Genomic DNA, 69,965 nt, shown 5'->3' on the forward strand with positions numbered 1-69,965 from the left:
ATGTTCTTGGAAACTCTCAACTTTTAGCCAAATGAAACTAGTCAACCAGCCTGTCTCTGTTCCCCTGTCAACAAATGACATTCACATCTAGTCACAGGCCTTTCAAACCAGTCTCAAAAGGTCAGATGAACCTTTTGAGTGGTTTGAAAGTGATAGCAACTATTAGGTAGGAGGCTGTGTGTTGCTCAATAACAATAAAGGTTTTCTGGGACTCAGAAAGTCTCTCTAGATGCCAAATGAATCCTCATGGGGAAAAATAAGAGAAGAGCCCAGGGATGGATGCAGGATCATGTCTCTATGCGGCATTGGCAGGACCCGTGTACATGGAGGCAGAGCATTACATTAATAAAGCCATCATGTAGGGGCCCAACCTACTCCCAAAGAATAACAGCTCACCTACTTCCTGCCTCAGCACCCAACAACTACCAGGATTGTGCTAAGTGAGCCTATGCCTTCCCAGGTCAATCTCACTTTCTCTTCTTAGGACCACATGGGTATAAAGGCTGATTCTCAGAGTTGACAGAAGATGGCCCTCCCAGGACAGACAGAACAACTGACTAATTGGGCAATGATGTAAATCAAAACCACCACAATGAAACACCACTTCATATCCATTAGGGTAGCTAAAAATCAAACAAATAGATAAAACAAAAAATAACAATAGTAAGGATGTAAAAAAACTGGAACCATCCTGCACCACTAGTAAGAATATAAACTGCTACAGCTGCTGTGAAAAACAGGATGGTAGTTCCTTAAAAAGTTAACTATAGGGGTTGGGGTCGTGGCTCAGTGGTAGAGTGCTTGCCTAGCACATGCGAGGCACTGAGTTTGATCCTCAGCACCACATAAAAAAACAACCACATAAAATAAAGTTTGAAAAAAAGGTTAAGTACAGAATTACCACAAAATACAGTGAGTCCACTCATGGTATATACCTGAAAAAAAAAACATGGATCAAGCAGATATTTGTATATTCATGTTCATTGCAGCATTTTTAACAATTGCCAAAAGGTAGAAACAATCAAATATCCAACAACAGACGAATGCCCAAACAGAATGTGGTGTACATATACAAGGAAATATTAATTCATTAAAAAATGAAATTCTGACATATGCTGCAATATGTATTAACTCTTAAAACATTTTGCTAAGGAAAATAAGCTGGATACAAAAGGAGAAATGTATGAGTCCCCTTATACAACATACTTAGAATAAGTAAATTTGTACAGGCTAAAAATAAAATAGAGGTTATCAGTGGCTATGTAGAGGTAGAAATCAGGAGCTACTGCCTAATGGGTTCTATTTGGAGTGATGAAATTTTTCTGGAAACAGTGGTGGTGGGTACACAACATCATATCTACACTTAATGTTACTAAACTGTTTAAAAATGATTAAAATGAGACTAGGAATGAAACCAACATATGACCCAGCTATATCACTCCTCAGTATTTATCCAGAGAATTAAAGTCAGCATACTATAGCAATAAATACATACTCATATTTATAGCAATGTAATTCACATTAGCCAAATCATGGAACCAGCCTAGGTATCCACTGACAGATGAATTAAGAAAATACGGCATATAGAGATGGACATCATTGTCCTCAGTACATGTATGCAGACACAAATGGTGTGAATCTACATTGTGTACAACCAGAGATATGAAAATTGTGCTCTATATATGTAATATGAATTGAAATGCATTCTGCATATGACAAATTAGAATAAATTTTAAAAACAAAGAAAATGGGGCTTTCCCCTGGATCTGCTATTAAAAAAAATATGGCATATGTATACACAATGGAGTTTTATTCAGACATGAAGAGTGAAATTATGTCATTTGCAGGAAAATGAATGAAACTTGGAGCATTGTGTTAAGCAAAATAAGACAGACTTAGAAAGTCAAGCATTGTATGTTTTCTCTCACATGTGGGAGCTAGAGGGAAAAATAAAAGTCAGGAAGGATCTTGTGAAAATAGAAGGGAGACTAGTAGAGAAGTGGAAAGGAACCAGGGGAAGGGAAGAGGAGAAATCTGCAACCTGGGCTAGGGATATAGGTGAGTTGGTAGAGTATTTGCCTCGTGTGCACAAGGCCCTGGGTTCAATCCCCAGAAAGAAAGAAAAAAAGAAAAGAAATTAATGAATAAATAAATCTGCAACCTATGTAAGGAAAATTTTTAAACACTACTGAAGAATGCTTAGAGTGAGCTTGAACAAATGGAATTACTCCTTGTGCTTGGGTAGGACTCAACAATATAAAGATGTCAGCTCTTCCCAAGTTAATGTATAAACTCAATATAACCCCCCCAAAAATACCAGTAAGATAACAGGCAAGTTGATAATGAAATTCATAGGGAAAAAAACAAAAATTTGAGACTACCTAGGAAAACAGTGGAAAGTAAAAAATTCTAAGAGGGGATTAAACTTCCCAGATATTAAAATATATTATATAAAACCTTAATAATTTGACCCATCGTACTGCTGCATGCATAGACAGAGACTAGGTTAAGAATTAAAACTCAAGCACTCATTTGTTATGACTTGGATTTGGTTCAAGTGTGTCTCCCAAAGGTTCATGTGCTGAAGAATTGGTTCTCAGTACAGCAACACTGAGAGACGGTAGAACCTTGTGGTAGGTATATCCTCAGAAGAGGTTAATGTAATTCTTGTAAGACACTGGTTAGTTTCTGAGAAAGCAGGTTATTAAAAAAAAAAAAAAAAAAGGGCAAGACCCATCCGTGAGTCTCTACTGTACGTAAGAATAAGTTACAAATGAATTAGGGATCTAATGGTGTGTGTGTGTGTGGGGGGGGGGGGGGAGGATTGAAACCTTACTAATACCAAAGGAAACATGGGCAAACTTCTTTTTAATATTAGTATAAGAAAAGCCTTTCTCAGTATGATTTGAAATTCAAATATACTAAAATATTAATAAATTAGATTGTATAAACCAGGTGCTGTGGCACACACCTATAATCCCAGTGACTCTAGAAGAGGAAATAGGAGGATGGCAAGTTTGAGGCCAGCCTCAGCTACTCAGTGAGGCCCTAAGCAACTTAGTGAGACCCTGTCTCAAAATAAAAAGGGCAGGGGATGTAGCTCAGTGTGAAAGTGTCACTGGGTTCAATCCCCAGCACCAAAAAGAAAGTTTAGCTACATAAACAATTTTTAAATTTGTATGTAACAAAAATCAGGAAAAAGACAATTGACAAACTGGCAGAAAATACTCACTACATGTACTGTAGACAAGGGACTAATATCCATAACATTATAAATGGTTCTTAAAAATTGAGGGACATAAGCTGGGGTTGTGACTCAGAGGCAGACACTTGCCTAGCATGCATGACGCACTGGGTTCGATCCTCAGCACCACATTAAAAACAATAATAATAAAATAAAGATTGTATCCACCTATAAATAAAAAAATAAATATTAAAAAAAATTGAGGGACATAGTATTATTTACAATAGCCAAAAGAAGCAATCCAGTGTCTATCAGCAGACTAACAGCTAAAAGAAATGTGGTATATACACAAAATGAAATATTATTCATCCCAAAAAATGGAAGTAATTCTGACATATGTTATAACATGGGGGAACTCTGGAGACATTACATAAAGTGAAACAAGTCAATTCCAGAAAGACAAAAACTATATAATTCCACCTGTATGAAGTAGCCAGAGTACAGTCAAAATCATAGAAACAAAGTAGAATGGTGGTTGACAGCAAATGGGGGCAATAGAGCTGTTTTTAAAAATTACTAAGGAAGAGCTGGAGTTCAGTCATACAGCACATACCTAGCATTCATGAGGCTCCAAGATCAATCCTCAGCACTGCCAAAAAGAAAAAGAAAAAATAGCACTGAGGAAGGCTTCCATGAATAAATATAGGATGATTTTCAAAACACACTGTTAAGTGGGAAAAAAACAAAACTGTATAGCATGCTGCCCTTCATAGAAGAAAGAAGATATAAGAAAATACACAACTATGTGTGCAAATTGAAACTCAGAATAATTTATATACTAAAGTGTGCTATACAGGTAGGTAGAAAAGAGGTTGAAAAAAAAGAAGAAGAAAAAGAGGACAGTGAGCACAGTGTGATAAGATGAGGAGAAAGACACTTTTGTGCATAGCTCAAACTTTCAGAACCATTCGTGGTTCAGACCCCAAAAATAAGTAATTAAAATCAACTATGATGTAGGGGAAACCTAATAAGGAATATAAACATTAACAATGAACCCAACTGTACTCTAATTAACTTAACAAAACAGAAGAGAGTAAGAAAGAAAATAACTAATCTAAGTAACTGGAAAACAGTATCTTGACTGGATACTGTTAGACTAAAGACAAAAAGATTTCATGGTTATGGCTGAGGAAAAAAACAAAACAAAATGAGGCTAGAACACCTTTTGGTGACTTTATAAAATGAGAGCTCAAAAAAACAACAACAAACTAGGAGTGGTGGCGCATACCTGTAATCCCAGTGGCTTGGGAGGCCGAGGCAGGAGGATCAAGAGTCCCAAGCCCGGGACTGGGTCTGTGGCTCAGCAGTAGAGCATTCTCCTAGCATGTGCGAGGCCCTGGGTTTGATCCTCAGGACCACATAAAAATAAATAAAATAAAGATATTGTGTCCAACTACAATTAAAAAATAAATATTAAAAAAATAGAGTTCAAAGATACTCAGTAAGATTCTGACTCTTAATAAAATACAAAATAGGGCCCAGGATGTGGCTCAGTGGTTGAGTGCCCCTGTGTTCAATACCCAGTACCCCCCCCCCAAAAAAAAAACAATAATGAAGGCCCATTGATAGGAGACAGAAGTTTTAAGATCTACTTCAGATCTTAAATAGCCAAGGCAGAAGCAGTAAGCAATAAAATAATAATAATGGATCATAACTCAGAGAATAAAATTAATATCTATGGTACATTATGATAAAAGTAAATAATCAAATAAATTTTTAAAAGAGAATAGACAGCTCTTCCATTATAGATTTTCAATTCATAAATGTAGCAGGAAAAAAAGAATGGCTAATTAATCACATTTAGACAAACACCAAAAGATTCACAAATGAATGCTAAAGTCAGTGGGCACGAATTTGAGGAAAATCAAAATTTGTATCTTCTCAAATTATCTTCCTCAAGATAATTATTAATTAGAAAAGGAATAACTTTAGCATAGAAACATGGCAGACACCAACTAAACCAAGTGATCAAGGTAAATATCACATATAATAAGATATATCAATATCTTGGACTCCTTTATTGAGATTCACATAAGACACAAAAACAATGTTTCTGATATTTTAGCCAAAAATGCATATCCTGACTCCAATTCTGAAAAACACAGAACAAACCTAAATTGAGCGACATTAGACAAAATAACTGAATCAGTTCAATCCCCAGCACTCCTCAAAGTAAATATCTGATCAGTATTCTTTAAAAATATCAAGGCCAAGGGACCAAGGATGTGGCTCAGTGGTAGAGTGCTTGCCTAGCATGGCATGAGGTCCTGGGTTCAGTCCCAGCAAAAAACAAACAAATGTATCAAGGCCAAGAAAGGACAGAGGAAATGTTATGGACTATAGGATACTTAGGAGAAATAACTAAATGCAACACAGGATCTTGGTCAGAATCTCGAATGAAAACAAAGCCTGGCAGAAAAACCGGTGAAACTTGAATCATATCTGTAGTCTAGTTAACATTATATCAAAGTTGGTTTCTTGTTCTTGATAATTGCACTATAAACATAAACATCAGGAACTGAGGTTGTGGTTCAGTGGTAGAGGGCTTTATATGAGGCACTGGTTCAATTCTCAGCACCACATATAAATAAATGAATAAAATAAAAGTTCATTAACAACCGAAAAAAATTTTTTTAAAAAACATAAGCATCAGGGGAAATCGGGATGAGAGACATAAGGGTGTTCTGATTATTGCTCTAAATTTAAAATTCATTTAAAATACAAAAACTTAAAAGAAATAACCATTTGAGATTACACATTTATCATCCTGAGGATGATGATGTATTTATTATTCACCATGAACCCCCAGAGGAGCTTTAAAAAAAAAAAATCCAGTTGCAGTAGTGCATACCTGTAATCCCAGTACTCAGGAGACCAAGAGGATTGCAAGTTTGCAAGTTTGAGGCCAGCCTCGAACACTTAGTGAGACCTTCTCAGAATAAAAAATAAAAAGGGCTGAGGGTGTAGCTCAGTGGTAAAGCACCCCTGACTCAATACCTAGTACCAAAACCAAATAAACAAAACCCAGCTATAATAGAAGATGAGGAAGAAAATTCAAGTTACCAGAACTGTTTTGGATTTCAGATTTCCTTTGATTTTGGAATATTTGCATATACATGAGATATCTTGGGCATGAGATGTAAGTCTAAACACAAAATTCATTTTTTTCATATACATCTCATACACATAGCCTAAAGATCATTTTATACAATATGTTTAATAATTAGATACATGAAACAAAGTTCTATGGTGTGGAATTTTCCACTTGTGGAGTCACGACTGCACTCGGTTTCAGATTTTAGAGTATTTCAGATTTTTAAGATTAGTGGTGTTCAACCTGTAGTAATTTCTCAGATTCTCAGCCCAGCAGTTGCATTTTTCCCAGATCAGCATTTTAAGCTCACAAGTATTCAAACTCTTTATAGTTTCCATGAGTATAGTTTAGGGAATAGATTCCATGGCCTAATAACACATAATAACAAACAACACTTTGAGCAACTCAGCATCCTGATCCAGAGCCATAAGCAGTAACATTTCCTGGTCTGTTCTGGCCCAGATGTCTGGAAGCTTAAGTCTTAAGCTCAGTTGTGGCAAGACCTACCTGTGTGACTGGCTTGGCATAGATGCCCCTAAGTCTCCTCTACTGTTTCCTCTACTTTGTCTCCTCTACTGTGGACTAGATAAGGATTCTGCAAGCTATTCAGTCCGCTGCTTTCTTTGCACATGAAAATTACATAAAAAGTCTACAAAATTCAAATCCAGTATTCATAAATAAAATTTCTGTAAAAACACAGCCACTCTTATGTATTGTCTTTGACTGTATTCAAACTACAACAGAGTTGGAGTATGGCCCCCAAAGCCTAAAATACTATTAAAAGTAGAGTTATGATATTTACAACATATAATAACACAATCTTATTTATAAAACGTTTGCTAACCTCTGGATAAGACAGTTCTAAGGCCATTCATTCACAGTAATGAATCACACAGAAGGAATCTTAGCCGCACGCAATCCGAATATCCCACTTATGAACCGTAATAACCCAGGAACTTAAGAATGATGGTGGCCCCAGAAGTCAACTGTGCTGACATCTGGGACTGTTGGGTGAGGTCTGTCTAATCCGGATCTGACTCCTCCGAGGGGCAGTGCAGCGGGATGGTCAAAATTCTCAGTTGGAGACATGCTGACCAATTAGGTGACTTTAAGCACATCATTTCACCTTCCCTCGGCCTCAATGTCCACCCTTGTAAATAGCACTAACAAGAGCACTCACCTCGCAGAGCTATTGTGAAGGTGAGTGAAAGGACGAGAGGAAAGGGTTAGCTCCCGGCTTTGCACCCAGCAGACGCAGAATCAATGGTGGCTCCTACTGTTGTCACTGTGACTCCCGAGGCCAGAAGCCATCACCTCAGAGAACTGGCGAGGGCTGTGAGGAGGCCCGCGGGGCAGACAGTGAACCCTGTCTCTTTCTTTCAGCTTCCCGGCCTCGGTTTCCCCAACTGTGGCTCGGGGAATGCCAGAGAAGACCCCAGAGTCTTCAAGTGACTCCACCTCGCGCCAGCAGCCTCTGTGGCCAGGCCTCTGGCTCACGAGAGCGGCACCCCTACACCGGGACCGCCCCCCCAACCTGCTGCCCAGAAACTCACCAGATGTCTCCAGGCAACAGCTCCTCCGCCGACCCCCGTGCCGGCCGGCAGCGCGCCTGACAACAAGACGAACTCCCATTGGCTCGGTTGCCGGCCCTGCCAACCAATCAACGTTGGCGCACGCGCCGCTCGCCCTCCCGGCTCACTGAGGCCCAGTAGAAGGCGCCCCTCCAATCCGCGGGTTCAGCGTCTAGGACCGGGGGAGAGGAGCTGGTTGGTTTTGGAGCGTATCTCTTAGTCCTTGAACTTCAGGAGGTCAGAGCTCCAGCTCGCGGTCGGACTCCTTCACTTGTAGTAATTGTAGTACTTGTAGCACTTGTAAGATTGTGTGATTATGTGTTGTAAATATTATAACTCTACTTTTAATAGTATTTTAGTATTCACTTGTAGTACTTGCCCTGAGCAGTGGCTAAATAAGGGACTGCGTATTCTTGTTTTGAGCCGGGATAGGCGCTCTTAAGGCAGTGGAAACTTAGGGAACACTTAGACCGAAATAAGGGTGGCAAAGCATTCCCATTTTTTCCGAAAATTAAAAAAAAAAAAAAAAAAAAAAAAAGACGCCCCAAAGGCACAAATTATTGAAACATGGGGCGGAGTTGGGGAGGGAATAACAAGACCCGTGAAATGAACGGGGTTGGGGGTGAGAGCGAACAGGAAAGGACACTGTCCGAATTGGAGCTGATAAAACGGTCCAGAGTTGAAGAGTTTCTAACGGGGGCCTCAGATTAGGAGACGTTACACTCTTGGATATAAATAATAAAGCGTTTTAGGGAAGTGCTTCACACTGTGGTCAAATTCATAGGGTCTGGCAAGGATGATTTAAATAAGAATGAATGTTATGGGTTTCTTTTTGACCTTATTTAAAGACAAAAAAATAATATATAACTTTTAAAACCAAGGACAATAAAACCGTGCTGAATAACTCAGAGTCAGTTCAATATACAAAAGCTCGACTGATATTCTAGGAGGATCGAAAATTATTGAGTCATCAATCTTTGACTTTAAGAAAAGTGTAGCCTGCCACACAGCAGGTGGAGGTGTGAGGGGAGTGGGCAGAGCTGAAACGGGTGGTTTCAAAGTTGTATGGGTAATATGCATCTTTGATCCACCTCTCAACCGAAAGTTGTATTTTGAAAGATGCGTTCCCACCCTTAGATAAAGGGTGGGAAGGGCAGTTACAGCAGCAGGGAGCTGCATGACCAGGGTCCAAAGATAAAAAAAAAAAAAAAGGCACTACAGGGCAGCACAGTATTACTAGGAGGCAAAGGTCAGGGCCAATGTGGGGCAGGACCAGTCCATAAAAGCCAGCAGATGATATCACTCTTACACAGTGGTGTTAATGTTTAATATTGGAGACTGATATGGCCATGTTATGATCCTGCTGAGAGTTAGACCCCAATTCCATCTTCAGGCACTGCAACTATTCATTCACATTCAGCCCACAAAAAAATCCTTGAGCCACTCTGGGAAAAGGTACACCCATGAAACACCTTGGCAGAAGAAAGGTATGCAGAAACAACTGGGACAAGCCAGGGGAAGGAACTGCAAGATGTAGTTTTAAATGAGAGGCCTCAGCAGTGTTTAGGTACAAATACAGCAAGGGCAGTCATATTCCGTTGGAAACTCACCTTATTAACATGTAGACTGCATAGAATGAGTTTCAATTTGATATTTCACAAAAGGATCACCAAACATTTAACTGTGCAGGGAAATAGCATCCACCAGTGCATAGAACATCTGGAAAGCTACTTAGATGGAGGCTTCCTTTGGGTTTCTATACTTGCTTGTACACACTCTGAAATGCAAAGGGCATAATATGGTATGTTGATGGGGGAAAGGGACATTCATTCAGTTTCCAGTGGCAGATATTGAATTTCCAGTTGGCATGTTGGGACATGATTCACAAAGTGCATACCTTCAGCGAATTCTTAGCAAGACCCTAACAGAGAGTGTCACCTTTTTAGAATAACTAGAGAAGCTTTCGGAAGTCTAGCCAGCCCTGTCCCCCAACTGAACAGGGTTTTTGTGGACAGGGAACAGCCCAGGCTACCCCAAACAGAGAACAAGAGCCTCAGGATATCAGCAGAGTATACTGGAAGTTTCAGGACAGATTAGCTGCATCCATGTCTCCACTTATTTGCACATGGGTATAGAGAAGAGAACCTGGAGGCTGAGCCACCCACCCAAAGAATTCAGCACTGTAAATATATTAAACAGCAGCCCTGAAGACGGAAACATCCTACCTCCATGTTCCCTGGTACCCCTCCTTATAAAACAAATCACCTGCCTAGGGAAGCCAAGGGTTGCCAGGGAGGGAAGTAGGGAGGTAAAGAACTCATGTTTGAATGATCTCTTCATTTATTTGACATGACATGGAGAAGAGAAGGATTGTGAGGTCAGCAGTGATTTTGTATGAAGGGTTTCCGAAGCTGGTATCCACTAGGCCTTGACTGCCAGGATGATTCCATGGAAGGGACAGCAAGCTTGCAGGTGCTCTAGATCCTTAGTACCAATCATAAAAATGTCACAACTGTCCCATCCTTGCCAATTTGCCAGGGCTCCAAGGGGTAAAAGCGGATAATTATCCTTTGGGAAACAGAGGAAAGGATGTCAGCTTCTTGGCAAAAAAAAAAAAAATCACTTTGCAAGACACCTACCAGGCGCTCCTTCGTCAGCCCATGAAGTATTTACCAGCCTGCTCATCCAAGTTAATGATCTTCTCCTGGTCCCAAACAGGATAATGGGACTATCAAGTACAAGATGATGGCTGCACATCAGCATTGCCCACCCAAGACAGACACAATACCATGGCCTCAGTGGGTATGCTATGTGCTCATTTGAGTCTGCCAGTTTGTGGGCTCAGAGGGACAGTCTTCCCTCCTAAATGCAGGCTGCATGGGGTATGCTCAAGGCATCAGGCACTTCTCTTTTCTCAAAGTCTGACTCAGGGTCAGGCACAGGGTGACCATAAAGTCCGTGGAATAACTGAATGTGCCCTTTTCACAGAGATGACAGGAAATTCTTGGTGAAGAGCACCAGGGATGGAGACAGGTTGGCAGGGGATGGGTGGTTGGCAGCAGGTGACAGCCTCAGTTTCCCCATCTGCCAAGTCAGCAAAATTCAGTCATCTGTCTCATGGGATGGCAGGTCGTCACCAGGGGGTCAGGGCTTGTACAGATCAAATGGGATCATGTGTGTTGAGTTCCTGGCACACTGTAGGCATCTAATTTATTGTTAGAGTTATTCTGTCTCCCCAGTCTGAGAATCTGAACACCCACCAGGAGCAGCTGTTCCTCACCAGCCTCCCTAAGTCAACAAGGGCTTCATTTTGGAAGGTCCTTTCAAGTTTCTCATGCCCTTAGTTCCTCACAGACATAGACTTGGCTTGGGAATATTTTTCACTCAGCAGGAAATCTTAACCTTATCACAGTGTTCCAGGTTTGGGTGGTAGGGCCTTCTTGTGGGGAAGAGAGGTCATTTAACCTTCCCCTTTCTGCTCACAGAAGAGGAAGCTGGAAAGTGGAGATGGTTCATTTCCAGTTTTGTCTTAGATTCCCCCACCTTTGAGGGACCCAAAACTGGGTGTCTAGACATCTAGATCAGTGCTCTTTTCACTACTCTATCACACCTCCCCCAATTTCACTTGGGACCTGGTGGGGCTGATGTTTCATAGTCTGAGGACATACCCAGATTTTCTTCTGATCAGCCTAGAAAAGATTTTTTTTTCTAAGAGAATTAGACTCCCTGACTTCTTCAAAGTAATAATGTCCTCCTACTTTGCCTGGTGCCAAGGCAGGTGCAGGGTATAGGCCATCTCAATGACTCTTGCAATGCCTCCTGGGGAGTGGTTAAAAGAGAGACTTCCAAGTGGACAGATGGAAACACTGTTCTAGCATCCATGCCTTCTGAGGTCTCACAGTGTGAAAATAAAGCACAATGAAAACAACAACAAGAGAGCTTTCCAAAATGGGTTCAGTAGTTCATTAAAGGAAGCAGGACTTGTGTACTTTTGAAATCATTATCAAAAATTGGAAGTTAGGTTGCCTCCACCCTTTGATTGTGGATATCTGAAATGATCTGAACTCTGAACCACAGGAAAATTCCATTATGTCCAGAGATTTAAAATGCATATTAAGAGATTATTGGGGGGCTGGGGTTGTGGCTCAGCAAGGCCCTGGGTTCGATCCTCAGCACCACATAAAAATAAATAAATAAAGGTATTGTGTTCCACTACAACTGAAAAATAAATTTTAAAAAAGAGATTATTGGATTAATTTTATGAAATTTTTTTTTTACTAAATATGCATTTTCTTTCTTTATCTTCTAACTGCTCAGACATGCCTGTTCTTTCTCAAAGAAGATTCCTACCAAGGAATTTTTACTGCTCTGTAAATATGGAACATAGCTTGCCCATATAAAATTCAACTTTCCCTCCCTGCCTCAGAAAACTGGTTCAAAGCTGTCTCCCCAGCTGCAATTCTTAGGATTACAAATAATGTTTTTTTTACAATTTCTGAGTTTGATTGGTCAACAGCAAGAACCACTGCATACCCAAAACTAATCCCATTTTACCATCACGGTTAACACAGACCCATCAACAGGAAGGAGGGGTGAAGAGGCTCAGGACTCCTGGGCAAGGCAAGGAATGTAATTTCCCCCCTCTTTATGTAGGGCCCCTATCACTGCCTCAGGTTGGAAGCAGTTCTAAATGGGTTCTTTCATTACCACAACGCACCTGTCCTGGCCTAGGGCCAGCTCCTTGGTAAGGAACTCGAAGAAACTGGCGCTGTGGCCGCGGTTCTCCTCTGCAGTGCCCACCACGCCAATGGAGGAGACAATCAGCTGGGCACAGGGCTCTGTAGATCCACACAGCGCCATGGTAAGACCGGCCCGCACCGTCACATTCACACGCTACAGGGGACACGGAAGTTTCACCTGAATCTGAGGCAACTGGACTAGAGCTGGGGACCTGGGCTTTCGAAAGCCGAGATGCGGAGAGTGTATGGGGTCAGTTACTCTAGGCAAGGGCCTGGATTCGCGTCGGGGTAAGGAACGAAGGAGAAAAGCGACTATGAGAAGCGGGACCCGCGGGTTCATGGGCATAGAAGGTCAGAGTTGGCGGGCAATGAAGGGTCCCTGAGGAGAAGAGTCCTAATCACTGTGAGGAGGCGAAGAGTGGACAGACCCTGACCCCTAGTCTGCCAACCTTCCCTCGAACCTGCTCCAACCCTCGCTCACGTTCTCAGGTTTGCCCAGAATGGTGGCAGCGGTCGCGCAGAGCCGCTTCTCCAGCCCCGCCGGCACGCGATTGAACGGCAAGTTGGTGTCCAGCTCAATCGTGGGCATGTTCCTCAGGAGAAGGAGATCAAGAGGCGGAAAGATGCGCTGAGTGGAGTTCGAACTTCTCCAGGGTAAGTAAAACAGAGAGCAGGGACGAGGCGTCACAGCAACTAGGCTCATCGTTGGCTGGCCAGAGATTCATCGGTCCCGGATTGGCTGCCCATTCTACTTAAATTCCGGTCTCAGCCGACACCTACAGGTGCGCAGATTGATTCCTGTAAGTCAGGTAGCCAGCACGCTGCAAAAACTCCAGCTACGTCAAGGACCCGCCCACCTGCTGCAACAGGCTGATGGTGGTTTTCTCTTTCCTGGGACTTTACAGTTCAGGTGCATGGGACCAGGGTTCCTAACCCTGTACTTAGAGAGGGGTCTCAAAACACACACACACACACACACACACACAGGGCGGGGTTATGGCTCAGCGGTAGAGCGCTCCCCTAGCACATGCGAGGCCCTGGATTCCATCCCCAGCACCACATAAAAATAAATAGATATTGTGTTCAACTACAACTAAAAAACTAACACACACACACACACACACACACACACACACACCCCTACCTGTAGAGATCTATCACAAGTTTGACCATAATCTCCAGTGTCAGGGAGGTTTGACATTTTTTAAAAACGAGTTATTACCATTTCAAAGTCACATATCTTCACATTCAGTATGGAAATCTGAGACAAGGTGACACAAGCAGGTGCGATGGGGCTGGGAAAGAAACTAGGTTATACCATCCCTGCCTGGTCCCCACAGACATCTGCCTTTCATAGACTCTTACTCCTAATGCTGAGCCACTTTCCACTAGGGGGTAGCAAAGGATAGATATTATAACTCAAATCAGTGGGTTGATTCAAAATGATTATCAGTGTTGGAAAGTAATTTTAATAGGAAATTTCAAATATAATTAAAATTATGTGGGTATATAGTTGCAATTTCAATTATGCATATAAATTACTATATAAGTGTGCATAATAAAGTATTCTCCATGGAAAGTCCGGGGATGGGGTGGGGCTCTGTCTTGACCTTTTCTGTCCCTTCAACAGTTTATTTATTAGACACCACATTATCAGAGGGTCTGGGACATAAGACAGTTAGGTCTGTGAGAGTCCGGAGGAAATGGCAAGAACAGGTGACAAATCTTGGATCCAGAGTTGAAAACAGAGAAGACAATGGTTAGGATTAGGAATAGGCAAGAGAAAGCAAGTCTGCTTAGCAGTACCTTCAGGGCCATGAACAGGACTTCCAAAACTAGGGACTTCCCTCCCTGCAAGGAAGTTCATGAAACAGCCTTGCAACCTACCTATGGAAAACAGATAATGACTCCTCAGAAAGCCAGAGACCTAAGAGATCAAGGCCATCCCTGATCAGACATCTCTATGCAGGGTCAACCAATACTTGTGGCATGTGCTCAGCCCAGGGGGCAAGGAGCTTGCTCCCTGCCAGGACTGAAGGAGGGAAACATTGAGCTGAAGACCTCAGAGAGTTAGCTGTCCTTGCCTGGGGATGGGGAGGTAAGGGATGTCTCTCTGGAGAAGCAACATGGTGCCAAATGCCAAAAGAACAGGATGATATCTGACAGAGAAGGTGGGGAGGAAACAGCATGAGACAGGCCAGCAGGAGAGGGGTCTGAAATTAATACAGTTATGAGGCAGGGAGGCTTGTAGGAATAGGGGAAGATTTTCAGTGCTAAGTGCAATGACTTGTATTTTAGGGGCAGTGAGGAAATCTACTTAATGTCAAATGGTCCTCCAGAAAGGTGGTATCCTATCTGCAACAGGGTATGAGCATGCTTGTGTCATGTTCCCTCATACACACAGGGCCCACAATGTGCCATGAACTAAGGAAATGCTAAAAATATGGATTTCAAAAATATATGCACATGGTAAAAATGGTATGTGCATCTTGGACTCATGGGTACTTACTTGCTGGTGACTGTTTGCATCTATTTATGGCCAATTTCCTCTTCAAGCAAACCCTTACTGTATTCCTTGGCCTGTTTCTCCAATTTTTTGTTGTCCCTTTTTAAATTTTAATGCATGTATTTTCTTTTTTATTATTTTTTTAGTTATACATGATAGAATTAATTTTGACATAATTATAAAAACATGGAATATATTTTGTTCTAATTCAGTCAGTCCCCAGTACCTTTCCTTTCCCTTCCCTCCTCTACCCCTACTCCCTTTCCCTCATTGATTTTTCTATTATTTACCCATAATAATTTTTTTTAAATTAATTTCTTGTGGATGTACACGATGGTGAGAGTCACTGTGGTATATTCATATATGTACATAGGAAAGTTATGTCAGATGCATTCTACTGTCTTTCATTTACACATTCCCCTCCATTCTATTCACTCCTCTTGTCTACTCCACTGAACTTCTATTCTCCACCCGCCCCCAACTTATTGTGGGTTAGCTTCCACATATCAGAGAAAATGTTTGACTTTTGGTTTGGAGGGGATTGGTCTATTTCACTTAGCATGATAGTCTCCTGGTCCACCCATTTACCACCAAATGTCATAAAGTTATTCTTTTTTTTTAATATTTATTTTTCAGTTTTCGGCGGACACAACATCTTTGTATGTGGTGCTGAGAATTGAACCCTGGCCGCACGCATACCAGGCGAGCACGCTACCGCTTGAGCCACATCCCCAGCCCCATAAAGTTATTCTTTATGGTCAAATAATATCTAATTGTGTATATATACCACATTTTCTTTATCCGTTCATCTGTTGAAAGTCACCAAGGTTGGCTCCATAGCTTAGCTCTTGTGAATTGTGCTGCTGTAAACATTAATATGTTTGTGTCCCTGCAGCATGCTGATTTAAAATCATTTGGATATATACTGAGAAATGGGATAACTGGGTGAAATGGTGGTTCCACTCTGAGATTTTTGAGGCATCTCTAGCCTCCAAGTCTCCATACTGCTTTCCAGAGTGGCTGCACCAATTTTCAGTCCCATCAACAATGGACGACTGTGCCCTTTTCCTCACATCCTCACCAATATTTATTGTTATTATATTCTTGATAATTGCTATTCTAACTAGAGTTAGATGAAATATCATTGTAGTTTTAATTTGCATTTATCTAGTTGCTAGAGATATTGAACATTTTTTCATATACTTGTTGAACTTTCATAGTTCTTCTTTTGAAAAAGTGTCTGTTTAGTTCCTTTGCCCATTTATTGATTGTTCGTTTTTTGTTTGGTTTGGTTTGGTGTTAAGTTTTTTGAGTTTTTTGTATATCCTGGATATTAACGCTCTATCTGAGGAGCAGGTGGCAAAGATTTTCTCCCATTCTGTAGGCTCTCTCTTCATGCTCTTTAAAGGGCTCAAAAAATAACATTAAAGATCTTCCCTATGTGTGCTTGCCATGACCTTTGCACCCCTTGATGGAATATCTAAAGAAGACTATCTTCTGGATGGGTTTGGTTTACCTGGAAAATTCAGCATCAGCACACATATGTAATGCTTTAATGTTACACTCTTGTTTCCTTTGCTGTGAAGAAGCTTTTTAGTTTGAATTTATTAATTCTTCATTTTACTTCTTGTGCTTTAAAAGTCTTGTTAAGGAAGTCAGGTCCTAAGCTGACATGGTGAATATTTGGGCCTACTCTTTCTTCAATTAGGCACAGGGTCTCTGTTCTAGTGCCTAAGTCTTTGATACACTTTGAGTTGTTTTTTATACAGGGTGAGAGATAGAGGTTTAATTTCATTTTGCTATGGATTTCCAGTTTTCCCAGCACCATTTGTTGAGCAGGCTATCGTTTCTCCAATGTGTGTTTTTGGCACTTTTTGTCTAATATAACTGTTTTTATGTGGGTTTGTCTCTGTGTCTTCTATTCTGTACCATTGGTCTTCATGTCTATTTTGATGCCAAAACCATGCCATTTTTGTTACTATGGCCTGTAGCACAGTTTAAGATCTGGTATTGTGATGGCTCCTGTTCACTCTTCTTGCTAAGGATTGCTTTGGCTATTCTGAGCCCCTTATTTTTCCAAATTTCATATTTTTTGTGATGAGTTTCTAAGAGCATGTTAAAGATTACTTATTTCTAACATAACTTTAACAACATTAGTAGTAGTGTTTTCCATTTAACCTTTTTTTCTTACATACAATTTCATTGACTATAAAGTCTATCAGAATTTTATTTGTTCTTAAATTGTGCCTAGGCTTAGAAAGTCCTTCCATACCCTAAAAATCTAACAAACATTAATCGAATGTCTCCTCATGTCCTCCTAGTTTGATTCTTTTTATTTAGTATTTCCCCATTGGGGAATTATGTGTGTAGCTTGTATTTTTTTTTTTTTCCTAGCCTCAAAAGGCAATATTTCCAGGCAGCATGTGAAAGGGAATAGGACTAACTATTGGTAGCTCAGGAATTAAGGCACATTGCAGGAATCTCTACTTGATTTGCTCTGTGCCTTGGTTTCCCCTCTGGGCCACAAGTTGGGTTAGATTTGGCAGTCTTTGGCATTCCCGAATATGGTGTTTTTAAGGTCTCATATCTGAATGGAAGTTTTGTTTTATTTTAAATTTTTTATACTGGAGATTGAACCAAATCTCCAGTCCTTTTTATTTCTTATTTTGAGACAGGGTCTCACTAAGTTGCTTAGAGCCTCACTAAGTTGCTGAGGCTGGCCCTGAACATGCAATCCTCCTGCCTGCCTCCTGAGTCACTGGGATTACAGGTGTATACCACCACACCCAGTCTTGAATGGAAGTTTTTGAATAGAAAGCACTATCACTTAAACATCTTGTGAGGTGTCCTCATCCCTCATGACTCACCTGCCACATGGCTTGGCCTTAGTGAGTGGCTCAGCTTAGCCACCAAGCTCACTGGGTTCTTCCCAGGGAAACAGCCCTTCCTCTCGGGATTTGTGGGAGAAGTGGTCACTTGTAGATGTCTGATGCAGTTGTGCTGCTTCACACTTAGCATTCTACTTCCTTCTGAGGCCTGGGTTGGTAGGAAAGGGGCCTGCAAGCAAGGTGGGTCCTAAACCTTGTGCAAGTTCCTCCCTTCTGCCTGCTTCACTTTCCTCATAAGCACAATTGAGGATGGTATAGGAGATGCCATAACTTAAATAGCCTCTCCCAACTCTGACATCTTTGCCTCTTCAGTCAATTTTCCACCCTGGGGCTGGCACAGGTACTTGGGACACATAAGCCATGATTCAAACTGTCAAGAGCAACAAAGATGGATGATTATCCTCACAAGGTTTGGCTGCAGGCCAGGGTTCCATTATCTCATGGCCAATGTGAAGTTCCATCCTTCAAGGCTTCATCTGGGCAAAGGAATCAGTGTAGTGCTAGCCAGCAGGAGAGACCAGTAAGGTGGTGGGGAGGAGAACTCTGAGCCTTTTAAGTTCTCTGTCCCCATCCCTAAATTCAAGTACCACCTTTCTGGGGTGGGGGGAAGGATCAGGGAAGAGGAGGGTACTGTGCTGGTGCCTGGATCGTAGACACTGACCCCATCTGCCTTGTGCCTATTCCCTTGAGCCTGGGCCAAGCAGAATTTCAACTTGGACCTGGGGAGAGGTGATTCCCTGGAGTTTTAATCTACCTATCATCTAAGTCAGCTCCATCCAGTCTTCTGGATGGCACTCTAGTTTTCTCCCTGAGCTCTACTCTTGCTGTTCTGATTTATCTTTGCAGCCCACATTGAGAATCAGATCTTTTTGATAAGGCTGAGGGAATCATCTGCAACTCAGAGCTCCAACATGTGAAACTACTGGGCAGAAGGAAGGTGTACAAAAATAATTGATACAAGCCAAGCAAAGGAACTCCAAGGTCTAGCTTTTTTAATATATTTTTTAAAGTTGTCAATGGACCTTTTTTTTTTTTAATTTATTGATATGTGATACTAGAATTGAACCCAGGGCCTCACACATGCTAGGCAAGTGCTCTACCACTGAGCCACAACCCCAGCCCGCAAGGTCTAGCTTTTAGTGAGAAGCCTCAGAAGTGGTCAAGTACAAACATAGCAGGAAGAGGCATATGCATTAGAAACTAATTTTATTAACTATGTAGACTGCACAGAAAATGAATTTTTTTGAGAGAGAGAGAAAGAGAGAGAATATTTCAATATTTATTTTTCAGTTTTCAGCGGACACATCTTTGTTTGTATGTGGTGCTGAGGATCGAACACCTGGGCCGCACGCATGCCAGGCGAGCGCGCTACAGCTTGAGCCACATCCCCAGCCCCAGAAAATGAAAATCTGAATTTGTTATTTCATTGATGCACTAAAAATAAATCATCGCACCTCCAACTGTGCTAATTAGTATCTAAGGGTCATGAACTGTAAACTCTGCATGGAACACTGGAAAGCTAGAGATGGAGACTTCCTTTGTACTCCTCTCACTCAACCTATATACACTTTGAAACATAAAGTCATGATCTGGTATTTAGATGGGGAGCAGGGATGACATTCATCCAGTTTATACTTGCAGACACAGCATTTATACAGCTGGCATGCTGGTGGACGTTGTATGTCCCATGTTTGGCATAGGTTATATGAAGTGAACTGCTCCAGAGAATTCTCAGCAAGAATCAAGGTGCAGATTGAGGTCCAAAAAAGTTCCCTGAAATGAAGCTAACCCTATTCTTTTGGTTAGCACAGCAAACTAAAGACAAGTAAGGGTCCAGGTCAACCCAGACTGAGGTCATGATTCTCAGGATATCAGCAGAGTACAGAAAGTTCCAGGCCAGAACAGCTTCCCCCATGTTCCCACCCTTTGCACATGGGTGTAGAGAGCAGAACCTCCAGGCTGGGTGACCCACCCACATATTTTAGCACTGTAAATATATCAAACAGCAGCCCTGAAGATAGGAAACATCCCACATCCATGTTTCCTAGGGTCCCCTCTTTATAAACCTACACTCTGTCCATAATGGACCAGGATGCTGGGGAGTGGAGTAGGGAAGTAAAGAACTCATGTTTGAATGCTGAAGAGCTCCTTGTTTATTTGGCAAGAGGATATGGGAGAAAAAAACTATGAGGTCATAGACAAATCTGCACAAGGGTTCCCAAAGGTGACATCCACTAGGCCTTGACTCTGCCAAGAGTATACTCCGGAAGGGGCAGCCAACTCACAGATGCCCTGGATCCTTTGTGCCAATCATAAAAATGTCATGACGGTCCCTTTCTTTCCAATCTGCCAGGGTTCCAAGGGGCAAAAGCGGATAATTATCCTTTGGGAAACAGAGAAAGGATGTCAGCTCCTTCAAAAAAATTCACTTTGCAAGACACCTACCAGGTGCTCCCTCATCAGCCCATGAATTATTTACCAGCCTGCTCATCCAAGTTAATGATCTTCTCCTGGTCCCAAACAGGATAATGGGACTATCAAGTACAAGATGATGGCTGCACATCAGCATGGCCCACCCAAGAGAGACACAAACCATGGCCTCAGTGGGTATGCTATGTGCTCATTTGAGTCTACCAGTTTGTGGGCTCAGAGGGACAGTCTTCCCTCCTAGATGCAGGCTGCATGGGGTATGCTCAAGGCATCAGGCACTTCTCTTTTCTCAAAGTCTGACTCAGGGTCAGGCACAGGGTGACCATAAAGTCTGTAGAATAACTGAATGTGCCCTTTTCACAGAGATAACAGAAAATTCTTGGTGAAGAGCACCAGGGATGGAGACAGGTTGGCAGGGGATGGGTGGTTGGCAGCAGGTGACAGCCTCAGTTTCCCCATCTGCCAAGTCAGCAAAATTCAGTCATCTGTCTCATGGGATGGCAGGTCTTCACTAAGGGGTCAGGGCTTGAACAGACCAAATGGGATCATGTGTGCTGAGTTCCTGGCACACTGTAGGCATTAATGCATAATTTATTGTTAGAGTTATTCTCTCTCCCCAGTCTAAGAATCTGAACACCCACTAGGAGAAACTGTTCCTCACCAGCCTCCCTGAGTCAACAAGGGCTTCATTTGGAAGGTCCTTTTAAGTTTCTCATGCCCTTAGTTCCTCACAGACATAGGCTTGGCTCTGGAATATTTTTCACTCAGCAGGAAATCTTAACCTTAACACAGTGTTCCAGGTTTGGGGGAAGAGAGGTCGTTTAACCTTCCTCTCTCTGCTCACAGAAGAGGAGGCTAGAAAGTAGAGATGGTTCATTTCTAGTTTTCTCTTGGGTCCCCCACCTGTGAGGGACCCAGAATTGGGCCTAGACATCTAGGCCAAAGTTCTTTCCCTCAATCTCAGGATCCTGAAACAAGATCACTATTTCTGGTTGCACATCACCCCACCAAAGGGATCCTCACTACTGCTACGCACCGGTCCTGGTCCAAGGCCAGCTCCTTAGTGAGGAACTCAAAGAATTGGGCGCTGTGGCCACGGTTATCCTCTGCAGTCCCCACGACGCCAATAGAGGAGACCACCAGCTGGACACAGGGCTCTGTGGTTCCGCCCAGTGCCATGGTCAGACCCGGTCGCACAGTAACGCTCACACGCTGCGAGGGATACAAAAGTTTCACCTGAGTGTAGGGCCGGTGGGGCTGGCGTTAGGCATGGGACCGCGCGAGAGCCAGGACGCAAAGGGTCTGAGGGGTCAAGACACCGGGATGGGCCCTCGAAGGTCAGGCAGGGAACATGCGACAAGGGCAGACCGGGGAAAGAGGGCTGCGGGTTCGTCAGGGGCACGAAAGGTCAAAGGTTGGCCGGCCTATGAAAGTCCCAGGGGAGAAGACTGGTGTATGGGGGGGAGGTCCCTGTGGAGAGGCAGAAGATGGACTGGGCCCGACCCCTAGCTCCCAAGCTCCTAGGGAAACCCGACCCTTGCTCACGTCTTCGGGTTTGCCCAGGATAGCGGCGGTGGCCGCGCAGAGCCTTTTCTCCAGCCCAGCAGGCACGCGGTTGGCAGGCAAGTTGGTGTCCAGCTCAATGAACGGCATATCGGTGGACAGCGAGAGGGACTACAGCGAAGAACGCAGAGTCCAGCTCCGGTTTCCAGTAGCTGAATACGGAGAGGGGGCGGAGCGCCGCAGTAACCAAGCTCCTCATTGGCTGGGCAGAGCCAGTGCTCTCCGATTGGCTTCCAGAGTTCCACCCCATCCCTTCAGTCACATTAGCTGGGCACCAAATTTCCTAATTTACCTCCCAGTAAATTAGGTGTAATCCCACCTTGAACTGGAGGCTGGCCACTCTCGGCCTGCCCACTCCTGGGGGGCGGGGCGCGGCGGCCTGTCGTGATTTTCTCTTTCCTGACTTTGAGTTGTTGCGCTAAACTATTCCTAATCCATGCTTATGATGATACTGCTGGTTATCAGTGACAAGTTCTGCTTCCTCACAGTAGCATATAGAGCAGGGTTTATTTTAAGAAGGGGTAACATAGACTTTTTCAGGGAGGGAAAAGTGGGGCCATAGCTGGTATCCTAATAGGTGAGGTGTTCTGCCCTTTTTATGTCTTAGGCTTCCTCTGTTCTCCTGCCCTCTTCCCCTTCTCCTTCCTGCGTGGGTGACTAGGCCCGGGAATGCTGGTGGGAGGGCCAAAAAGTGGGAAACAGTTGGGCTGAAGGGAGAAGGGCAGGATGAAGCAGCCAAGGACACATTAATTAATAACCTGTGGCTCCCTATAGGGAGGGGCAATTCCTGGGACAGGTTACACTGGCAACAGGCTGGAGGCAGGGGCAAGTTCTTGATAAGGGCAGAGGGAGAGCTCTGAAGGAATTAACATTCAGTCCTTCAGGGGACTGTGAGTCCAACTTCCCGGACTCACTCAAAATTGGCCTCCTTGATCTGACGTGACTTGATTTACCTATCTATGCTGACTGCATGTCTAATTCTGGCTTCACTAATGTGCAGGTCTGAATACTCCCAATACAAACAGGTCTGTAGGGGCCTTTATAGGTTCACTCGACCCTAATAACCATTGCCACACACAGGTTTAACTTTTGTTTTTATTTTTAAACGATTTGCCACCATTTCATAGTCAAAGAATTCACCTTCAATATGGGAATTTGCCCTTCTCTCAGTTTGGTATCCCGGTAACTGAAAGGAAAGTGAGCAAGCAAGAGGCAGGAGATCGAGAAATGAAGGACAGAGACGAGGTAGATATCCACACAAAAGTTTATTTGTCAAGGCTGACAAATAAAGGCCATCCCTCTATAGAGTGGAGAGAGGCACCTGAGATAGTTGGGTGTTCAGCTTTTGTGGGGTAGGGGTTTGGATTGTAGTTATGGCCCTAAGGGATAGATTCAGGTGCCTGCATCAGAGCTAGGTGGGTGGGGAATAGCATGGCTTAGGTCAATGGCACCAAGAGCAGTTCCAGAGTCAAGGGATGGTGTCCTTCTGGGATTGGCTTAGAGTTATGGTATAACGTGGTAGGTCAATAATGGGGGTAGGGGGAGTTCGGGTAAGAGGAAATACAGGAAAGCGAAACTTATTAGATGGTGGTTAATATTTAAGATGGCTGCTCAGATGTTAAATCAAGACCCTGTAGTGGCAAGTGCAGGTGCATTTGAGACTGTGAAAGACCCTTGGGCAAGGGCATCTCCTCCTTTGTTGCCTCTTGTGCGAGTGGTGGCAAAAGTTGTTTAAAACAAGACAATCTGTTCAATCACACATAAGAAATTCTAAGAGTGCATATCAAAGTGGTCTTCGTAGGAAGACATGTGGGCTAAGAGATTGTCATTACCCTGCTAATTCTGTTAGCAGTTTATTTATACAATGACTCAGCTATCAGAGGGTCTGTGTTATAAGAACAAGCAGGCTGTGATGCAGACTTAAACCATGGTAAGTTTGGGAGCTAGAGTTGGGCATAGAGAAGATAGTGGTTGGGATCAGGAATAGGTATGGGGGAACAAGGCTATTGGGGCCAGAAACAGGGCTTTCCTAACGAGGGACTGCCCTCTCTGCAAAGAGGTTCATGAAACAGCCTTGTACCCTGCCTGTCTCCTACAGAGGGAGAGAGACTTAGTAGACCAAGGCCATTCCAGATCAGACTTCTGCACAGGGTCACCCGACATCTATGACATGTGCTAAGCCCAGGGGCCATGGCGCTTGCTCTCTGCCAGGACTGAAGGAGGGAAACATTGGAGCTGAGGATCCCATAAAGTCAGCTGTTCTTCCCTGGGGATGGAGAGGTGAGGGATGTCTCCCTGGAGAAGCAACATGGTGCCAAATGCCAAAGAACAGGAGTAGTATCTGGCAGAGAAGGTGAGGAGGGAACAGCATGAGCCAAAGATAGGAGGCCAAGGTAGGACTAGGACAGGGGTCTGAAATGAATGCAGTTAGGAGGCAGGGAGGCTTATAGGGGTAGGAGAGCAAGATCTTTAATGCAACGTGCAATGACTTATACTTTAACTTCAAGGAAGTGGGGTTACATGGAAAGTTTCCAAAGAAGAGGGATAAGGCCATTTATGTGTTTACTAAAGCTCTCTCCAAAGGTCAGGTAGAAGCCTAATAAAAGTGGCATGGAGACACAAAAGGAATACAAACCTGATACTTGGACAGAACTGTGAACAGACTGTGTGGACATGTCCTGCTTACAGCAAAGGAAACAAGCAGCTTCATCTCTTTATTCTGACAACCCAGCATTTCCCTTGGTAATTTTACTGGCCAGGGCCACTCACTCACTGCAACAAACCCTGCAATGACTGCCTCAGTTTCTCCTTCAAGGCGGGGTCTGCTGGAGGAATGTCCTTGGCCTTCAGGATAACTGCATGGGCTTCCTGGAAGAGGTCCTCTCCTACTGCAGACTCCACACGCTGGCGCCATGCAGCCAACTTGGGTCGGCATTCAAAGACTTGGCAGCCAGCACTGACAGGCTATGGGGAGGAGAAAGTGGGTAGGGGGCTGTGTATAACCAAGCACAAGGCAGCATGACTGCTTTAGGGCTCTCAGATTGAATTTTCCCTCCTTCACTGTGTGTGAGAAATTGGGGGTCCCCCTCCCAGGGCACACTGGGAAGTCCCCCAACATCCCTGCAGTGAGGGCTTATGAAGATTCATTTTACAAATGAGGAGATTGATGCTTAGAGGGTGAAGTGATTCCTCCAGGGTAGGAAATATAAGTGGAGACATTAGCTCCCCACAGGAATTCTCACTATTCACCCTACCCCATGGAACTCACATGCATCAGCTCTGTGATGGCCACCAAGTCAGCCACAGAGATATGGGACCCAGTAAGGAAGGCCTGGTTTCGCAGGAACTTGTCCTCAAGCAGCTGCAGGCATCTATCCAGCTCAGCCAAAGTGGCTGCCAGTGTCTCAGGAGGCACTGGCTGGCCCAGGAACATAGGGAACAACATCTGGGTGGGCCCGCAGGCAGAGAGAAGGTCAGGCTTCACTTAATGCCCATCCTTTTTCCTGCCCTTATCCCATTCAATACCAGTCCCACAGTTTATTTTTTTTCCTCCCCAAGATGTTCCTCCATAAAGCTTTACATGGCTCCTCAACACAGAGCCCTCCCCAGTGCAACAGTCATCTGACCAAATCCCCCCCACCTCTAACTCCAGAATTCTCAAGTAATACGTATGAACACCCTGGGACGTAGTTAGTCCATGTTCATCAACACTGTGACTGGCAGTCTCTGGTATTCCAAAATTTGGTGTTCTAAGGTCTTGTATGTGAATGAAAGTTTTTATTTATTTTCACATTTTTATTGATGCATTATAAATATACATAATTGTGGAATTCATTGCTACATGTTCATTCATACACAAGATATAATAATTTGTCCGATATCTTTCCCCATTATTTCCCCTTTCCCCCCTCTTCTTGCTCCCTGATCCTTTTCGTTTACTCTGCTGATCTCTCTTCAATTGTGAGTGGAGATTCTAAATAGCACCATCACCTAAACATTCTGAGAGGTGTCCTTGTCTCCCATGACTCACCTTCTGCCACATGGCCCTGGTGCAGCAACTCCGCAGGGTGGTGTGTTGCCAGGACAGGTACTCATCCACCCGGGCTCTGGCCTGCAGGTCTTGGGGGTACCAGTGATCGGGGGCCTTGTACTTGCGACTCAGATACAAGAGGATGGCCACACTATGGGAATATGGCAGGGGTAGAGGACATGCCTTGGTCACTCTTCAGCCATTTGGTGGGGCATTTTCACTATCCACATTATGCAGAGCAGGAACGAGAGGCTTAGAGAGGTCAAGTGACTGCCCAGGGTCACACAGCTCTACACTGGGCCATCTCATCATCTGAACAAAGGATGCCAAATGAGAAATAAAATGCCATGGATTTCGGAAGGAGCCAGGGACTCAGAGAAGACTTCCAGGAGGAAAGGGTACCCAGTGAGTCTTGAGGGATTAGAGCAACTTGAATACTATTCCCCACCATATCCAAAGGATGGACAGAGCCACCAAGGGTACCGCCCCTCCCGATTCTCCTGAGACTGGGAGAATTCTCCTAAGTGACATGAGGACATTACTTGCCACCCGGTCTCACCCTTTCCCTACCTGCTCAAAGTTTTTAGCCCCTTCATCCAGGAAACTCTTCCTCACCTCCTCTCATCGGTTTCCCTACTGGGTCTGGTGTGTGCAACCTGACCCCCAGAGCTCATTGTGCCTCCCTGGGTGTTGGACTGTGCCTGAGCCCCAGGCTCTGCAGCCAAGTGGCTGTGAGCATGAATCTGGCTTCAACAAGAAGATACTCTGTGACCTTGGTAAAGGATACCACCACCATTCAGTCACCAACCCTTTGGGCTGACCTTGGCTTCCCATCTTTCCCACTCATGTCCAGCCTTTCTAGAGATCATGCAGTTATTTGACTCTGAAGAGAACTTAGAGTCAATCATTCCCCATGGTGTACCACCACCATGTTGACCTGGGGCCTAGCACCTTATTCCTGTATTTCCTTGGTAGACTTCTCACCCCAGGCAGGGAGATCATTTCACATATAAGAGGAAACATAGCTCTCCTCTGTAGGGAGTGGTGATGTGAATTAAGATGTCAGATTACCTCATGGTTGTGGTGCATTTGCACTGGGATTCCCCTGTACAGGGTTAACATTCCTCTGTGCAAAAGTACAGAGTTACCACCTGTAAGCCCAGTGGCTCAGGAGGCTTAGGCAGGAGGAAGCAAGTTCAAATCTAGCCTCAGCAAAAGCGAGATACTAAGCAACTCAGTGAGACCTTGTCTCTAAATAAAATATGAAATAGGGCTGGGGATGTGGCTCAGTGGTCAAATGCCCCTGAGTTCAATCCCCAGTACCGAAAAAAAAAAAGTGAAGCCAGCTCTAGGTCACTGTTCTCAGTCAGAGTTCAGAGTTCAGTTTTCCACCTGATCCCGCTTTTCTGTCTAAATGTTGTGTGTTTTTCTTAATCTCTCAACCAAAGTCCCTCACCAGTTTCTAAATTAACAGAGCAGGTCGTGGCACACCCCTGCTCAAACCCTCCAATGGTCCCATTCACCTACGGGAAAAGCCCAGGTTTTCCCTCCCCTGCCCTCCCCTTTCCTGCTCTGCCCTTCTCAACACAGCCATATCGAATCCCTGCTGTTTAGCCTGCACCCCAAGCAAGGTCCCACCTAATGACTTTCTCCCTTGCTCTTCCCTCCAACCAGAACACTCTCTATATATACCTTGCATCTGAGGCAACAAGTTCCTGCTCAAATGCCACCCCCTCAGCAGTTCTTCCCTTAACCACCCACTCAAAACTGCACCTTCACCTATTTCCTCCACAGAACCCCCACTTGTTTATGTCATGATTGTCAGTTTCCTCTAGAATGTGAGCACCACAGGGCTTAGACATGTCCTCTGTACAAGGCCAGGGCCTGGATGGTGCCTGATGCTGATGGATGCTTGGTAAATAGCCACTGAGCTCATTGGGTGTTTCCTTAATCTCCCAGGGAAACATCACTCACCCTGAGGATATATGGAAGCAGTGATTGCTTTGAGATACCCAGTGCTGCCACTGTTCCACATTTAGCATTCTCCTTCTTTCTGAGGCATGGATTAGCAGGGAAGAGGCCTGAAAGCAGTCTTGACCTACAATCTTGTGGAAATCCCTGCCCTCTCCCATCTGTTTTCTTATCTGTATCATACAGGGGCAAACAGGTGTTCCATAAGTTCAACAGCCCCTCCTAGCCCTGGACACCTCTGTCTGCTTCTGCCCACACTATACCCTGCAGCTCCACGGGAATTTGGGACACACAAGCTGTGGTCCCAGCCATTAACAGTGAACATAGACAGGCTTGGCTGAGTGGCCCCACAGGCTTGGTCACAGGCCAGGGATCCATTACCTTTCAGCTAATGTGAAGTCCCCGTCCTTTAGGGCTGGCACCTTCCTCAGGGGGTTCACCTGACCAAAGGAATCAGTGTAGTGCTGACCTGCAGGAGAGACCAGTGAGGTAAATGTGGATAACTCCAAGTCTTCTGAAGTCTCTGGCTGCCCCCACCTCTAAATTCAGGTACCAGCTTTTGGGAGCATAGAGGAAGAGGTGAACACTGTGCTTGTCTCTGGATCATAAATCACTCCACCCTCCCTGTGCCCACACAAATGGAGCCTGGGCCAAGCAGAATTTCAACTTGGGCCCCAGGAGAGGGTGATATTCTAGAAGCATAATCCACCTGACACCTCAGCCAGCTCCATCCATGTCAGGCACTCTAGTCCCCTCTCTGAGCTCTACTTTTTCCCTTCTGATTTCTCTTCCTACCCTGGGGAAAAGGTGGGGGATCAAGCCCTTCAAACCAGGCTGGGTGACCTGTTCACAATCCCAGAGCTTCAGCCACTCTCATTCCCATCTGTCCATCCAGGAACACGGACCCCATTCAGCCACTTAGCCTTTAACAGCTCAGCACTTCTTTCTTTCCCGTGCCAAACCCTCAAAACTCCCTTCTCAAGATGGGTTCCCAAGCTGGGGTTGTAGCTCAGTGGTAGAATGCTTGCCTCATATGTATGCCTGGGTTCGATCCTCAGAACCATATAAAAATATATAAGCTAAATAAAGGTATTGTGTCCATCTACAATAAAAAATATTTTAAAAAATGGGCTTCCAAGTCTGAATCACTTCCACAGACCCTATATCCAAGCCCAGGCTAATGCTGGAGGGTACATTAAGTGCCCAGTTAGTATGTATGGAGTCAGGGGGCCTCCACCAAGCCAGCCTTCAGCTGATCATAGACTTACCTATGGGCGTCTTTTTCCTTACACTGAATGGACACATTTCCCTGCCCACTCTACCTCCAGAAACTACCTGTACCCACACTATGTCCCATAGCAGTTGGCTCACGCTGGGCCAATGGGAGGGCTCAGCTGAGCAGGGGCCTTCACCTGGGCTGGTTACCTCTTGCCTCCTTTACTAGATTCTGCTGCAGCTGTTTTCCCCGGTCAGTCAGACCAGCAACACTGCTTCTAAGGTAAGAGTGCTGGCCTTCCCTACTGTCCTGCCACAGGCCTCAGAGCCCTGCCAGTGGGTGGAAACCACCAGGGACAGGAGCAAGTCATTAGCAAGGGGAAAAAAAAAAAAAAAGCCGAAGAATGGCAAGGAAGACATGAAAGTAGAAGAGAACTATATGGGGTAGATAGGAGCAAAGAGAAGACCTCCAAGTGGGGGCCATCTCCTGCCGGAGGATGCAGAAACGTAACAGATGGGGACAACTTCATCTTGGAAACGAAGAGGTATTTCGATCTTTTTCTCCAATCCTAGAGGTGAGGACAGTCTGGCTCTTTCTCCACTTGCCTCTTCTATTCAAGGACTGCCTTCTCCCTTTTATTCTATGTTTTGAAGAATGTCTTGTATTCACTAGGCAAAGATTAGGGTTCTTAAAAATACACAATTGACAACTGATGCAAAGGCTTCCACACTGGAGAGGCTGGGCTTCCCTCTAGTTTGTACACCTGACCACGAAGCGACGCCTACAGGGAGAGGACCGCCTGCACACCCAGCCCATACTCCCCAGCCTGCCTACCCAGCCCACCTTTGAGCAGTTCCACGGTGCGCAGCTGGAAGGGGATGCCGTTCTTCTTGGCGAAGATGTAGACAGCGCGGCAGGGCTGGGACATCAGGTCCAGATAGAGTTCCAGGCCCATGGCGAGGTCGGCAGTGGGTCGGCTGGGGAAGTGGCGTGCAGATATACGGGTCTGGCGAGGAGGCCAAGGACAGGAGCCGTAACCGGAACTTTGGGCAGGAATGGCTGAACACCTACTCCACAGAGCTCAACCAACTGGGAACCTGGCCCGATCACGCCCTCCCCGCTCATTGGAGGGCTCAAGAAACTTAGGGCCAATCAGTGGCGTCCCCACTGTCTTGCCCCTCCACCCCCGCTCAGAGAATCTGGGCTGAAAGATTTCTTCCCAGTTGGAGAGGGCTCAGACAGGCGGGTCTAGGTACTGACCATCTCGGGTCTCGCTGCCAGGTCAGACACCATCCCTGGACTCAAAATCCATCTTTGTCAGATGGAGCAGAGAGAGAGAGGTGATCATAGACTTACCTTGGACACTTCCAACATAGACCCTCAGTGAATTTAGGATGGAAAGATTGTGCTGTCTGCTGTCAGCCCAAGCCTCCTCCCTCCACCCTCCGGAAGAGGAGTGGCTTGGGGTCCAAAAAGAGAAAGAACGGATGTGCAGCAGCGCTCCCGCCTGTGCCTGGGCCTAGCTCTCAGGATGGAGACTGGGGAGAATGGGGGGGGGGGGCTCCAANAAGGCCTATGATTATGGCACTACCATTTCCCTTGGGAGCCTTCCAAGATGTGAAGACCCCGATCCCAAATCCAAGATTAGGAGAATGTCTCTTGGCAAGAGGATAAGTTATTGGGAAGCTTAAGAAGATCTTTGTCTTCCTGGTTCCAAATAGTCCCCATTTAAGAAACATTTATTTCTCCCTTATCTCAATCCCCCCATCAGGGACCAGGAAAGTCTTCTTAAGATATTAGTGCTGCAGCCCTCTCCAAACTGAAAGGAGCCAGTTCTCCACTCTTCTCTGCATCTCACTGCTTGCCAATTCTTCACAAATCACCTTTGGCCCTAATTATTGCAACATCCAATCTCCCTGCTTCCTCCTTGGCTGTCCTCCAATCCAAATCCCACTGGCAACCAGAATATTATTCTAAAATGCAATGTGAGACTTTTGTTCCTGTTTACAGTTTGTAGCTAAGTGCCTAAGCATTGCATTTAAGCCCCTGAAAGCCTGTACTCATGAATTTTCTCCTCCTGACCAATTCCTCAGGACAGATGCAGGACTGGTGATTAACAATACTACATGCCAAAGGGCCATGTCCTGGGAGACTGGCCAGTCCAACTGATGGATCAGTAAACATGCCTGTAAATAACACATGAGATGCCTACAGACCCCTATGCTGTATGACAAATCATTCTCCAGGAACTAGAAGGCTACAGGGCATTTGTGACTTCATTCTTAGCAACCATCAGGAGGAAGCCAACCCTCACTGGGAAAGGGGGTTGTCTTTCAGATAGAGACCAAGACCAGGATCAAGGACAGAGGAAGGGAATAAATTATACAGAGCTAGAAACAAAATAAGTCTGAACCTAGGTTTATTCTCTAAACTTAAAAAATAAAATGCAGTGATTAAAGGTCTGGGTTTGTGTCCTTATCATGACTGTGATGGAGCCTTGGCAGTGGGATCAGGGCAAGTAACTCTTGCTCTCTGGGCTTGCTTTCCACAGCACACTGGAAATGAAGGTGCTTTGTGAACATGTTCACAGTGCAGGGCGGTGGGGGGGGGGGGCTCCAAGCTCACTGGATCATGGCTAGCACTCCAGGCATCAGCTTCTGCTTTATGGTGGGGTCTGCAGGGGGAGTGTTCTTGACCTTCAGGATGACCTCATGAGCTTCCTGGAAGAGGTCCTTCCCCACTGCAGCCTCTATTCGCTGGCGCCATGCAGCCAGCTTGGGTCGGCTTTGGAAGACCTGGCAGCCAGCACCCACGGGCTGTAGGAAGAAGACAATAGAGTGAGGTAAAGCTGAGGACCTACCTCATTGTCTGGTCTGTGGACCCCAGTACTCCAGCAGGGATTTCCATGCACAAGCATAATTTCGCAGCCAGGTGTGGACAGCATAAATAGGACTTCAGCACCTCCATCTAGTGGGCCCACACTACCCATGGCACTCACATGCATGAGTTCAGTGATGGCTACCAGATCAGCCAGGGAGATGTGGGGTCCGACAATAAAGTCCTTGTTCTGGAGGAATTTGTCCTCGAGCAACTGCAGGGTCACATCCAATTCAGCCATTGTGTCTTCCAGTGTCTTGGGAGATACTTGCTCGCCCAGGAAATTAGGGAGCATCACCTGGTGAGGGGGCAGGCAAAGTGGGGGGTTAGAGAACAGCCTAGCCATGGTTGTAGGAATACAAGACCCCCAACTTTGGAGTTGTTTTTTGGTTCTATGCATCTTTTTTCCATGACCTAGCTAGGCCTGCAAGGAAATTTCCAAGGGATTTCTTTTCCCAGGTATATTCTTGCTTCCCTGATCTCTGACTGGCTGAGCCCTTGGGATATCAGACAAAATTACTCAAACCTCTTTGAGAACCACTCAAATGGGGACCTGAACAATGGTTTTAATACTTTGTGGGGAGGGAACTAGCCTAAGATGTACAATCATGCATCGATTAATGGTGGGGATATGGTTTGAGAAATGCGTCATTAGGAGATTTCATCATTGTATAAACATCACAGAGTGTACTTAAACCTGATTGGCATAGGTCAGTCACTCAAAATGGCCTGTTGAAGAAATCAAGAGACATGGTAAACAAGAAATGGATGAGCTACTGCTGGTATAACACAATGAACTATTTTACAGTCATTTTTTTTGTATAAGTAGAAGGAATATATTCTAAAACAATGATAAAAAAGTATAGTAAAGTAAATACATAAACTGGTAACTTAGTCATCCATTATCATATAAAGTATTATGTATTGTGGTGCTGTTGGTATAAACATATCTACTGCATTCCCAGTCATGCTAAAGTATAGCACATGCAATTATGTGCTGTACATAATACTTGATATGATAATAAACAACCATGTTATTGGTTTGTCTATTTTCCATACTCTACTTTTTAACATTATTTTAGCGTATACTCCTTCTACTTAGAAGAAGTTTGCTGTAAAGCAGCATGCCATGTTTCACAGGTAGCAGCCTCAACCATCTCAAGTTTACTAGATCTCTTTGCTGCATCAAAAGCACAAGACAGACCTAGCTGGTGCTTTTCAGTCTTGTTGGAGGCCACCTCTTCAGAGGCTGCAGTGCACAGGTGGCTGAGACAGAAGAATCCATCATCAGTGAGCTGTGTTAGCCAGGGGGAATATTTCTGCACCACAGATCACCTGCAGAGAATCCACAACCCCAGGGCCTGTGCTTGCAGAGAGCCACTAGGCTCTACCTTACCATGAAAAAGATCCTGTAAAGGGGTGTGGATACACAGTGACCCACAGCAATCAGAGGGACAGCCTAGAGTCCTGACTCCCAAACTTCTGCACACAATAGAAACAACCAACAGACATAGCATCATACCCTCTGTACCCTCTGAGCAATCAGCAGCAAGTCCCTGATAAACCAGAACACACTGGTGGGATGTCCATAGCAACTAGGGGAGTGGCTCCTGTGCCCCCAGAACCATTGGAGGGATCCAAAGTCAAAGGATGATGGACATCTTCTAAATGTCTGAAATCCTAATGAAATTCAAACCAAGGTTCAACAAGAATTTTCTTTGCCTTGACATGGTTTACTGTAAATAACTCTAATGCCAAATTTGAGCATATATATCACTCTTTATCTTGATTGATAATTGTTACCCTAATAGCCAACATTGTACCTTCAACCCATTTCAGTGTATTTCTCCTTATGGTTTAAAACATTAATTGGAATCATTCTCTATTTCTTTATTTTCCTAGTTCAAATTTATACTTCCTTCTCTTGCTCACTATTCTCCCTCTTCTTACCATCTGTTGCTACCTAAAATACCCCCATCCACCTCTTTCTCCTTTGTTTTTAATATTTATTTTAATCTTTGTTTTTATTATGATTTTCTATCTTTTCTTTCCTCCCCTCTTTTTTCTTTCTTGCCTAATCTTTCTTCTTCCCCCTTTCAGCCTTCATATAATGTTATAGAAATTTTATTATACTTAATAACTAGACATAACTAATTTTTCAACTTGCTCCAGAACTTTCCTCAAGTTTATACCTGGATTAGAGGAACTGTGGAGAACACTATCAACAAGTTTTTTTTTTTTTTAATTTTCATAGGTTATATAATATGTGCTTTGGCTCTAAAGTGATTGAGGTAAGTAGGATTCAGTGACTTCTCTCAAAGTGGTGCTGGTACTGAGATCAGCAGAGCCCACACATTGAGTTAAAGTATCAATACTTGGATAGTCACCCAAACCAGGGTTTCTAAGAGAGAGAAGTTCACAAAATAATCTGTGGCTAAAAGAAGAGGTAAGAATAGAAAATATAGGAAGTGAATCATTCCAATGAAGAGATAGAAATCCTAAAAAATAATCAAACAGAAATCCCAAAAATGAAAGGCTCAACAAACCAAATTAAAAATTCAACAGAAAAATTAGACCACTTTGAAGACAGATTTTTCAGGCCTTGAAGAGAAAGCACATAATCTTGAAAATAAAGCTGACCACAAAGAAAAGATCATGACCAGAATATTAAAAAAAATCTGGGATAACATCAAGAGACCAAATTTAAGAATCATTAGGGTACAAGAGGCTCTGAAATACAAACTAAAGATATGCACAATATTTTCAATGATAAAATATATATTTTCCAAATCTTAGTCATGAGATGGAAATTCAAGACATATAAAACTCCAAAAAGACATATCATAATAGATCTACTTTAAGAAACATTATAATAAAAATTCCTAATATACAGAATAAAGACAGAATTTTAAAAGCTGCAAGAGAAAATTTACTGATCATATGTACAAGTAAACCAGTTTGAATTTCAACTGATTTCTCAACCCAGACCCTAGAAGCCAGGAGGGCTTGGAATATATCAAGCTTTGAAAGAAAATGGGTGCCAGCCAAGATTACTATGCCTGGCAAAATTATCCTTTAGAATTAAATATGAAATAGAAACCTTCCAGGATAAACAGAAACTAAAAGAATTCATAACCACAAAGGCTGACCAACAAAACAAACTCAATATTTCATGAAAAATAAAAATGAAAACCAATATAGGGACGAATTAACTGGAATAATACTCAATTAAAGGAGAATCAAGGCATCTGAATACCTTTAATTTATTTAATATCAATTGTTTAGAGCTCTGCCATTTCATCAGTGCCTGTTAATATTAATATTTATGTGTACCAGGAGTGTAGTTGATATGTTTTATTTGCAGTAATCCAATCTCCAAAGATTTCCTTTTGAAGACACTTTTCTCCCTCGTTAATTTTTACATTCCTATTGTACTAAATATTAAGTGTTCTTGGACAATTTTAGTGCTCATGTGTTTTAGGGACAAAAGTGAAATGACTTTATCATTAAACCAGAATGTTTGTTTTTAACTCATAGATCAAATGTGCCTTAATCATTTTTTTCATTTATATTTCAAACATTTAGTAGGCTTGCCATTTTAATATACGTGATTGGAGATCTGCTTATTTGTAAATAGCCTTTTGCTCATTTGGAAAAATAAACCAGTGGAAATTTTTTTTTTTAAGTAGAATCAAGCTGCACATGGTGGTGCACACCTGTAATCCCAGGGGCTCGGGAGGCTGAGGCAGGAAGAGCTCAAGTTCAAAGCCAGCCTCAGCAATTTAGGTCCTAAACAACTCAGTGAGACCCTGTCTCTAAATAAAAATATAAAAAGAGCTAGGGATGTGGCTCAGTGGTTGAGTGCCCCTGAGTTCAATCTAAAATACCAAAACAAAAAAAAAAGTAGAATCAAGTCTGAATTAAACATTAAAAATAGGGGCTGGGGTTGTGGCTCAGCAGTAGGGTACTTACCTGGCACGTGTGAGGCCCTGGGTTCGATCCTCAGCACCACATAAAAATAAATAAAATAAAGATATTGTGTCCAACTACAACTAAAAAATATTTAAAAGAAAATAAAAAACCCATTAGAAATAAATCAAAATGGCAGGAGATAAAAATCACCTCTCTATAATAACATTGAATGTACCTGATCAAAACTTTTCAATTAAAAGATATAGATTGGCAGATTGGGTAAAAAAAAAAGACCAAGCCAGGCACAGTGGTGCACACCTACAAGCTCAGTGACTAGAGAGGCTGACTCAGGAGGATTGAAANGTGTGTGTGTGTGTGTGTGTGTGTGTGTAGAGACTAGGGTTGTGGCTCAGTGGTTAAGTACCTCAGTCTCAGTAAATAAATAAATAAATAAATACGTACATATATACATACATAAATACATACATACAAAAAACAAGACCCAACAATATATTGTTTTCAAGAAACACAACTTAGAGACAAAGACATCTTCAAATTGAAGGTGAAAGGATGGGAAAAGCTATACCATGCAAATGGTACTTGTAAAGAAAAGGGGTAGTTATTCTCATATCAGACAAAGTGGACTTCAAGCCAAAATTAATCAGAAGAGATAATGAAGGTGACTTCACACTGGTTAAGGGAATCATCAAAAAACAAGACATGGGCTGTAGCTGAAGCTCAGTGGTAAAGTGTTTGCCTTGCATGTGTGAGGTACTGGGTTTGATCCTCAGCATCACATAAAAATAAACAAAGATACTGTGTGTCCATCTACAACTAAAAAATATATTTTTTAAAAAAACAAGACATAATGATTATGAATATGTATGCACCAAAACAATGGTGCATCTACATACTAAAAACAAATGCTTCTAAATAGTAATAATCAAATATGATTATATGATAATATAATGATATCATATAACCATATGAGAATACTGGGTGACTTCAACACACCTCTCTTACCATTAAATAGATCATCCAGACATAAACTAAATAAACATTCTTCAGAACTAAAAAATACTATCAATCAAATGGAACCTCACAGACATCTATAGAATATTTCATCCACCAATGACTCAATTTACTTTCTTCTCAGCAGCACATGGAACATTTTCTAAAATGGATCATATTTTAGGTCACAAAGCAAATCTTAGCAAATACAAAAAAACAGAGATTCCTTGCATCCTATCAGATCATAATGGAATGAAATTAGAAGTCAGTGACAAGATAAAAAACAGAAACCACTCTAACATCTGCAGATTAAATAATACATTTTTGAATGATTAATGGGTAGCAGAAGAAATCAGGGGATAAATTAAGAAATACTTAATTTCTTTTTTATTTTATTTTATTTTTTTTAATTTTTTATTGTTGGTTGTTCAAAACATTACAAATTTCTTGATATATCATATTTCACACTTTGATTCAAGTGGGTTATGAACTCCCATTTTTACCCCATATACAGATTGCAGAATTACATCAGTTACACATCCATTGATTTACATATTGCCATACTAGTGTCTGTTGTGTTCTGCTGCCTTTCCTATCCTCTACTATCCCCCCTCCCCTCCCCTAGAAATACTTAATTTCAACACCAAAATCAGTAGAAGACAGGAAATAATTAAAATCAGAACCACAATTAATGAAATTAAGAATAAAAAAATAACGGATTAATGAAGAGTTAGTATTTTGAAAGGATAAACAAAATTGATACACCCTTAGCCAAATTAACCAAAAGAAAGAGAAAGAAGACTGAAATGAACAAAATTCGAGGTAAAAAAAATCACTATTTTGAAAATTTACACTCAAAAAAGCTAGAAAATCTTGAAGATATTGAGAAATTCCTAGACAAAAAATATGAGCTACCCAAAATGAACCATGAAGATATAGAAAACTTAAACAGATCAATATCAAGTAATGAAATGGAAGCAACTATCAAAAATCTTCCAACAAAGTAAAATCTAGGATCACATGGATTCTCAGCCAAGTGTTCCCAGTCCATCAAAGAATATAATATACTAATATCAATCTTCCCCAAATCATTCCATGAAATAGAAACGGAGGGAACACTTCCAATTCATTCAACAAAGCCAATATCACCTTGATACCAACACCAGATAAAGACCCATCAAGGAAAGAGAACTTTAGGGCAACATCCTTGATAAAAATAGATGCAAAAATTCATAAAATATTAGCAAACCATAAACAAAAACACATTTAAAAGATAGTGCATCATGATCAAGTGGGTTTCATCCCAGGGATGCAAGATTTGTTCAACATATAAAAATCAATAAATTTAGTTTACCCATAGAGTTCATAATAAGAATCACATGATTATCTCAATGGATGCAGAAAAAGCAGTTGACAAAGTACAGCACCCATTCATGTTTAAAGCACTAGAGGAAATAGGAACAGAAGGAACTTACCTCAACACTGTAAAGGATATATATGACAAACCCAAGGCCAACATAATAGTGAACTGAGAAAAAGTGAAAGCATTTCCTAAAAATTGAAAAGCAATGAAAGAAAGCATTTCTAAAAACTGTAACAAGACAAAGATGCCCACTCTCACCATTCCTTTTCAGCATAGTCCTTGAAACTCTAGCCAGAAAAATCAGGCAAAAAAAAAAAAAAAAAGGAAATTAAAGGAATATAAATAGGAAAAGAAAATGTCAGGGCTAGGGTTGTGGTTCAGTAGTAGAGTGCTCAATCCTCAGCACCACATAAAAATAAAATAAAGGTATTGTGTCCAACTACAACTAAAAACGTTTTTTTAAAAAAAGCTCAAATTATTTCTTTTTAAAATTATTTCTATTTATTTCCACATGATCCTATATTGAGAAGACCAAAAATTCTCTACCAGAGGACTTCTAGACCCAATAAACAAATTTAGCAAAGTAATAATTTGCCATAAAAATCAATGTCTCCCAGCACTGGGTTTGATCCTCAGCACCACATAAAAAAATATTTTTAAAAATGAATCTGCTAAAAATGAAATTAGAAAAACTATTCCATTCACAATAACCTCAAAAAAAAAAAAAAAAAAGACTTGGAATTAATCTAACGAAGAGATGAAGGACCTCTACAATGAAAACTATAGAACACCAAAGAAAGAAACTGAAGAAGACCGTAGAAGATAGGAAAACCTCCCATGTTCTTGGATAGGCAGACTTAATATTGTACAAACGGCCATGCTATCAAAATCTGTTTTAGAGATTCAATGTAATCCCTACCAAAATACCAATGACATTCTCCACAGAACTAGAAAAAGCCGTTCTAAAATTCATTTGGAAAAATAAGAGGCCTAGAATAGCCAAAGGAATTCTGAAATTCTGAGCAAAAGAGAGCAATCCTGAAGGCATCACAACACTGGGACTCAAATTATACTACAGAGCTAGAGTAACAAAAAACAGCATGGTACTGGCACCAAAACAGACACAGAGACAAACCCACATAAATACAGGTATCTGATACTAGACAAAGGTGCCAAAAACAAAAAAGAATACAAATAATAATAAATTCTGTTGAGGATGTGGAGAAAGTGAACACTTTTACACTGTTGGTGGCATTGCGAATTAGTACAACCACTGTGGAAATCAGTATGGAGATTCTTCAAAAGACTAGGTATGGAATCATCATACAACCCAGCTATACCACTCATTAGTATTTATCCTAAAGAATTAAAGTCATCATACTACAATGATACATACATACCCAGCGCAATCCACAATAGCCAAACTATGGAACCAGCCTAGATATTCATCAGTGGATGAATGCATAAAGAAAATGTGGTATACATACACAATGGAGTTTTATTCAGTAGAAAAATAAAATTGTGTCATTTGCAGGAAAATCTATGAAACTAGACCATTCATTATGTTAAACAAAATAAACCAATCTGGGGGGGCAGTGCTGGGGTTGTGGCTCAGCAGTAGAACACTCGCCTCGCACGTGCAAGACCCTGGGTTCAATCCTCAGCACTACATTAAAAAAAAAAAACTAGATATGAAAAAGGAAAAGAAAGGTGGGGAGTGGATCTCTTGAAAATCAAAGGGAGATCAGTAGCGGAAGGAATCAGGGATCAGAGGGAGTTGGGAAGGGCTGGGGAATGATATTGGCCAAATTATAATGTAATATTGTGTGCACACACAAATATATAACAACAGATTCTATCATTATGTACAACTATAATGCATCAACAAAAATGTGGAAAGTGTGTAGGGGAGAAGAATGTTGGAGCTGGGGCTGTGACTCAATGGCAGAGTGTTTGCCTAGCACATGTGAGGCACTGGGTTCGATCCTTAGCACTACATTAAAAAAATAAACAAATATAATAAAGGCAGTCTGTCTCTATCCATAACTACAATTTTGTTTTAAAAAAGAATGTCTTGTGATATAACCGGTTACAAGCATGTATTCATGAAAGCTCTTTTTACATGACCTTCCTCATCTGCATTTTGTTGGAGTTTGACATAAGTGACTCCATTTTGGTATCAGCAACTTTCACAGGGTGTATTTCAAAGTATATAGTTTAGTGTACATAGTTTAAGTAGATCTACATTGTTGTGGAGCCATCTCCAGAACTCTTTTTTAAAATATTTATTGTTTAGTTGTAGGTGGACATAATACCTTATTTTACTTATATGTGGTACTGAGGATTGAACCCAGTGCCTCACGCATGCTAGACAAGCACTCTACTTCTGAGTCACAATCCCAGCCCCTCCAGAGCTCTTTTTATCTTGCAAAAATTCATCTCTGTATCTATTAATCATAACTCCTCATTCACCTCTTCCCCAAGCCCCTGGAAATCACCTATCACTCTATCTTCTGTGCTTAGATTCCAGAGCCCTGCTGAAGTGAACCAGTGTCACAGTCCCACCTTCAAAATATAGTGTTTCTTCATTTATGATAGGGGTAGGTCCCAATAAACCCATCATTAATTTGAAAACATCATAAGTCCAAAAAGCATTTAATATAGCTAATGTACTAAACATTATAGCTTAGTAATACTGTTACTAAGTACACCAGAGCTATGGCCTGCTTCTGCTGCCTAACATCAGGGAGCATATCATATGGCATATCAGTAGCCAGAAAAAAAGATAAAAATTCAAAGTATGGTCTTTACTGAATGGACCATCCTAAAGTTGAAAAATTATAAAATGAACCACTGTAAGTTGGGGACTATCTGTATTTGAAACAAGAGACAAACTGAAACTACCTGAAGCCACAACCCAACCCACCTCCTTATTAGCTGGAAGATAAGCCTTGTGCCCTGGATACCTGACGAAAGTATAATCCCTTCCTGGGAGTGTTTATTATATACTTCAATCTCTATTTTTATTTTATATATAATATTTGGCATTCAATAGTATCTTATGAAACATATAAAGAAGCAGGAATTTGTGATCCATAATCAAGAGGGGGGAAAAAATCAGTGGACTGAGGTGTTGAAATTAGCTGACTTTTTTCTTTCTTCCTTTCTTTTTTTGTACCAGGGATTGAACCCAGGGGCACTTAACCACTGAGTCACATACACAGCCTTTTTTTATATTTTATTTTGAGACAGGTTCTTGTTAAGTGTCTTAGGGTATCACTAAATTGCTGAGGCTGGCTTTGAACTCACGATCCCCCTGCCTTAGCCTCCTGAGCACCTAGTATTACAGGCATGCACCACAGTACCTGGTAAAGAGTTTTAAGTAACAATGATAATATGTTAAAAAAGTAAAAAAGATTAATGAAGCCTGGGTGAACAGATGGTAAATTTAGCAGAGAAATGGAAACTAAAAAAAAAAAAAAATAGCCAAATAAAATTTCTAGAAATGAATCTACATATCCTAAATAAAGTATACCATATGGGCTTAACAGCTATCTGAGTAAAACAGAAGAAATAATTAGTGAAGTGAAAACAGGACTGTAGGAAATACCCTAACTGAAGTGAATTGGATGTTGCCCAAATCCCTTTGGGATAAGGTCCTAACTATCCCCTCATCCCCCAACCTTCCAGCCTCACCTTATGCCACAGGGCCCGTAGGCAATTTCTCCGCAGAGTTGTGTGCTGCCATGCCAGATACTCATCCACACGGGCGCGGGTCTGCAGGTCCTGAGGGTACCAGTGGTCAGGGACCTTGTACTTGTGTGTCAGATAGAGCAGGATCGCCACACTGTGGGCATGGGGGGGTATATAAATGGGTGGGGGAAGTGCACTATGTTAGGGACTTAATACCCAGTACCTTCTTTGATCTTCCTGACAATCTGTTAAGCCTTATTTTCCAGAGAAGGAAGGCAGGCTTAGAAAGGTGAAGACTTGCCTCAGGGCATACAGCTCTTATTGGCAAAGCTGGGAGTCTTTCTGGGGCTAATACCCAACTTTTTCCTACCACCAGGGAAAATCTCACAACAGAGTATCCCTTTAAGGGTTCAGAGACAGTTTTTGATCAGAGGATCAGAGAGAGTTTCCTAGAGGGGGTGGCATCTAAATGAGCCTTGAGGAAACTCAGTCCTTTCTGGTTTGTGTATACTCTCATTCATTGTCATTCAGACCAGCCTCAGATTACCTGATCGTTCAAAAAGAACATCATCATCCCTCTATTCTCTATGTCATTCTTTCTGTTAAGAATCAGCTTCTATCTAAACCAACCACCGTGGCTCAGCCCCTTAAAACCTTACTCAGGATGGCCATTATGGCGCATGCCTATAATCACAGTGGATCAGGAGGCTGAGGCAGGAGGATCATAAGTTCAAAGCTAGCTCAGTAACTAAGCAAGGCCCTAAGCAACTTAGCAAGACCTGTCTCAAAAAATAAAAAGGGTTGGAGATGTGGCTCAATGGTTAAGTGCCCCTGGGTTCAATCCCTGGTACCAAAATAAAAAACAAAACCTTACTCAGGAAACATTGGGTGCTCAGAATCCTAGAACAACAGAACAGGCATGGCCTCTAGTTTTTTTCTCCAACCCTGGTTTATGAGGGCTGTCATGGCATGGGGATGGGGATGATCCTTAAAGGACATTGAGAATGTATTCACTGGGGCTATAGGAAAGTTTTCAGGAACTTGGTGTAACCCAATGATTGGGTATCACAACCCAAAAGTAAGAAAATCTCTGTATCTGCCACTGGCTCATGTTCCCTATTAAGATTCCTGCATCCACACCCAAGCTTACTGCCTCAGTTTTTCTGAGCAAGATTCTTTGGTGCTTCTTCTGCTCCCAGATAATTGTTCAAGGCACCTCTGAGTGGGTCCCTATTAGTATGGACCTCTCCAGGGTGAAAGAAGAGAAATGGAGAAGTTGCTCTCTGCTCCTGGCTGGTACACAAGGGTGTTCAACTCTGAGCTGACACAAGGACTCAGGATACTAGGGGGCAGCAGAAAGGAAAGAATGGTGCTGGGAGAAAGCCAGAGGAATTCACTGGGGTGCATGCATCTCAAAATTTCAGAGATTCTGAAATCTCAAAATTCTAGGTTCTCCTTGCTTTGGAAAAAGTGACTCATGTGACAAAAGGGCAGAACTGGGAAAAGGCTTGGCATTTCCTAAAGAGGGAGATTTCAACTTCTTGGGATTTGCTGTGATATAAAACATCCACATGTATAGAGGTATAGAGGGTCTCCCAGAAGGGAGACCTATAGGGAAGCTACAGTGGCTCCAGAGATGGAGACACTGGGTAATCCAGATACCACCAGGCCATCCTGATCTAAGATTGCCAGAGGGATGCCCCCATGGTGGGTGAAATGTCATCCACTCCTGCTCCAAATCTCTGTCCCAGGGATACTCTTGTCAACAAATAAGAGACAGGAACAGAAGTAAAGTAGGTACCTGGTTTTCCAACTGGAAAAGAAGACAGGTAGGGAGGGGTCTGGCTTCCAATCCCAACTCTCTGTGGGATATGGGGGCAAAGGAACCCTTCATCTCTAAGTTCTTTAGTTTCCTTGTCTATAACTATCTATGGGTTAGGACAGGATGTTCTGCTAAGGCCTGGCAGAAGCCCCAGGTTCCCAATTACCTCTCAGTCAAGATGAAGTCCCCATCCTTCAAGGCTGGTACCTTCTTCAGTGGGTTCACCTGGACAAAGGCATCACTGAGGTGCTGGCCTGTGGAGAGCCCATTATGACAGGGGTGGGAAGAGAAGGCTGAGCCTTCCATGTAGACTGGGCCCACTCCCTATGATGCTCAGGCCCAATTTCATGGTTCTTCTCCCCACTGGTCTGCTTTCCTGAATGGGACAAACTGGTGGGGGGCTTCAGTGGAAGGAGGGGGGTGGTTGTTCCAGCAGCTGGAACAAAATATACCTTGACATCCTTTGACAAGTCCTCACGGGCACTACCCCTGTCCAACCCCTCTCCACCCCCACAACAGAGCTCAATGTGCAGGGCATGATGTTTAGGCCTCCTCTTTTCACCATTGCCAGCTTCATAAACTCATGCTTAGAGTGTCCCTAAGCTGCAAGGGCAGGCCACCTGAGTGGATCTCTAACTTCCAACAGCACCTGTACCCCATAGTCTGACAAAACACTTTAAAAAATTGGCTTTTCTCTGCTATCTATTTACTTGTTATCAACCTTTATTGCCCATCTATGTTCCCTTGCTCCCCTTGACCTAGGCTCTAGGACTACAGAGCTGGCCCTGCTTTCAGGTTCTGGTGAAGCTGGGACAATCTAATTTCCTGCCCTACCCACAACTCCTGCAAGGTATGACCCAGTGTCCCTTGAGAACCTGGTCTCTGCATTGAGCTTGTTTTAATGGTTTCTGCTCCTTCAGACACTCTCAGAAAAGCTTCTAAGATCACTTAAGTCTATTGCTGCTCTGCCCCATGGCCCTCAGTGGTTCACCATTAACCCTGGATCAAGTGGAATCTCCTCAAAGCTACATTGGATCATCTTTTCCCTCCACCCTTGAGGCTACCCTCTTTCCTTCAGACTGTTCCTCCACTAAAGGCATCCTCCCCTCCTTTTCTGGTGGAAAAGGCACCTCTCCCTCTGCACCTCTATAATTGACAGCCAACTTGACATCCCCTTGTCCACCATGCCCTTTCCTCTGCCCTATACTCTGTAAAGGCAGTCCCTGAATAAGGCAAGTGGGCAATCCCCAGAGGAGGTTGGGTAGAAGTGAAGTTTCAGGCAGAGGGACAGGCTTGAAAAGGCACAAAGGCCAAAAGAGGGGCACCTGGTGTTGGGAGAACTCAGCCAGAAAGCTGAGCCAAATAGAGTCACCCTGCTTGACCACCCAACACCACCTATATTCTGCAGCCTCCTCCTCTTAGCACCCCACCTCTGCCAGATTTGAGCCTGAGTCTGTCAGCTATCCTTGAGGATCCCCTACAGGTCTGTAAGAGAAACAATCACCCCTGCTCAGGCTGCAGGTTTCACCAAGTGGGGGGGGGGTCCTTCTCCCAGAACACCCCATGGGGGCAGTCTCCCTTGGCAGCAGGAAAGGGAGGCAGAGGACAAGATAAGTAAGGCAAAACAGGAGGAGCAGAAGAAGGAAGGGACAAAAGGGACCCCAGTACACTGTGGGACAGTGTAAAGGACAGAGCTGGAAAGACAAGTTCCCAAAGCAATGCCTCCTCTTTGTGTTGTTGTCAGTCTCAGGACTGGGGACCACAAGGGAGGGACCTAACTACATTTGGTTCCCTAACCCCTCTCCTCTCTCAACCATCTATTTTCTGGAGGTCGTCTATCTTAAGGCCCAGGTCACACCTATTTCATGGGCGCCAGGCCTTTCAACTCCTCACCCTATCATTTGGCTTCAGCAGAGCCCCTATTGTCTATTCCATGGGACAGCAGAATTTAGGGGAGTCCCAAATCTTGGATCTCCTTGCTGGTTCTCCTTTCTCACAAGATTTCCAAAGCCAGATCAGCGATGTCCCCAGGAAGTGGGTGGCATGGGAAGTGGCCCTAAGCTTTTGTGCCTCCCAGAGTGACCCTTCCCTATCTCTCAGTTCCCAAAACCCCAGACCCGGGCCCACCCTTGAGCAGCTCCACGGTGCGCAGCTGGAAGTGGATGCCGTTCTTCTTAGCGAAGATGTACACAGCGCGGCAGGGCTGGGACAGCAGGTCCAGGTAGAGCTCCAGGCCCATGGCGGCGGCGGCGATGACCAGACTTGCAAGTCCCAGACACAGCAAAAACGTTGACGATAGATATTTAACCAGTCCGTGTTGGGCGGCTCCAGCGCTGGGGCACTTTGCCTTAGCAGCTGAGCCTGGCAGGGGTGAGTGGAGCGAGAGGGTGGGGGCGTGGTTGAGGGGAGGCGTGTCCTAGAGGTTGGTGCTCCAGGAACTCAGACCAGATAGATGCGCTGGAGCCGGCGAGGGAGGCACGAGGAGGTCCCAGTTTCAGTTCTTCTGTGACCGGTTTATTTGACTTAGCATAATGTCTTCAAAGTGCATCCTGTTGTAGTGTGTTTCAGAATTTTCCTATCATCCCCGTGTCCAAGATGGGAAAACCGAGGCATTGCGTGATGATAGATCCAGAAAGTCAGTCTCCAGACTCCATTCTCTTAGAACAACACTAGCAATCCTGGTGCCAGGAAGTGGCAAAGCTTCAGGCTTGTATTCAGCATTTTGTGGTCACTTGCCTCATTTGAATTGCACGTCTTGAAATTTGATTGTGTGTTCCTGTGCTAAAGCACTTCCCTCAATCACGTTCCTGAGTGTCCTAGTCCTGTTTAAGCTGCTGATACGGCTGGTTATCAGAGTTCTGTTTCCTCACATGTAGAAGCATAACACTAGAGAAGCACGAGGAGGCAAACATATAAAGCAGGGTTTATTTAAAAATACACAGGGGCTGGGGTTATGGCTCAGCAGTAGAGCGCACGCCTAGCCCGTGTAAAGCCCTGGGTTCTATCCTCAGCACCACATTAAATAAATAAATAAAATAAAATAAAGTTATTTAAAAAAAAAAAAAGGAGTAACACAGCTTCTCCCAGGAGTGGGAAGGGGGGGCCATCGCTGGTATCCTGGAATCCTAAGAAGTGAGGGTGTTGTGCCTCTTTTATGTATTGTTAGAACAAAGAGACTGGGCTGGATGCGATCGTCAAAGATCATTTCAGCCTTTATTCAGGAATGGGATTACACTACACCTACAGGAATGACCTACTTTCCTGGTGGAAAATGAGCCATTTGGACAAAGGAGGAACTGGGCTTTATAGGTTGTGGGTGATTTAGTGAGGGTGTCAGTCTGAGCATTCAGGAATTCAGTTCTTGGGCTGGAGGTCAGTGGCCAGCACCCTGAGAGGAGTTATCTTGGAAGAGATTAATGTTTCCTAGAGATTATCACTTCTAGATTAAATGAGACACTTTCTCCCCACCTGTGGTCAGCATCTGGGAAGGAGTTATCTTGGGAGAGAAGAAAGCCATACTTTGATGGCTTTCTTTTCTAGTTCCTTCTTCCAGGCCTCACTATCTTGTGATTTTTATTTTCATATTCAATATTATTCTAGACTTCCTTTGTTCTCCTGCCTTCCTCCTCCTTATCGCTCTCCTTCCTGCATACCTCACTAGGCCCAGGAGATGGCCCAGTGGGATGGCCAAAAAGTGAGAAGCAGATGAGCTAGAGGGGCCAAAGTGGAATGATCAGGGCAGGAAAGGGGCCCAGGGTGCATTGATTAACAGCTCCCTCTCTGCTCAGAATTTGCTTCATTAATAACTCTTGGGGAGGGGCAATACAGGCAAGGTTCTGAGGACATTAACATTTCAATCTCCCAGGGTGGTCCCCAACTTCCTGGACCCAAATTGGCCTTCATTCTCTCAATCTGACCCGAGTTGCCTACATATACCGACTGCCTGTCTTTAATTCTGCCTTCACTGCCATAACAAAATACTCTAGCCTGGGTAATTTGTAAATAATAGAAATTTGCTGCTCGAAGTTTTGGGGACTAGTAAGTCCAAAATCAAAGTTCCAGCAGATTCATTGTCTGATGAATGCTCGGATCTCTGCTTCAAAAATGGTACCTCATTTCTGTGTCCTCATATGGGGGGAGGAGCAAAGCAGCTCCTTTTAACCTCTTTTATAAAGGCACAAATTCCACTCATGAAAGGGGGGCCTTGACTTAATCACTTCCCAGAAGCCCCCCAATACCTTAGGTCTCCACATTAATTTGGAGGAGACAATAATATTCAAACCATAACCCTGGATTTCTTTTTTCCCCCTCTCTCAGTCTCAGTTTCTCCAACTATAGAGTGATGGGGAGGCTAAAGCCCTCCAGTACCTTTGCAAGTTCAGGACACTGGACTTAATTGTTGAGTCCCAACCTCAGTCCTACCCATTGCCACCCAAGTACCCTTGGGGCCTGCTACCCAGGTAGCCAAATGACATCAGTGTTATAGATGTTATCTTCTTAAAAACGTCCAACTAAAAACACATCAGGAGGAGCATGACATTTTCTACATAGTAAGGAAGATTTCTATAAAGAAAATGAATGTTGGTAATAATGGGAGGAGGTGGTACTGGGGATTGAACCCAGAAGTACTCAACAACAGAGCTATATCCCCAGTCTTGTTTGTTTTGAGACAGGGTCTCCCTAAGTTGCTCAGGTGCACCTTCATCTTGTGATTCTTCTGGCCTTGATCTCCTGAGAAGCTGGGATAAAAATGTGCACCATTGCACCCAGCAGTAATAACAATTTTTAAGTGAAAAAAAGTTTAAAATGAGAAATTTTGGTTTTCATGTTAAGGTTTTTAAAAGAGCTAGATACTCAGAGAAAACAATATTTTCCTTATCTTCACCTCTCAGTGTCTCTAGTAAGTGCTCCAGGAAAGAGCTATTTGGATCCTTGTCTAGAGTAGAACCAGTCTTCCAAATCCAAAACCTAATTTAGTTCAACTTTCAGGATTGATCATGATCTTAGGACTAGACTGAAATCAACTCATATGACACAGATTTACTAATTTATAGGGGGGGAAAAAGCCATTTAGACAGGATACTGTTAACAATTGCTCAGTATAACCCAAACTAAGTAGCACCCTCTCAGCAGTGCAGTCTCCCAGAAAACTGGAGGACTCTGGGTAGGTAGAATGAGAGTAAAGGCAATCAGATGACCCACAAACCACCTTTGGGACACTTGAAAAGACCTTCTGTAGTACTTATCTATTGCAACATAAAAAATTATCACAAACTTAGTGGCTTAAGATACATACATTTAGCCAGGTGCAGTGGTGTATGCCTGGCTAATCCCAGCAGCTCAGGATGCTGAGGCAGGAGGATCATAAATTCAAAGCCAGCCTCAGCAACTTAGCAAGACCTTAAGCATCTTGGGGATATCATGTTTCAAAATAAAAAATAAGAGCTGGGGAAGTCACTTAGTGGTTAAGTGCCCCTGGGTTCAATCCCTGGTACCAAAATAATAATAACAACAACATATATTTATTATTTCACACTTTCTTTGGGTCAGAGTTCTGGGTATAATTTAACTGGTTCTTCTGCAAGGCTGCAATAAAGGGGCCAGACCCCCCAAATTCATGAGATTGAAAAGAGCTGCCTATCCCCTCCCACCATCCAAGGCTCAACTGCAAAAAGATTCATCCCTAAACTCTCTCAGATTGTTGACATATTTTATTTCTTTGCAGTACTGAAGTTGCCTACTGTCTGTTGGCTGGAGGCTAGCCTTAGCAACTTGCCATATGGACTTCCTAACATGATCATGCTTCAAAACCAGCAATGGAGACTCCAGAGCTAATAAACTAGGAAGATGGAGTCTAATACAACAGGGTATTCTCAGTAATCTCAAATGAAAACAGACAAGGTTTTCATAGGCCTGTAGCTCAGAAAGCCCTACACTTGGGTGAATGCTATTACCATCTTGAAATTCTTGATAATTTTTGGTTAAGTAGCTCCATGTTTTCATTTGTATTCAGTCCTGGCCAAGGAGTTCAGAGAGCTCATGAGGGTGGACAAGCATGATTTGCTCTGGGTGGTGATGTGGCCATCAATTAAGACAGGCTCCTGCCTCACCCTACCCAGTTACTGGTTTTAGCAAGAAATATTGGTGCCCTCAATTTCCTCAAAGAAGGGGGCATTTTCCCACCACTGAAAAGATAAGTGGCTTAGAACTTGCTACTCAAATTGTGGTACTCTGATGAGCTGCAGCTGCCTTGCCAATGAGTTTATTAGAAATGAATCTGGGGGTTGAAGTTGTAGCTCAGTGATAGAGGCTTGCATAGCATGTGTGAGGCACTGGGTTTGATTCACAGCACCGCATCTAAGTAAATAAAACAAAGGTCCATTGGCAACTAAAAAATATATATTTAAAAAAGAAAGAAAGAAAGAAAGAAAGAAATCTGAGGCCCTGAACTCCAGACCTGCTGAATCAGAGCCTGCCAAGAATCATGCTAAGGTGATTCAAATACACCTGAGTTTAAGAACCTGAGGTTACGGAGAGCCAACTCTGTTCCAGAGACTGTAAGGCATTTTTTTTTTCTTTGCTCTTTTCCCTTTTCCCTCAGGATTTCCTCTTCTCTGTGCGTCTGCTCTGGAAGTGCCTACAATATTTCAAGGGGGTTTCCGTTGCCAAATATCTGATTCCCCTAGTATTTCTGAGTTAGAGTCTGAGAGAATCTGCACCATTCTCCATCTGAGCTGCTCCTGCATGACAATTCCGCTCTGGTGGAAAGAAGTCACATGATATAAAACATGGCAGCTACCTTAACTCTAGATTTGGGCTAAGCAGTTCCAAAGAAGGTGTTGGAAACAAGTAGATCATGTTCTATTCCCTAGACCCATACTTGACTTCCAGTCACCAAGATATGCTTTTATAGACCATATCATCTGTGACATAAGAGAGTTTTTCTTTCTCCTTCCAATTATACTCACTCATAACTACCTGTCTAGCACCGCCTCATAGTCCCTAGATTTATCAGCTTTAGAGCAAAAAATAGGCTCAGCACAGGGCACAAGGCTGTGTTAGGTCTTACCACAAAGACAGCCAAATGAAAAGACTTTTGTTTTTAATTTTAATCTTGAGGGAAGATGGTCAAATTCTACATTATAGAATAAAAAGAGCCATCATTCATGTTTTGCATTTTTGGAGGCTACTTCCATGTTCTTTTGGAATAAATATGTTCTTCATAGAATAAATATGAACAATGAAATCTTATTTTATTATTGTGATATAATTCACATATCACAATACTCACCCTTTCAAAACATACAATTCAGCATATTTTAGTATAGTCACAAAGTTATGTCACCAGCACAATGACCTAATTTCAGAATATCTTCATGAACCCACCAAAGGAACTGTATATCCATTAAGCAGTTGCCTTTCATTTCCCCTTTTCCAGCCCCTGATAATCCCTAGTCTACTTTCTGTTTCTATGGACAGAAAGTATTTGCCTGTGTGGTTTTATTTCCCAAGGATTCATGTCCATGCAGGTTTGATCTTCAGTGTGTCCATGTGAGGGGTAGTAGGATCCTTAAGAGGTGGGTTTTAGTGGGAGGTTATTGAGAGTGCTACTCTCGGATTAGATTAAGGTAGTTCTCATGACACCCCTGATTAATTTTTGCCAGAGGGTTTTTATAAAAGCCTGGGCTCGGCCCCATCCAGTCTCTCTGGCTTCCTGATTTGCCACATCTTCCCTTTACATATTTGACCATGATATCATTTACCTCTAGGCCTTCACTTAGAGGCCAAACCAATGAGGCTACCTGATTTTGGACTTTCAGTCTTCAAAACTGTAAGCAAAATAAACCTTTCTTCCTCAGTAACCTATCTCAGATGTAGTAACAAGACACTAACACATTTGGGCATTTCACTTAAATGGAATCATATGGTCTTTTGTGACTGGTTTCTGTCATTTAGCATGTTTTTAAGGTTGATTCATGCTGTAGCATATAACAGTATTTGTCCCTTTGTGTGACTGAATAATATTCCATTTTGTGGATATACCATCTTTCATTTGTCTGTTCATCAGTTGATAAGTTTGGCGGGGGATTCCTACACTACCTGGCTGTTATGAATATTACTGTGATGAACATTCATGTACAAATTTTTGTCTGCATATTTGTTTTCAATTATATTGCATATTTACTTGAGATGTCTAATACAATAACTTTGTGTTAAGCTTTTTGAGAAACTGCCAAACTGTTTTCCAAAGTGGCTGCTCCATTTTATATTTCCATCAGCAGCAGTTCAATTCCTTTACATCTTCTCCAACATTTGTTATTATCTGTCTTTTCCACTATAGACAATGTGTGTGAAGTGGTATTTCATTGTGTTTTTATTTGCAACATTTTGATAACAGTTACCTTGTATTTAGTTTTAAAGTCTAGAAATATGAGTCCTTCAGCTTTTTTTTTTCAAAAAATTTTGGCTATTCTGAGTTCTTTGAATTTTCATGTGAATTTCGAAATAAATTTGTCAATTTCTACAAAGAAACCAAATGGAATTTTGGTGGGTATTGTGTTGAATTTGTTCATTATTAGGATTGGGTTGCCATTTTGACAATATTAGACCTTCTAATCCATTAAGAATGTCTTTCCATTTGTTTAGATCTTCTTTAATTTCTCTCCTCCCAACTTCTTTTATTATAAAAATATTTAACTGAGCACAGTGGTGCATGCCTGTAATCCTAGTGACTCAGGAGACTGAGACAGGAGGATTGCAAGTTCAAGGTCAACCTCAGCAACTTAGACTCTTATCAAAAAAAAGAAAAAGGACTGGGGATGTAGATAAATGGTAAAACACTCCTGGTTTCCATTCCCAGTATCAAAAAAAAATTTTAAAACACATAAAATGAAAGAACTAGAACAATACCACTCATATATACAACCCAACCTTCAACACTTGTTAATGCTTTTAAAATTTTTTAAGTTGTTGATAAACATTTATTTTATTTATTTGTTTTTATCTGGTGCTGAATATCAAACCCAGTGCCTCACACATGCTAGGCAAGCACTCTAACACTGAGCCACAACCCCAGCCCTTGTTAATGCTTTTAATAAGTAAGATACCAACATCAAGCCACTTTACCCAAAGAAATATCTAGAGGAAAGATATTCTAGCTTCATCTGATCCTGAGGTTCTATTTATAAATGTTCTTCTATGGATGATTGAATGTTTCTAATGATTGATTCAGACTCCCTTGATCTTTTTTTTTTTTTTTTTTTTTTGCATTTCAGTTTCAATATGTGTCTACATTGCCAAACTTGCCTCACAGACACAACTTGAAAACAAAATAGGTGTTTACTAAAGAATGGGACTCATGGGCTGGGGCTGGGGCTCAGTGGAAGGGCACTTGCCTGGCACTTGTGAGGCACTGGGTTCAATCCCCAGCACCACATTAAAAATAAATGAAACAGAGATATTTTGTCCATCTACAACTAAAAATATTTTTTAAAAGAATGGGACTCATTGTGTTAAACCTATGATGGATATATTTTAGATATAGGTTTTTCATAGAAGCTGTTTATCTTCTTGTCTCCATCTGTTGAGTGATTGTATTATGAAAAGCTATTGATTAGAAAATAAGTTATTTCTTCTTCAAATATTTGGTAGAGAGAAATTCCAGACTGTGGGTCTATCTAGTCACTACTCTCAGCTCTTGGGTTGGACTCTTATGTCCCTGAAGATATAATTTAAGAGTTTTCTATTTCCAAGAGCAAATAAAATGAATATATCTCCAAGTTTGCCCATCTTCTCATCTTTTTAAAGATTTTTGGGAGACAAAATGGTGGGTCAGAGGCAGCCAGCACTCACCCATTTCTCTTAAGTTGGAATCAGAACAACTAGAGAGCAGTTTCTCATTGAGGTGGGTGACTGTAGGAAGACTCTGAGGTTCAAGAGTGAACAGAGATTTGGAAAAGCCCAGGGTCTCTAGAGAGTAAAACTGAGTGAGAAAGTGTGTGCAGCACTGAGCACATAGAAGTGAGATGCGTGGCAGTGTAACTAAGAAAGGGGTAATAGAGGAAAAGGGACCCAGTGAATGCAACTAGGATAGAAATTGCCACCATGCAGAAAGGAAATCTGAACTCAACTGATGGAGATCTGCATAGCAGGTTGGCACTGGAAAAATTCTCTGCACTTTCCATTGTGTGCTCATGGTGATATAACAGGGAGTCCTCTTGAAAAGATCATGTCTGAGCTTGCTGCTTTTGAAAAACAAAGACCCTGCATTTTCCTGTGCTCAGGAACCCACAGCAAACATTACTACACTGTCTTAGTGTGCATCTCTTTTGAGAGTTTGGCCCAGGGGAGAGCTACTGAAACAAACTCACTGGAAACTCTACAGAGTGGGAAACCAATCAGGGACCCAGAAGGGGACAGAATTGGCAGCGGTAGTGCACACCTGTAATCCCAATGGCTCAGGAGGCTGAGGCAGGAGGATTGCAAAATACAATAATCAGTAGCTTTTCTATACATCAATAATGAACTTCCTGGGCTGGGGCTGTAGCTCAGTGGCAGAGCACTTGCCTAGCATGTGTGAGGCACTGGGTTCAATTCTTAGCACCATATACAAATAAAATAAAGGCATTCTGTCCATCTACAACTACAAAATCATCATCATCATCATCATCATCATCATCATCATCATCTTCCTGAGAAAGAAATCAGGAAAGCAATCCCATTCACAATAATCTCTAAAAATAAAATAAAATACTTAAGAACAAATCTAAGGAAGTGAAAGTTTCCACAGTGAAAAAACATTATAAAACACTGAAACAAGAAATTAAAGAAGAAACTGAGACATGGAAAGATCTCCCAAAGTCATGGATTGGGAGAATTAATATTGTTTAAATGGTCATACTAGCAAAAACAATCTACAGATTCAATATAATCCCTATGAAAATATTGGGACTTTTGCCACAGAACTAGAAAGAACAATTCTAAAATTCATATGGAAGAACAAAAGACCCCCAAATATCCAAAGTAATCTTCAGCAAAAAGAGCAATGCTGGAAGCATTTTAATATCTGATTTCAGAGCCATAGTTACATAAATAACGTGGTATTGGCATAAAAACAGACATGAGCCAAATGAAACAGAATAGAGGACCCTGAATTAAACCTATGCACCTACTGCCAATTGTTTCTTAACAAAGAAACCAAAAATATATTGCAGACAAGATAGCCCCTTCAAAAAATGATGATGGGAAAACTATATAACCACATAAGGAAGATTGAAAGTAGATTGCTATTTCTTACCCTGTTCAGAAGTCATCTTGAAATGGATCAAGGAACTTAGTAAAGGAGATGAAACATTGAAACTACTAAAGGAAAACATAGAGGAAACACTTCAAGATGTGGCACAAGCAACAATTTCCTAAATAAGCCTCTACTAGTTTGGGAAATAAGAGCAAGAATTGACAAGTGAGATTACATCAAATTAAAAAGCTTCTGCACAGATAAGGAAACAATCAACAGAAGGAAGAGACAACCTACAGAATGGGAGAAAATCTTTTCCAGCTATTCATCTGACAGAAGATTAATATCCAGAACATACAAAAGAACTCAAAAAAGTTAACATCAAAGAACAAGTAATAAAATCAAGAAATGAACTGAACACTTCTCAGAGGTACAAATGGCCAATAAATTTATGAAAAAATGTTCAACATCTTTACTCACAAGGAAAATGCAAATCAAAACTTCATTGAGATTCCATTCCACCCTAGTCAGAATGGTTATTATCAAAAAACAGTATCTGGGTACAGTGGCGCACACCTATAATCCCAGCTACTCAGGAAGCTGAAGAAGGAGTATTGCATGTTTGAGGTCAGACTGGGCTACTAAGTGAGACTCTCTGTCTTAAAATGAAAACTTTAAAAAGGGCTTAGGATATAACTTAGTGGTAGAGTGCTTGCCTAGTATGTGGAAGAGTCTGGGTACAATCCCTAGTACTGCAAAAACAAACAAACAATGTGCAATTCTGGTGAGGATGCAGAGTAAAGGAAACCCTTATATTTTGTTGGTGGGAATGTAATATACAGCCACTGTGGAAAACATATAAAAGAGAGAACCTGCAAAGTATTCACAAACTCCAGCACTATTCACAATAGCCAAGATATGGAATGAGCCTAGGTGCCTGTCAAAAGGTGATTGGATTTTTAAAATATGGTGTCTATACATAATGGAGTTCAATTTAACCATAAAGAAGAATAAAATCATGTCATTTTCAGGAAAAGGAATGGAACTGAAGGTTATCACATTAGCCAGACACAGAAAGATGAGTACAACACGTTTTCTCTCATATGTAGAAATTTAAAAAATAAAAAAAAAATTAGAACTGAAATGATCTGAAAACAAAAAACAAAAAAAACCAGACTATTAGGTAAGGGGAGGAGGATCCAGGGGAGGATAAGAGAAGATAGTAGGGCCAGGAATGGCAGCACATGCCTGTAATCCCAGAGACTAGGGAGGCTGAGGCTGGAGGATTGCAAGCTTAAAGCCAGCCTCAGCAATTTAGCAAGGCCCTAAACAACTTAGTGAGACCCTGTTTCTAAATAAAGAATAAAAAGGGCTGGGGCATGTGTCTTATCGTTAAGTGCCCTGAGTTCAATCCCTGTTGCCAAAAAAAAGGGGGGGGGACTAGGGAGGGTAGATGTGGAAAGCAGATGAACCCCTAGTCATCAGCTGATCCAAGCCTGGGAAAAATTCCTTGCCAAAGGCAAGGATGTTCTCAGCCCTGACTCTCGGCTCTGATGCTAACAGTCATCAGAGGTCCCAGGACAATGGGTGTCCTGGGTACAGCAGAAGAATGGCAGAATGTTCTTAGCACCGCAGCAGTAGTATAGCTGCTGCAAAATGTTTCTAGCTCTGTAACTGTTTAATGCACAAAGAAGGCTCTGACAACTTAAAAAACCCTGAATAATTTACAATGCCCCTTAACTTCCTGATTATGAGACCCTATATAATAAACTTGTGAAGCTAGTTCTAAGTCACTGTTCCTCTATCAGAGTGCAGTCCCATCTGGCCCCAGATTTTCATGAAAATATCTCTGTGTCTTCTTTGTGTTTTTCTTCATCTCTAGTTGCTCCTACTGGAGAATCCTTTGTTGATGCTGCAGTGGTAGGTACCATCAAAACATGATATGTGCATGTATGAAAATGCCATAGTGAAACTCAATAAATTTGTATAATTAATATGATCAAATAATTATAATTTTGAAAAAGACTGGATTTGGGGGATGGAAAAAAGTATCTAGCAGAAATCATCATGAAATCATCTGGTCTTTGGGTTTTCTTTTTAGAAAGTTTTTTTTTTTTTTTTTTGGTACCAGGGATTGAACTCAGGGGCACTCAACCTGAGCCACATCCCCAGCCCTATTTATATTTTATTTAGAGAAAGGGTCTCACTGAGTTGCTTAGTGCCTCGCAGTTGCTGAGTCTGGCTTTGAACTTTCAATTCTCCTGTCTCAGCTTCCCAATCCGCTAGGATTACCGGCGTGCACCACTGCGCCCAACTGTAGAAAGCTTTTTAAAATTAATATTTTTTGACCTATTTATTATATAGGTCTATTCAAATTTTCTATTTCTTCTTAAATAAGTTTTGGACAATTGTGTTTTTCTAGAAAATTTCCCATTTGGGATATCTAAAATACATATTTCTTTATAATTCTTTGTACTTTTATAAGATCAGTAGTTATGTCCTTGTTTCCTATCCTGGTCTGAGTAATTTTTAATTTATTTTTTGATTATTCTAGATAAAATTGTTAGTTTTGTTGATCTTTTAAAAGATCATTATTTTTCCTCTATTGTTTTTCTATTCACCTCATTCTAATCTTTATTGTTTCTTTTTTGTTTTGTTTTGTTATTTTTGCAGTGCTGAGAATTGAATCCAAGGCCTTGTGCATACCAGGTAAGTGCTTTACCACTGAGCTACATCCTCAGCCCAGTTTCCTTTCTTCTAATGGGTTGGGTTCAGTTTGTTCTTATTTTTCTAGTTCCTTAAGATGTAAAGTTAGGTTTTTGATTTGAGATCTTTTCCCCACTGTCTGAGGATTGAACCCCAGGGGTACTCTAACACTGACCTGTATCACCAGCCTTTGTTTTTGAGATAGGGTCTCACTAAATTGCCCAGGTGGACCTCAAACTTGTGATCTTCCTGCCTGTGCCTCCTGAGTAGCTGGGATTACAGGCATGCACCACTCTGCCCAGCAAAGATCATTCTTTTTAAATTATATGTTTATAGCCATAAATTTTCTTCTTGGAACTACTTATACTGTGTTCTATACATTTTGGTATGTTCTGTTTTCATTTTCATTTATTCAAGGCACTTTCTAATTTTCCTGTGATTTCTTCTTTAACCCATTGGTTATGAGTATGTTGTTTAATTTCTACATACTTGTGAATTTTCTAGTTTTTCTTCTGTTAGGGATTTCTAGTGCTATTTCATTGTGTTCAGAAGACATAATTTACATAGTATTCTTAAATTTGAGACATATTCTATGGCCAAACATTTAGTCTATGCTGGAGAACATCCCATGTTCCTTTGAGGGAAATGTTTACTCTGCTATTGTTACGGGACTGTCTCTGGGCCCAAATGGTTTATAGTATTGCTCCTTAATTATCTTATTCTGTTATTAAATGGGTATTGAAATAATCAAATATTATTATTGACAATATAATCATGTTTAACCTTTAATTTTCCAAAAAGAATTTATATTCTTTTTGGAAACTAGGAAGACCCATGACCACCACCTGCTCCCACATCAGGCTCTATGCTTATACCAACTGTTCTGGACTCAGTAGCCATGATGGATGTTCCAATTCTTTATTGGGCAAAAGAACACATTGTTTTTTAGTATCTCCTTTAAGGAAGGAGGCTGAGAGGACTGAGCCAGTCAAGTCCTGCTGGATCAGCTGCCTCTGGGGTCACTTGGACTTCTTCACAAAGTCAGAAATTCTGTCTTTGACAAGTGGATCCAATGTTGAACAGTCCCATTCTGCCAACTTTGACAGCCGGTCATGGGCATCCCAGAAGAGGCCAGAGCCAATTGCCAGCTCAACTCTCATGCGCCACTCAGCCAGCTTGGAGCTGAGGAAAACATTATAATTGGTCCCCATGGGCTGTAGATAGACAAAGAGGAAGATGTGGTCAGTGCCACTTGGGTCTTCTCCTATAGCCTCAAAGGCCCTCCCCGTCTGCCTTTACAAAGGGTTAGTCATCCTCCGGCCCCCAAGACCCAGACAAGGGGTCACAAACTATGTAATAGATGTGAGGTAGGAATAGGTATTTCAGAATCCCCCAGGGTTCTTGGTCACTGGTCCTGCTCCAAGGCTCCTGAACCCCTCTCTAGGTGATCCCTGATCCAGGTAGTTCCCACTTCTCTGGCTTGAACCCACCCCACATGGTTCCTACCCATTTCCAGGTAGATTCCTTGTTCCCAAGGGAATTGGTGGAAGAACTCAGTTCTGTTCTCCTCACATTGAACTCTTCTCTGTGATCAAACACAGGGGATGAAAGAGGAGACCCAGGAGGCAACCTGCCTACAGATTTGTCTTGCTTGTTTAAGAAATATATAACCTAGGGGCTGGGGTTGTGGCTCAGTGTAGAGTGCTTGCCTGGCCCATGTGAGGCACTGGGTTCAATCCTCAGCACCACATAAAAATAAAAATACAAAAAAAATGTTGTGTCCATCTACAACTAAAAAGGAAATATGTACCTAAAAAAAGAAAAGAAAAGAAAAGAAAAATAATTAACCAAGGTTTTCAGGAGGCTCATGAGAGGTTGATGTGGGTGAAAGGTAAAGAATGCAAGTGAAGCATTGGGCTGTATACTTAAGACATACTTGAATAGTTTTTCCTGGTGCTGGTCTGTACTGCACATTGACCAGGGACCAAAGTGGCTGCTTTTCATACCAGCCAGAGACCATACCAGCTCTCAAGACACTGGCCAGGGTTAAATTATCCATCCTGCACGTACCAGCTAGCTCCAAACTAGCTACTCTTCCCTGCATATAACGGTTACATAAATGCCCCAACACCCCTGCATGCCTCCAAATGCATACTGGATACCCCTCAGACCCAGAATCAAGACAGCTTTACCCATACTACTCTCTGTATAGAGCTCTGGAAAAGAGGCAAGACCTCTTAACATTTCCTGGAAAATCCTATAGTGGGGCCAGAATGTAGCTCTGTGGCAAAGCATCTGCCTTGCATACACAAAGCCCTGGGTTCCACCCCCAGTTTGGGTTCCACCCCCAGTTCCAAAAAAAAAAAAATGACAAAAGAAAAGAAAAGAAGAAGAAGAAAAGAAAATCCCTAGGAGGAGGAGGAGGAGGAGGAGGAGGAGGAGACATGGACTGAGAAATGTGGTATTCTCTCTATTCTAGGTTCATCCTCTAGTTCCTCTACATGCTGTGGAAGCCTTGCCAAGATAGATGATCATGATCTTCCCTGATTCAAAACCTTCTGTGCTTCCCAAATGTAATCCAGGCACCCAGATCTGGTTCCCACAATCCTCAGGATGGGCATGCCTGCTTCTCTTGCTTTGACAGTCTATTCTCAAGTTGTGGGTACACTGATCACAGAAGTTTCCTGCTTCTGCCCATCCTCTGACCACCCCCCATTACCCCACCCCACACCTGCATCATCTCCATTAGAGCTACCAAGTCAGCCAGTGAGATGTGGTCCCCAGTGATGAACAGCTTGTCCTGTAGAAACTTCTCCTCGAAGAACTGCATGTTTTGCTTCACTTCTTCCAGCACCTGTTCTGTCTTATCAGCTGAAACTTCCTCACCTGTGATCATTGGGATCAGCAACTGACGAGGTGGGGGAGAGGAAGGAAATGGAAGCTACAATTCTGTTTCATCTGTCCCTCCAGATCTCTATATCCTTGTCTGCTAGATACATAGTGGACAGTACCAAGGGCTGTAAAGTAGTTTCATCTATTTTAGCAGATCTGATTGGTAGATTTTGCCTGGTGCCATGTAATCAGAAGGATTTTGAGACCTTATCAAGAGTGAATCCTATGATTGGTTAGTAATGTTTGCATAGGTTGTTATAGTTTATATTTGGTTTGAGTGTACCCCCCAAGGATTCATATGTTGGAAATTTGGTCCCAAGTAGAGCAATGTGAAAGGTGGTAAAACCTTTAAAAGGTGTGAAGATTAGTAGTATATCACTGGGGTCTCTGCCCTTAGAAGGAATTAAGGTAATTCTCATGGGACACCGAGTTAGTTCTTAAAAGAGCAAGTTTTTCCGAAGAGCAAGACTGGCCCCTCCCCATTTTCTGGCTTCCTGTCTTACAATGTGATCCTTCTTATACGTTCTCATTGTGATGACATCTGCCATGAGGCTTTTACCAGATCTGGTGCCATTTGTTTGGACTTTCAGCCTCCAAACCTGTGAGCAAAATAAACCTCTCTCCCTCTCTCTCTCCCTCTCTCCCTCTCTCCCTCTCCCTCTCCCTCTCCCTCTCTCTCTTTTTAAAAATAAGCTACCCAACTTCAGATGTTCTGTTACAGCAATGAAAGATGGACTAAGACATAGGCTTAGGATTAGAAGTAAGAGCACGCATGTTATTTATCATCTTTAAGTTTTCTAATCTCAATGGGCCCTTTACATTCTCTAGTTCAGAATCAATTTTTTTGAATCCTGTCCTGGCTTGAGTCATATCAGCCCTTCTTGGGTGTTTTTTTCCTTGTCTTAACAAGACTCTGTCATACTCAATGGTTCATTCCACATTCCCAGCAACTCTATAAGGAAGGCAGGAGGGGGAGCAGGTGAAATAAAGCTCAAAGAGGGAGGAAGATTTTCTTGAGCTCATTAGTGGTCAGCAGGGCTGGGACTGGACTCTAGGCTTCCTAACTCCTTTCCCCCTTGTCCCCAATCCCCAGACATGGCCCCATTTACCTTGATCCAGAGTATCTTGCTCATGGGCAGCTGAATGGCCGTGTGCTGCCAGGCCATGAACTCATCCACACGGGCCCGTGAGTGCAGGTCTGGTGGGTACCAGTGGGAGGGTGTGCTGTACCTTCGGCACAGGTAAAAAAGGATGGCCACACTGCAGAAAGGGCAGATCAGGACAACTGCTCTTATCTTCTGAAGGCTCCAACACTGACCACCCCAGCCATAATCAGGCTCTAGATGCTGACATTCTTCCAGGAGAAGGAGTCCAAAGGACCCAAGGAAAGGTCTCCCCGAAGCTGTCAGTCTAATAATCAGCAAGGGCAGGGAAGGAGACCTGCAGGGTGAGCAGGAGTCATTGGATGGCATAAGAAAGGGCAGTTTAGCTAGGAGAAACAACGTATGTCAAAACACCAGGGTAAGAGGGCATGAGGTAAATTTTGGGAAATGGAGGGCAGGCAAGTACACCATAAAGTGGACAGGGGCGGTCAGGGAGTGAAGAGAGACAGTCAGATGCTGTTGAGCCCAAGTATGGAGGCCCTTGGAAATGCAGGGAAGTTTGGACTTAATTCTTAAGATTATAAGGGATGAGAGAGAATCCATTTCTCTAGTGCTGGATGGAAGGGTCAGAATTGATAACAGAAAGGCCAAGATGATAGCTCCAGCATCCAGTAATAACCAAGCAAGGGTTTCTGGTATTTGTGGGATGGAATTAGGAACAGAGGCCTGGGAATGCAGTACATATTGGAGACATTCTGGTGATGGATGGGTCCTAGGCATTGCCTCCACAGGACAAAGGACCCAATTTCCTCATCATAATTAATAATAAATATGCTAAGACAAAGAGGTCAGGGAATGGAGAGGATGCTACAGTTTAAATGTCTGTATCAAAACTCGGGTTGAGATTTAATCCCTGCTGTAAGGTATTAAGAGATTGGACCATTAAGAATGAAGAGGCCCCATAAATGAATTCATCCATTTGCAGTTAAAAGAGTTACTGGATTAATGGTTTGCCATAGGAGTGGATTTGATATAAAAGCAAGCTCTCTCTGGCTTGCTTGCTCTGTCTCACCATGTAATTCTTTGTGGCATGCTATGATCCAGAGGGAAAGCCCTCAGCCAATGCAAAGCAGATGACAGCTCCATGCTCTTAGATTTTTTGACATCCTGAACCATGGGATAAATTCAACCTTTATTTGCTATAAATTTACCAGTCGGTACTATTCAGTGATAGCAACCCAAGATGGAGTAAGACAGGGGGCTATAGGTAGAGAGGCATAAGAGAGAGACCAAACAACTGTAATACTCAGAACTTTTTTAGACCCTGATTCAACCAAACTGCCAAAAAATATTTATGAGATAATTAGAGACTTTTGACTAGGAGATGGATATTTTCTGAAGTCCAAGAATTATTGTTAATTTTATTGTCATATTAGTATTGGGATGGTGCGTTTTTGAAGAGTCTTTATCTCTTAGAGACATATTCCTAAACATTTATAAGTGGAATGGGTGTGAACTGAATATTTATGGGTGTCTGGAAGAGGAACCAGATGTGGTATGAATAATGCAAAATAAACCCTAATTGATAAATGCTGAACCTGGGAGATGGGTATGTGGGTTTGTTATACTCATATATGCATATTAGTTAGTATGCATTTACCTTTAGTGCATGTGTGAAATTTTCCATGGTAAAAAAAAAAAATAAGTAAATAGGGGTGGGGTTGTGGTTCAGTGGCAGACTGCTGGCCTCGCACATGTGAGGCACTGGGTTCCATCCTCAGCACCACATAAAAATAAATAAATAAAATAAAGATATTATGTCCATCTATAACTAAAAAAAATTAAAAATAAAAAAAAGTAAATAAATGCTACAAGGGGGGTTCCTACTGAATTTCCTAGGAAGAGCACTTGCCTAACATCTACAAGGCCCTGGATTCCATCCCCAGAGTACTGGAAGGTCACTTACCTTTCAGATAAGATAAAATTTCCATCTTTGAGGCTGGGCAGCTTCCTCAGGGGGTTGATCTCAATGTATTCCTTGCTATGGTGATGACCTGAGAGGAGCAGGGAGGGTCTGAGGCTGTTGGGATCCTATCTCTGCTTCCTAGAAACAGAAATTTCTCCCTATTTCATCCAGAAGGGGAAACTGAGGCCTTAAGGAATAAGACACAGAAGCTGGGTGCTATAGTTTGGATCTTGAATGTCTTCCAAAGACCCATATGATCCTGGGGCAAGTCAGCAACCGAATAGGAGCCAGGATCAGGACTTCTACCTTCTACCCTGCCCATACCCCAGACTTGGTGACCCTTGTGCCCTGGAACCAAGATAGTCTTTTGGCTCCCCAAACTGAAGGTCTCCAGCTCCTATTCCACCACTACCTGAAGCCACAGCTTCTGAATGAACAGGAGCCCTAAGGACCTGCCCTGACACTCCTTCACTCTGTCCCCTCTTTAAGTGGAACAGGGCAGCCACAGCTGCCTGAACACAGCTGAGTGTCCAAAAAGGAATCCCTCATAGGCAATCAGGGTCATCAGATCTGAATGCAGAACTTCACTGGGAGCAGGAATCAGGACTCTTGACTCCTTAACCAGATGCTTCTAAGTGGAAACATTTCTTAGGGCTCCAATTACACCTCATTCATTCCATAGTTACATTGTCTCCTTCTCTACAGTCTAGAGGCTTCTGTCTGCATAAGCTGAGCTTTTAGAACCTCCTCTATTCTTGGGGTGGGGCTGGTGTTTGATTCCCATGACATTCTTGTGAGGTTGGTGTAACCCTGAGCAGGTTTGCTCTTCATATAATTTTTGGAGGGACTGGTACTTGGGATGGAATCCAGGGTCTTTCACATGCTAGGCAAGAGCTCTACCACTGAGCTACATCCCCAGTCATCTAAACAAGCTTGAACACCTGGAAAAATGGAGATGGACTGAACAACAGCTGCACTCTCATGTGGGGAATGACTACCTTTCTGTGAACTTTACTAGACTGATTGGCAAGATAGACTAGATAACAAGATGCAAGACCCCCACATGGAGATGGTGAGGATGCAAACTGGGTGCTCAGGGATTCTCTAGAAGTCCTTCCTTCCCTTTTTCTCTCAGAAAGTCTGTTCATCTCACCATCATTAGTGGGGACTCTGACTAAGGTGGGTTAGACAGAGATGCAGACTGTGTACCTTGACACTTTGGGCACCTTTTATTCCCCTGCAGACTTTTGTGGAGAGTGGCCTTTGTTTCTGTCTCTGCTTCTCAAAAAACACCCTCCTGGGTATTCTAGCTGCACCTCAGGATGAGATCTGCCTGGGTAGACGTAGGGACTGACCTTTCAGCAGATCTACAAACTGGAAGTCAAAGGCTATGCCATTCTTCTTGGCAAAGATGTAGACAGCGCGGCAGGATGCTGACAGAAGATCCATGTAGAGCTCCAGGACCATGCTGACACTTCCTGGGCCCCAAAGCCCCAGCAGACCAAGCACAGACCTGAGTCTGTGTTCAGCCTGAGCCCCTGACCCTGTGCCCTCTCTGACCTAAGCCCAGGACCCCACATTCTGGAACTTCTTGTTTCCCTTGGTGTTGTCATAAGACAAGGAAACCTAGAACTCTCACAATAGCAGGGATTCTGAAGATAACTAAGAGTGGGGAGAGGTTCTTGGAAAAGGGTTGGTGGAGGGGAAGCAGGTGCTGGTTTATGCCTGTTGCCCCTTGGTTCTGCCTTAAAGATAGCCTGTCTGAGAAGGGGTCATGCATGAGAATTCCCAGGGCCAGGCCTTCAGTGTAGTCCTTTTTGTAAAGGACTTTGCAAGGTCCAGACTGAGGAGGAGGCAATGAGAACTAAACTTTCAGGGTCAAAAGTAGGGATTGGGGCTATCCACAAGGAAATTTAGTCTGAATTGGGAGAATAAGACACAGAAGCTGGGTGCTATAGTTGGGATCTTGAATGTCTTCCAAAGGCCCATATGCTAAAGCCTTCGTCCCCAGAGTGGTGCTATTAGGAGTGGCAGAGCCCTTAGACAGTGAGGCCTAATGGAAGGAAGTTAGGTGGCTGGGGGCATGCCCTTGAAGGGAATTTTGAGACACCAATCTCTTCCTCTTTTTTCTCCTTTGCTTTCTGGCTGTGAAGTGAGCAGTTTTCTCTGTTATACATTTCCTGCATTTTCTTGAACACCCCCGCCAGACTGGAAACTGGTCCATTTAATCATGCACTGGAAACTCTGAAATTATGACCCAAAATAACCTTTTCCTCATTATAAATTAATTATCTCAGATAGTTTCCTTACAGTAATGGGAAATTGACTATAGCACACTGTGGGAACCCAGGGGACATCAGGGACAATACCAACAGGGGTCCGAGGGTGTGGTCAGCCCAATCATGCCATGTAATGAAGCCCAGAAACTTCCTGGCCTGGATTAGGACTGCAGTGAGTAGACTGCCCGGGAGACTGAGGAAATGAACTAGAGACCTGTGGTGAGGCCTGAGTGCTGCTCTGTGCTGTGTGATTTTGAAAGATTCCCTGTCTTTCTAGGCCTCAGCTCAGAAATGAGATAGGCATCACTTCCTGGGGACAGAGTAAGGCATAGGCAGAGAGTACAGTGTATTTATTACAAACAGCCGAATTCAGGGGAGTGATAAGGCTGTACCCATCAATAGAGCTGGCTTCTGCAGAAGCTGCACCAGCTTCTGGGCCTGCTGGGGGTCCAGCTGGGCCTCGAGGGGGTCCCAAGACTAGAGTATGAGCTTGTAGGCCTCCTTAAAGAGATCAGCACGGAGAGTGACCTCCCCAAGGACCCACCACACTGCCAGTTGGGTCAGTCTTGGAAGAAGTTATAGCCAATGGAAGTGGGATGGGGAGAGAGGGCAGCTGGCTGAGTCCTCAGCTTCATGCCTTGTGTCCCCACAGAAGGCAGGGATGTAGGAAAGCCTCACCTGCATCAGCTCTATCAGTGCCATCAAGTCTACCCAGGAGACTACCAGGAGCATCTCATTCAGGTGCTGTAGGACTGATGTCAGCCTATCCAACAGCCACTCTAGCTGTGCAGCACCCACAGGCTTCCCAAGAAGAGGGACAGGAGAGACTGGTTTAGAAGGAGAGAGAACAGCTTATCTTAAGCCCTTCCAACCTTCTCTGATTTCCTCTCTATTTTTTTCCTTTGCCACCATTGATTAGTGATGCCCCCTGAGCTGAGTATTCAGGATTCTGAGGCTTCATTCATTCACTCAGTAGGGAAAGTATTTTGATGGATTGGTGATTATCTGCCCAGGACAGTGGAAATGAGGCAATATGTATGACAACAGGTATCTACTGCTCTAGGGTCCTGGCTCCTACCCCAGCTGCATAATAGAGCCAAGGAGACTCACCTTGCACAGGTAGACACTGGTCTCTGGCATCTGTATGGATGCTGACATAACAGGTACCTGCTGACACAGGTGCAGGCCTGCAGTTCTGAGAAGTGACTCTCTGTATGCTGCTGGCTCATATTTGTGGCTCAGGTATAAAAGGATGCCAGAATGGAGGCAGGGATGTCAGGGCTCTTCTGAATGCCCTATCAGGGTGAAGAAAGCTTTTTTGCTTGTACTCAGGGTGATTTGACCAGGTTTCTCCCCAACTCCATCTCCAGGGGAGAACCTCCCCACAATTCCATGCTTCTCCAGGCAGCATCTTCCCCAGACCACTCCATTCCTCTCTATCTAACTCAGTTCCTCTCTAGGCTCATAGTCCAGCCTGCCCTCCTAGCTGTGGCCCAGACCTGCCCTCTGGGTCCAAGCCTTGCTACCTGGTATCAAGTTTCCTATTCAGTATGAGGAAGGCAGTTCTGCCACGTGAGCCATGTCCAGAGGGTCTCCAAGTTCCCTTCCTAGTGCCTCAGGCCTGAGGGAGGGGCTCAGAGAATCTACTTTCTTGATTTCTAGCATTGGATTTCTAGCATTAGGATCCATTTTCCATCCTCAGGCAATACCTGGGAGGTGGTGATATTTCTGTTTGTTTCTCCTCCTCCTCCTCCTCCTCCTCCTCCTCCTCCTCCTCCTCCTCCTCCTCCTCCTCCTCCTCCTCCTCCTCCTCCTCCTCCTCCTCCTCCTCCTCCTCCTCCTCCTCCTCCTCCTCCTCCTCCTCCTCCTCCTCCTCCTCCTCCTCCTCCTCCTCCTCCTCCTCCTCCTCCTCCTCCTCCTCCTCCTCCTCCTCCTCCTCCTCCTCCTCCTCCTCCTCCTCCTCCTCCTCCTCCTCCTCCTCCTCCTCCTCCTCCTCCTCCTCCTCCTCCTCCTCCTCCTCCTCCTCCTCCTCCTCCTCCTCCTCCTCCTCCTCCTCCTCCTCCTCCTCCTCCTCCTCCTCCTCCTCCTCCTCCTCCTCCTCCTCCTCCTCCTCCTCCTCCTCCTCCTCCTCCTCCTCCTCCTCCTCCTCCTCCTCCTCCTCCTCCTCCTCCTCCTCCTCCTCCTCCTCCTCCTCCTCCTCCTCCTCCTCCTCCTCCTCCTCCTCCTCCTCCTCCTCCTCCTCCTCCTCCTCCTCCTCCTCCTCCTCCTCCTCCTCCTCCTCCTCCTCCTCCTCCTCCTCCTCCTCCTCCTCCTCCTCCTCCTCCTCCTCCTCCTCCTCCTCCTCCTCCTCCTCCTCCTCCTCCTCCTCCTCCTCCTCCTCCTCCTCCTCCTCCTCCTCCTCCTCCTCCTCCTCCTCCTCCTCCTCCTCCTCCTCCTCCTCCTCCTCCTCCTCCTCCTCCTCCTCCTCCTCCTCCTCCTCCTCCTCCTCCTCCTCCTCCNCCTCCTCCTCCTCTTCTTTTCTTCTTCTTCTTCTTCTTCTTCTTCTTCTTCTTCTTCTCTCTCTCTCTCTCTTTAGGTGGTGACATTTCTTTTTCCATGTTACAAAGGAGAAACCTGGGGCACAAAGTTCTTTGACCTGACCAAGGACACAGAGAACAGAAAGTGGGGAGCTGGGATTCAAAGTGCAATCTGACCCTGGGAGTGCCTAGCTTTTATGATTCTGAAAGGATATACTGAGGACATTCAGGGAAGCACTAACCTTCATCCCACAACTTGCCCACTGGCTCCAAGTTATCCAGATCTGGCTAGTTGACCTATGCCCCCCTCCAGCCTGCAGCTCTAGCCATCTCAGGCTCTAGCCAGGCTCCAGCCTCCTGGCTCTTACCTTTAAGTGGCCCCTGGGTCTAGCCCTTGTCTTTGAGCTGGGCAGGCTGCCAGTAATTTGGAAAGATCTGCAGGCCAGGGGTGATCAGCTTTCTTCTATCCCCTTTACCTGTTCCCAACATCCTGAGCCCTAGAACTGAGACAGAGCCTGATGCTGGCTCATGAGTGTGAAAAGCGAGTGACTCATCCAAGACAGATTCAATCAAGAGATTTTATTGGGGGGCTGCCCGAAGGGGAAGAAAGGAGAGGCAGAGAGCAGAGAGAGGAGAGGAGGAGGGCATAGAGCAGAGAGCAAAGAGCAGAGAGCAGAGAGGAAGAGGGAAGAGAGCAGAGAGGAAGAGAAAGAAGAGAAAGAGGGCAGAGAGCGTGAGCTAGCAAGCTTCGGCTAAAGAAGGGTTGCATAGGTGACGTGGCAGGTGAGGACTGGCAGGGTGACTCAGGAATGGGGGAATGGACACTATGTCCCAAGGGGATTGGTGGAGAAAATTTTTGAATTTGGCGACCTTCGGAGAGGAGCGGGAGGGGTAAGGGATTCTGTGATGTTCTCCAGAGACAGAAATTTAACTTCAGTGGGAAGTCTCCCACACACCCAACAGTGTGTACCAGCTCACCATTAGCTCCCAGTCAGCAGGAAGTCACCATCCCTGAGGGGGGGCACCTTCCCCAGGGGGTTCACCTTTAGGAATCCAGGGTAGAGGTGTTGTTTTTGTGGGCAGAGAGGAGGGGAGACTCAGTACATGACCTGACTGCTCACCCTTCTGGACCGTACCCTTCTCCCAAAATTGGTCCAGTATTCTGTGCTCCTCCCTGAAACCTACTTCCTCCAGACCCAGTGGGCTGGTGACCCAGTACCCACTGAGCCACCACCCCTCCCTGGCCTTTGGAATGGAAGTAGGGGCCCACTCTGGAACCTGAGGAAACAGGAGCCACCCTCTGGCCACACCTTCCTGGCCCACACGAGCGGACTATA

General features: G+C 43.3%; 6 protein-coding genes across 16 annotated transcripts in view; all 6 read right to left on the minus strand.

The window, feature by feature from the left end:
- Nucleotides 1–8,009, minus strand: part of Cabin1 (calcineurin binding protein 1) — a 138,226-nt gene extending 130,217 nt beyond the window's left edge. For 2 of the 10 annotated variants that reach the window (XM_048785046.1, XM_048785045.1), the window contains exon 1: nt 7,892–8,005. The gene's annotated coding sequence lies outside the window, so the exon portion shown is untranslated. The other 8 variants (XM_048785048.1, XM_015500320.2, XM_048785047.1 and 5 more) reach the window with 7 other exon arrangements.
- Nucleotides 8,010–10,226: 2,217 nt separating this feature from the next.
- Nucleotides 10,227–13,381, minus strand: LOC107154662 (D-dopachrome decarboxylase-like). The gene is made up of 3 exons (XM_015500325.2): nt 13,130–13,381; nt 12,627–12,802; nt 10,227–10,477 (listed from the first exon to the last, which is right to left on the minus strand). The coding sequence occupies exons 1-3, from the start codon at nt 13,349–13,351 to the stop codon at nt 10,405–10,407; spliced, it is 471 nt and encodes a 156-aa protein (XP_015355811.1). The 5' UTR covers nt 13,352–13,381; the 3' UTR covers nt 10,227–10,404.
- A 6,790-nt stretch (nt 13,382–20,171) lies between these two features.
- LOC107154663 (D-dopachrome decarboxylase) lies at nt 20,172–22,182 on the minus strand. The gene is made up of 3 exons (XM_015500327.2): nt 22,018–22,182; nt 21,509–21,684; nt 20,172–20,425 (listed from the first exon to the last, which is right to left on the minus strand). Exons 1-3 carry the CDS (start codon nt 22,123–22,125, stop codon nt 20,353–20,355), a joined length of 357 nt encoding a protein of 118 aa, XP_015355813.1. The 5' UTR covers nt 22,126–22,182; the 3' UTR covers nt 20,172–20,352.
- A 930-nt stretch (nt 22,183–23,112) lies between these two features.
- Nucleotides 23,113–30,510, minus strand: LOC107154664 (glutathione S-transferase theta-3). Its single transcript, XM_015500328.2, has 5 exons — nt 30,096–30,510; nt 28,418–28,505; nt 26,066–26,216; nt 25,304–25,480; nt 23,113–24,999 (listed from the first exon to the last, which is right to left on the minus strand). Exons 1-5 carry the CDS (start codon nt 30,205–30,207, stop codon nt 24,805–24,807), a joined length of 723 nt encoding a protein of 240 aa, XP_015355814.1. The 5' UTR covers nt 30,208–30,510; the 3' UTR covers nt 23,113–24,804.
- Nucleotides 30,511–31,654: 1,144 nt separating this feature from the next.
- Nucleotides 31,655–46,298, minus strand: LOC107154665 (glutathione S-transferase theta-1). Of its 2 annotated transcripts, none has more exons than XM_048785050.1 (5): nt 46,058–46,298; nt 44,097–44,184; nt 42,112–42,262; nt 32,238–32,427; nt 31,655–32,063 (listed from the first exon to the last, which is right to left on the minus strand). In XM_048785050.1, the coding sequence occupies exons 1-5, from the start codon at nt 46,167–46,169 to the stop codon at nt 32,002–32,004; spliced, it is 603 nt and encodes a 200-aa protein (XP_048641007.1). In that variant the 5' UTR covers nt 46,170–46,298; the 3' UTR covers nt 31,655–32,001. The 2 variants fall into 2 exon arrangements, with proteins under 2 accessions (XP_048641007.1, XP_015355816.1); XM_015500330.2 differs by having other exon boundaries at nt 31,655–32,068; nt 32,251–32,427; nt 46,058–46,291.
- A 12,593-nt stretch (nt 46,299–58,891) lies between these two features.
- Nucleotides 58,892–65,300, minus strand: LOC107154533 (glutathione S-transferase theta-4). Its single transcript, XM_015500163.1, has 5 exons — nt 65,189–65,300; nt 63,834–63,921; nt 61,874–62,024; nt 60,604–60,780; nt 58,892–59,086 (listed from the first exon to the last, which is right to left on the minus strand). Exons 1-5 carry the CDS (start codon nt 65,298–65,300, stop codon nt 58,892–58,894), a joined length of 723 nt encoding a protein of 240 aa, XP_015355649.1.
- Between the last annotated feature and the right edge of the window lie 4,665 nt (nt 65,301–69,965).

Source organism: Marmota marmota, unplaced genomic scaffold, assembly GCF_001458135.2.
Source record: "Marmota marmota marmota unplaced genomic scaffold, marMar, whole genome shotgun sequence".
Taxonomy (NCBI): Eukaryota; Metazoa; Chordata; class Mammalia; order Rodentia; family Sciuridae; genus Marmota; species Marmota marmota.

Coding starts and splice junctions, on each gene's coding strand:
- LOC107154662 (XM_015500325.2), bottom strand. CDS start 13,351: ATGAGCCTAGTTGCTGTGACGCCTCGTCCCTGCTCTCTGTTTTACTTA. Junction 12,803..13,129: donor TTCTGGGCAAACCTGAGAAC/GTGAGCGAGGGT, acceptor TGTCCCCTGTAG/CGTGTGAATGTGACGGTGCG. Junction 10,478..12,626: donor CTGGCCCTAGGCCAGGACAG/GTGCGTTGTGGT, acceptor TGTTTCCCAAAG/GATAATTATCCGCTTTTACC.
- LOC107154663 (XM_015500327.2), bottom strand. CDS start 22,125: ATGCCGTTCATTGAGCTGGACACCAACTTGCCTGCCAACCGCGTGCCT. Junction 21,685..22,017: donor TCCTGGGCAAACCCGAAGAC/GTGAGCAAGGGT, acceptor TATCCCTCGCAG/CGTGTGAGCGTTACTGTGCG. Junction 20,426..21,508: donor CTGGCCTTGGACCAGGACCG/GTGCGTAGCAGT, acceptor TGTTTCCCAAAG/GATAATTATCCGCTTTTGCC.
- LOC107154665 (XM_015500330.2), bottom strand. CDS start 46,169: ATGGGCCTGGAGCTCTACCTGGACCTGCTGTCCCAGCCCTGCCGCGCT. Junction 32,428..42,111: donor TACGGGCCCTGTGGCATAAG/GTGAGGCTGGAA, acceptor CCCCCTCACCAG/GTGATGCTCCCTAATTTCCT. Junction 32,069..32,250: donor CCATCACTGAACTCATGCAT/GTGAGTGCCATG, acceptor TTCTTCCTACAG/CCCGTGGGTGCTGGCTGCCA.
- LOC107154664 (XM_015500328.2), bottom strand. CDS start 30,207: ATGGGCCTGGAACTCTATCTGGACCTGATGTCCCAGCCCTGCCGCGCT. Junction 28,506..30,095: donor CACCGTGGAACTGCTCAAAG/GTGGGCTGGGTA, acceptor TCTCTCCTGCAG/GTCAGCACTACACTGATTCC. Junction 26,217..28,417: donor GACTTCACATTAGCTGAAAG/GTAATGGATCCC, acceptor ATATTCCCATAG/TGTGGCCATCCTCTTGTATC.
- LOC107154533 (XM_015500163.1), bottom strand. CDS start 65,300: ATGGTCCTGGAGCTCTACATGGATCTTCTGTCAGCATCCTGCCGCGCT. Junction 63,922..65,188: donor GTTTGTAGATCTGCTGAAAG/GTCAGTCCCTAC, acceptor TGCTCCTCTCAG/GTCATCACCATAGCAAGGAA. Junction 59,087..60,603: donor CTCTAATGGAGATGATGCAG/GTGTGGGGTGGG, acceptor GTCTATCTACAG/CCCATGGGGACCAATTATAA.